This window comes from Dipteris shenzhenensis, chromosome 2 (assembly GCF_047967505.1).
Source record: "Dipteris shenzhenensis isolate YYH24624 ecotype China chromosome 2, Dip_SZ_1.0, whole genome shotgun sequence".
Lineage (NCBI taxonomy): Eukaryota > Viridiplantae > Streptophyta > Polypodiopsida > Gleicheniales > Dipteridaceae > Dipteris > Dipteris shenzhenensis.
In genome coordinates this window covers 2,129,101-2,201,189 of record NC_141597.1, presented here as the reverse complement: position 1 = coordinate 2,201,189, position 72,089 = coordinate 2,129,101, and the positions used below count along the sequence as shown (strand labels likewise).

The 72,089-nt window shown below is 41.1% G+C and overlaps 2 protein-coding genes and 2 pseudogenes across 2 annotated transcripts; 1 reads left to right on the top strand and 3 right to left on the bottom strand.

Moving 5' to 3' along the window:
* Positions 1-7,481: 7,481 nt before the first annotated feature.
* LOC147904218 (aldehyde oxidase GLOX pseudogene) lies at positions 7,482-10,116 on the top strand (annotated as a pseudogene).
* A 17,786-nt stretch (positions 10,117-27,902) lies between these two features.
* LOC147904217 (uncharacterized) lies at positions 27,903-29,431 on the bottom strand. The gene is made up of 2 exons (XM_087384922.1): positions 28,150-29,431; positions 27,903-27,929 (listed from the first exon to the last, which is right to left on the bottom strand). The coding sequence occupies exons 1-2, from the start codon at positions 29,426-29,428 to the stop codon at positions 27,925-27,927; spliced, it is 1,284 nt and encodes a 427-aa protein (XP_087241048.1). The 5' UTR covers positions 29,429-29,431; the 3' UTR covers positions 27,903-27,924.
* Positions 29,432-35,240: 5,809 nt separating this feature from the next.
* Positions 35,241-36,740, bottom strand: LOC147904216 (uncharacterized). The gene has a single exon (XM_087385052.1). The coding sequence runs from the start codon at positions 36,738-36,740 to the stop codon at positions 35,241-35,243; it is 1,500 nt and encodes a 499-aa protein (XP_087241178.1).
* Positions 36,741-37,075: 335 nt separating this feature from the next.
* On the bottom strand, positions 37,076-37,686 carry LOC147904215 (uncharacterized; annotated as a pseudogene).
* Between the last annotated feature and the right edge of the window lie 34,403 nt (positions 37,687-72,089).

Here is a 72,089-nt window from a genome sequence, read left to right as displayed (position 1 = left end):
CTTTTCTTTGTGGAAAGAACAAATAAGGGATATGCTTATTCAAAAGAAGTAGATTAAACCCTTGGTAGGGATTGAAGCTAAGCCTGCAAATATGTCTGAGGATGATTGGAATGAGTTGGATGCATTAGCAAAATCTACTATTAGACTTCATCTTGCAGAGTCAGTTTATTTCACAGTAGTAAATGAGCAGACTGTGGAAGATTTGTGGAAGAAACTGTGTGCCACTATTCAACAGCATATTTCTGAATTGTATAGGATTTCTCAATGTGTTTCTAGGTCCTCTGTCATTGAAAAGATTTTGATAGCTCATTTGCAATCCGACAGTAATCTGATGTTAATCCAACTAGTTCTAACAGTCCGACTGTGGTGGATACTAAACACAAATCAAGTGTCCATATTTCCTTGCACTCCATGTCCAAAAGCATGTCCTAACCTTCCCTCCTATTCCCCTCTCCTCCAACCTTGCAACTCCTCCTCTCCCTCTTCTCCTCCCATCCCCTTTCTCTCCTCCACCTTGCAACTCCTCCTCCCCTCCTCCTCTTTTTCTCTCTCTCCCCCACCCCTATGCCCTTTTTTCTCTCCCACTCCTATGCTTCCCCTAAACCCTTACCCTCTTAGAGTAATTCCTCAACCCTTGACCTCCAAGACTTATGAGGGAGACGAGTTTTCCACCATGTACTCTACTCTAAACCCTGGATCCCCCTTCTAACCTTGAATCATCTTCTCTCCATCTTCTTAACCCTAAAACTTTCTTCTAACCTGGAAACCCTTGCTGAACCCTAAAACCTCCTTCCAACCTTGAAACTTCTTCTGAACCCTGAAACTTCTTCTTAACCTTAAAACCCCCAATGGAGGCGAAAGCCTTCATTACCCCAACCATATTGATGAACGTTCCTTTCACACAAGCATGCAATACATTTGCTTCCCACACTTGAAATACAACCCGAGGTCCTAAGCTACACTTATACTACAAATGACGACACCGATATATTTGTAGGTGACTAAAATTCTCCTGCTCTGATACCATGTTGGCATCCTACATGGACGCCATGTGTCCAAAGGTGACGTCGGGTGCGGGGGTCCCACTGCTTGTCCCATAGCCGTGTCTAGCCTATCTCTCTCTCCCGAAAAGGTCTCAGGAGGGATGAGAGAGAGGGGTTCAAACAAGCCTCTTATATTCAAGGCCCTCAAGTATTTATGTATGCTTATGGAATTTCTTTATGTAGATTGCCACGTGTCGACACGCAAGGCTACACCTTGAAACAAACCACTAACTCAAACGAGGGGTGAAGGCTACCACTTCCAACAAAAAGGTTCCCCCACTGTGTAGAAACCCAAAAGGTCCTCCCAAAAAGTGAAGGGAGTCTTGTCGAAAAGGCCTCCCCAAAAAGTGAAGGGAATCTTGTCCAAAATGTTTCCTACAAAAGAGGCCCCACCCTAGAGGTACCAATGGATTGTGTAGAGACCAACATGTACAGATATCTCTCAATGGAATGAATCTCCCACTCTTTGGGGTTCAATGTTCAAGCTCACTACTGTGTTCATGTGATTGACGTCCATTGCATCAATGCTCTCTTACACTAACGTGTTCTAGCATGCCCTTACCCTTGCACTCCCTACTCTTGTACTCCCTCCTCCTCCTCTCTCCTCCTCTCTTCTCCTCCTCCTTCCTCTCTCCCCCTCCTCCCTCCTACCTCCTCCTTCTTCTCCTCCTCTTCCTCCTCCCTCCTCCTCCCTCCTCCATCCTAGGACCCTCCTTCTCCTCCCTTGTCTGTCCTCAACAACCCTTAACCCTTGAAGTTGCCAAGGAGACTAGCTCTACACTCCTCAAGCTTGAACTCCTAAATCCTACAATCCTCTCTAAACCATGGAAATGATAGATAGCTCTCTAAATCATGTCCCCTTCTGAACCCTGCAACCCCCTTCGAAATGCTTAAAGTCCCATAGAGTCAAGAGCCTCCATCCATCATTGTGATCAAACCCTCTTTCTCACCCTCATGCACATGAGATCTGCTTTCCATTATTTAGCCTATACCACTCATTGGAATACGACCTGAGGTCGTATGCTACATGAACAATGACATGATTGTAGGTGACCAACACACCCTCGGAACCTAGACTGGGGAGAGACAGTAAGTCGGGTGGGGGAGGGCATGGAGGGTTATGTGTGTGTGTGTGTGTTCATCGAAAAGAAAAGTGTGTGTGCGCCGATGGGATTCCTTATTGGGTCGTGACTTAGAGATTTGAGTGCTATGGGTTTTTGAGATTTTTGGCCTATAAGGCATAGACCATGGGAAGTCTACCCATTATACTTGACCAAATTTTTGTTGCTTTTCTCTTTCTTAATATAATAAAAGGCGGCATGTTAAGTGTAAAGAAAGAAAATGTAAAAGGCGGCATGTTAAGTGTTAAGTGTAAAGAAAGAAAATGAAAAAAGGAAAAAACATATAAGAGCATCATGCACTAGTACTATGTTTGTAATTGTTCGTTTCTTAAATTCAAATCTCATTCATAATATATCATGAGAGAAAATTGCTTACCATGAGTTTTAGAAGAAGCATATTGCTATAATTTGTCTTGGATAATTGATTTTGACATTGGTATGTTTGGTCTTTTGTTATTCATGAGTCAAGCTTTGAGAAAAAGATTGACATTTTGGATTCCCTAGAAGGCAACGTTGGCTTTGTTATGCATAATCTTTGAGGTTTTGGAAAGAGGGATGACCTAAGTGTTAGAGACTCACTGTGCCCACCTGTGAGCCCTCGATTTGAAGAGGTAGGAGGGCTGGGAAAGAGAGAGACCCAGGCAACCAGCACATAGGCTGGTTGCTGCCTGCAACAACAGAGAAATAGGGGGGGCCTTGTGCCTCCCTTGGAGGCGTCTATAGCCCCATGGACTGGCTGCACAAGGCACCCTTTTATAGGGGCCTGTGGCAGGCCCAGTCGGCCCAACCAGGGGCACCAACCAGGGCCAACCTTGGTCAGATTTCCAGGGCATTCTGGTCGGCCACCATGGGTCCGCCAACCTAAAGGGCCTGGTCAGTGCCTATAAAAGGCCCACTCCTTCAGACATTCCAGCATCCAGTGCAGGACAGAAAGCCTCCTTCCTAGGCTGTGCTTTGCACTCAGAGCTGGTTCAGTTTGATAGAGAGAGTTCCATCAGTTTTCCTCGGCACTTCCCTAAGTTTTGTATTGCTCTCTTGGAGCCAGTTTTCTACCCACCTTCTAGTGGGGATGAATATACTCTTTCTCTCTCTCTGTTTAAGTTATCTCTGAGTGAATGTTTATTGCATCTGTGATCAATTATCTGAGTTGAGTGTAGAGAAGAGCGGGAGAGATCTTGGGTGGAAGTTTGAGTGATTGCCCTTGTTGCCCAATTCCAGTGGCCTATTTTTCAAATGGATGTGAGGTCCGCATTCCTTAATGGAACCCTAGAGGAGGAGGTATACATGGAGCAGCCACCGGGCTTTCAAGATCCAGGGTCCCCTAAAGGTCTGCAGGTTGAAGAAGGCATTATACGGGCTGAAACAGGCCCCCAGAGCTTGGTACCAAAGGATTGATGTATTCTTTCAAAAGATAGGGCTAAGTCAGAGTCCTTCTGAGGCAAACCTTTACTTGTTCATTGAGAAGGGATTGCGACTGGTACTCATCCTCTATGTTGATGATCTTATCTTGAGAGGTGATCATGTCAAGAAGATTTCACAGGTCAAGGAGCTACTCATGTCTAAGTTTGAGATGATTGACCTTGGGTTATTACATTACTTCCTTGGGATTGAAGTAAAGTAGGCCAAAGACAGGATCTTCATTTCACAGGAGAAATATTGCAGAGAACTTTTGAAGAGATTTCAGATGGAGGATTGTAGGACAGCATTAACTCCCATGGAGGTCGGGCTCAAGCTAAGTGTTCATGACACAACTCACCTGGTCGATACTCCATTGTACCAATGATTGGTAGGAAGTTTGCTAAATTTACCTTACCAATACTCGACCTGATATTTGTTATGCAGTTGGGCTATTATGCTAGTTCTCTGCTTCTCCCAGGAAGAGTCATTGGGATGCAGGTTTACAAGTGCTGAGGTATCTAAAGGGTACTTGCACCTATGGGATCACCTACACCAAAGGCATCAAACTAGGCGGGTTCTATGATAGTGATTGGGTGGGTGATGCTGACACTAGAAGATCGACAACAGGCTATTGTTTCTTACTTGCATCTGGTGCCATCTCTTGGCTGAGTAAGAGGCAACCCACAGTGGCCCTTTCATCTACAGAGGCAGAGTACAGAGCCGCGTGTACAGCACAGCTTGTAAGACACTGTGGTTGAGGTGGATTCTGGAGGACATGGACGTGTGTCAGGAGGACGCAACAGTGCTGATGTGCGACAATCAGAGTTGCATAGCCATTGCCAAGAATCTAGTGTACCATGCGCAGACCAAGCACATCGAAGTTCATTACCACTTTGTTCGAGAGCTCATCATCGACAACGTGATCGAGCTTATCTACTGCCCGACGGTCGATAATTTGTCCGACCTCTTCACGAAGGCACTCCCTCGAGAACAGATGGAGCACCTCATCAAACGCATGGGGATTGGCCCACAATCGTGACATTGAGGGGGGGTGTTAGAGACTCACTGTGCCCACCTATGAGCCCCCGATTTGAGGGGACAAGGGGCAGTGAGAGGTAGGAGGGCTGGGAAAGAGAGAGACCCAAGCAACAGCACATAGGCTGGTTGCTGCCTGCAACAGCAGAGAAATAGGGGGGGCCTTGTGCTTACCTTGGAGGCATCTACAACCCCATGGACTGGCTGCACAAGGCACCCTTTTATAGGGGCCTGTGGCAGGCCTAGTCGGCCCAACCAGGGCCACTGACCAGGGCCAACCTTGGTCAGATTTCCAGGGCATTCTGGTCGGCCACCAGACAGGGTACCGACCTTGCTGGTCGGCCAACCTAAAGGGCCTGCGCAGTGCCTATAAAAGGCCCACTCCTTCAAACATTCCAGCATCCTGTGCAGGACAGAAAGCCTCCTTCCTAGGCTATGATGTGCACTCAGAGCTGGTTCAGTTTGACAGAGAGAGTTCCATCAGTTTTCCTCAGCACTTCCCTGAGTTTTGTATTGCTCCCTTGGAACCAGTTTTCTGCCCACCTTCCAGTGGATGAATATACTCTTTCTCTCTCTCCGTTTAAGTTACTCTGAGTGAATGTTTATTGCCTCTGTGATTAGTTATCTGAGTTGAGTGTAGAGAAGAGCGGGAGAGATCTTGGGTGGAGGTTTGAGTGATTCATTCCCTCCTATTTTCCAACACTAAGAATATATCTATGTATAAGGCTATGGATTTTGTGACGAGATAATGTGTTGTAGCTTTAATTTCAAAAAAGCAATAATATTTTTTCATTGTAAAGTTGCATCTTTTAGAATTCTTTAATGCAAACATAAAAAGATAGCTCCATGTACACATAAGAGGACCACTTAAAGCCATCTTATTAAAGGTCATTCACATAATATTAGATATCACTGATGGTATGGTTAAGATTTGCTTTGTCAATATATAGGGTACAGTTGATGGTAACACTTTATTTCTAGATACTAGATTAATGCACCTCATCTGGTCTTCCTTACAAATGTAAAGAAGATCAAGGTCGTGCTTCCTTTAAATTGCAATGTTCTCGACATAGCTTGCTTGTATTGTAGTAAGGGTGTTATGCCATCATAATATCATGTGGTTATTTTCATAAGTTGCTGAGGATAAAGACTGGTCTTCTTGGAACCTCCTTTATGTATATTGGATTCCTCCTTTTGGCTGCACCGTTTGTCATTCTCCTTATGTTCTTATTTCGAATGTTATATGTATTTGATTCTTGCCTTTGAAAAAGGTGAAAGTAAAAGGTAGTGAGCCTCTTTATATGTCCACTTTGTTGAAATATGTACACACACATGTGTATGTTCCATTTAAATTTTGCATGGCCTAAAATATGGAGATGGGTTTGTGAACCAAGGCCTTATGGTCCTTTTAGATGTTTCAACTTTATCAACTCCTTCCTCGACAACTCAACCGGCAATTAAGTATTGGTTGGTGTGCTAGTGTTGGGAAGCGTGATATAAAACTACGTATGTTTGATGCCCTTAAGTAGAGCTAGGATAAGTCTTCTTAGTGAGTTGATCTAAGGGTTGACGCATTAGACACAGTCTTCTAGTTTCATATGCATTTAAGAGTTTAAGGTAATCTTGTACTATGTTTGTCATGTCCGAACATAGTGGGTGGTGTTGTAAGAAGTTTGTCGGATTGATGCTAATGGTAAAGCTATGAAAGTGAGTTAGAGGACATTGGGGGGCCTATTTGAAGAGAGGATGGAAGAAGGTAGTTTTCCCCTTTAGTATTGACATTACACACACACATACCTTCCCCAAACACACACCCCTAGCCCCCCTCCCCACCTTAGAGGAGCTCTCCATGTTACTCCTAGGGTTGGTAGGGTTGCTGAGTTGGGTAGTTCAGCATTGGGTTGATACATCCCGATGCCTAGCTCCTCAATATGCAAGTTTGAAGTTTTTGATATACATGAAAACGTTATCAGACTCTTGCTAGTTCATTTTACTTGTAAGGCCTACTTATCTGGTTTCATTTGCCACGCCAAGGATTCACATAATGGAGCGCTCAAATGCAGACTCACATGTAATGTGACATGGGAGACGTAGGCTAGAATCCAAGATTTCATTGACTTTGGGCTAGCATTTAGTCCGGCCGAGGCAGCTCTCATACTCTATAGCGTGGGGCTGGGTGTGGTGCGAGGGGGTGCTCCAATGGAGTGGAGACAAGATTAGCAAAGTAAAATCCATTTTTGGGAGGCAATGGCGCGCGGTTGGCACAGAGAATCTTGTGGTTCCAAGGGCAGTGGGCATACGTGGATGGGCAAAAGTCAGGTGTGTGGGCCCATTGTTGCGTGGCGCGGGGTGCGAATAGGGCCCACGCTCCTGTACGCATCGGAGCGGAAGTCTGCGCAACGGCTGTCTGGGTGCAAGGTCCGAGGCCAACCGCTCTATTCGTTAAAAAGAAAAACCCTCATAAAAAATCAAATGCCATGAGTAAAGAAGACACGGGGATAGCTGGCAGCCTCAAAGGCCTCCTTTCCACCTTACTTAAACGACCCACAATCACTCTCTTAATAATAACATTTCTTGGAATACGTGAAGTGAGTCATTGGCCTCGCCCTGGTGCGTGGGGTGAGCCTGCTTCGTTTAAATCATAAACAATTTTCCTTTTTACTTTTGCGAGGTACTCCGTGGTTTCCAGAGAGGAGGGACTTTTATTTTGTGCTTTTCTTTTCTGCCTTTGCCTCCGCGCCAGCTCTACATTACGTTTTTTCAACACAAAACATGCTACGCAGTCACGCAGTCTACGTTCTCGAGAGCAGCATGCCCTTGAGCCTCGGTTTTGCTTGCAAATTGCATACCATGATCTTCATATATCAAAGCCCATGAGCCCTTGTATTCCATCATCGCCTTCCGTTTTCTCGATCGTGTTCGTATTTGTGCTTGTTGGATTGCGTTTATTGGATTTGTCTGCGCGCACAGATCAACGTTTTTCTCGGCCATCTTCGATCTTTGTTCCTTGCCTCCTCCTCTCCACATTTTGACAGCACATTCGGTCTCTCTCTCACTCGCTCGCCCCTTCCTCCAATCGCTCGTCTCGTCCTGTCTAGAATGTGTTCGTGGCTTCTCTGCTCGAATATGACGAGCTACTTGAGCTAGCGGTCGATGATCACCTCCTACTCTTCCTCTTTCGTGCTTGCTGTATGCACTTGAGTTGGGTCTGGTAATGTGAGGAACGCATTAGACATCGCTGCTTCCAGTGAAAAAAGGTCTAGTCACTTTCCATCTTTCTGCTGCAGCTCCTCAGACCGACCTCCTGCACCTCAAGTTTCAACTCAAATAGCTTGTTACCCCCGGCACGTTTTCCTGAGTCTGATTCCGGATTTACCTTTCTTGTGCCTGGCCCTTGTAGCCTCGAACTCCACTAACACACTCCTGCAAATCGTCTCTCAACTCTCCCATCCTAGGGGGTGCCACGGCACTCCAGAAATCCAGCCTGTGTTCCAGTGCAGTCTCCTCTTGTCTCCAATCTCCTGGCTCTTTTTGAAATGAGAGGCTCTTCTGTTGTAGCATGCTTCCCTGTGTTGCTGTTGCTGCTGCTTTCCCAGGGTGCGGTTCCCGTGGATGGGCAAGGCTGGTGGGAGTTGCTGGTTGAAAATGCCGGGATTGCTTCCATGCACACTGCCGTTACCCATTATGGCACAGTGGTCATGCTTGACCGAACGAACATTGGACCGTCCGAGATCAACCTCACCAACGGAGTCTGTCGAAACAATCCCAATGATCTGACCCTCACTCACGACTGCACAGCTCACTCGGTGCTGCTCACGCCCGGTCCTAACTCCATCCGTCCTCTGTTCATCTACTCCGACACTTGGTGTAGCTCGGGACAGTTCTTCGCAGATGGAACGCTGGTGCAAACCGGAGGCGACAACGACGGATTCGCTAAAGTGAGGATGTTCACGCCTTGTCCGAGCGACGGAACTTGCGATTGGGTCGAGTCAACGGACGAGTTTTTGCAGAATGGTCGATGGTATGCAACTAATCAACTTTTGCCGGACGCTCGACAGATTGTGATTGGCGGCCGTAGCATCTTCACGTATGAGTTCATTCCAGCTTATGGATCAAACACGACAGTGCTTCCCTTCTTGCAGCAAACAGACGACGCGCAAAACGACAACTACTATCCTTTTGTCCACCTCCTACCCGATGGAAACCTCTACATCTTTGCAAACAGGGATTCCATCATCTACAATTACCAAACGCAGACTGTGGTGCAGACTTTCCCTACGATCCCTGGGGAGCCTCGCAATTATCCATCGGCGGGATCATCCGTCATGCTTCCTCTCATCGGGGACGAAGACTATTGGAACGTGGAGGTACTTGTTTGCGGAGGTGCACAGCTATACTGCTTTTTATATCCTGCTCCTTTCCCGAACGCATCTCAAACCTGCGGCCGCATCACCATCACATCTGCAAATCCGGCATGGGAGATGGACACTATGCCCATACGGAGGGCGATGGGAGACATGGTGTTTCTTCCTACCGGCGAAGTATTGATCATCAATGGAGCTCAGAACGGCTGTCAAGGCTGGGGAAATGCCATCAATCCAGCGTTAGAACCGGTGCTCTATCAGCCTGACGCTCCTTACGGGGATCGGTTCGTGGTTCAATCTGGCACAACTATCCCACGAGTTTATCACTCGACTGCAAACCTTCTTCCCGATGGTAGAGTCTTGGTGGCAGGGAGCAACACTCATCAATTCTACACTTTCACAGGTGACTTTCCTACGGAACTAAGAGTTGAGGCATTTTCTCCTGACTATCTCGACTCCACTAACGACGCAAACCGTCCGAGCATTGTTAGTGCTCCGTCCACGATCGTCTACAGTCAGCAATTCACTGTTACGATTTTCGTAAACGCTACGCCTGCGGCCAATTTTGGGCTCAACCTCGTTAGTTCTCCATTCACAACACACTCCTTTTCTCAAGGCTTGCGTTTCCTTCGATTAGCCATAAATTGGCAGGCGAACATTGGAAGCAGTATGTATCTTGTAAATGCAACGGCTCCTCCTTCGCCCACGGTAGCTCCGCCTTCTTATTACATGCTCTTCGTGGATAACGAGGGGATTCCCAGCACTGCCAGTTGGATACAAATGATCTATCCATGAGCGCGATTGAACTTCGGAAATCACACAAGTCTTACACGCGGAGATTGCCGGATCTGTGAGGTCTTTAATGGGCTGAAGAGTACCTGCATGTTCTTTCATTCATTCCAAACCATCCAATAACTCCGGGGGCAGGCGCTATGCAGCCGAAGCTGGTTCATCCACAGGTGGACAACACGGATGATGTATTAAACGAAATCTTGTGTTCTGGAATATTTCGCTTGTAGCACCTGGTCAAGCAACATTCAATGTTATGGCCTCGCCACGCTTCACTCCCACATGTGAAATTTTCACGTGTCAAATTGATTCCCATTTTCAAAGATATATATATGTGCTTTAGCGTCATAATAGATAATTTTGTGAGGGAGGTGACACATCGTCTTTTATGCTCAGAAATGTAGAAAACCTTCATTTTCAGTGTCTTTCCTCCTTAAAAATAAAGAGATTTTTTACTTTACTCGGAAAAGGCTATATAGGTAGCCAGCTTGGCTAGCCGTATGTACAATATAAGCTCCTTGAATAACACATATAGAGATATATTTATTACTTTCTCTACTCTCTTTCATAGACTTTATTTCAAAAGCATAGCTTTTTCAAGGTTTAAATCTAAATGCCAAGAGACTTCAATGGACTTTGAAGGGGGACCATTGGTTGCTTGGTAAAGATGGGAACTTCACAAACCTTCATTCTCAGTGTCTTTCCTCCTTAAAAATGGAGAGAATTTTAACTTTAGTCGGAAAAGGTTGTATAGGTAGCTAGCTTGGCTAGCCGTATGTACAATATAAGCTCCTTGGATAACACATATAGAGATATATTTATTACTTTCTTTATTCTCTTTCATAGACTTTATTTCAAATGCATAGCTTTTTCAAGGTTTAAATCTAAATGCCAAGAGACTTGAGTGTACTTTAAAGGGGGACCATTGGTTGCTTGGTAGAGATGGGAACTTCACATTGAAGGTGTGCAAGAGATAGATCTCATCCAGCTGCTACTGTTGTTCCTTTAGGGGTAGAGAAGGAAGCCTGGAATGAGTTGCTTCTGGAAGTAGGTCAAATTAATTGATTACGCAAAGATTGACCCAAGTGGCTAAGTGGGTTTCCTTGGAACAATCGTAAGAAGGGGTTGGAGTTCAAGGCAATGAGGTTGGATCGCTTGTATGCCTCTTAGGAGGGTTGGTGGATGAAAGGGTCATTTGCAAGGGAATACCTGGATCAAATAGGGCTCACGGATCACTTCCCTTTGATTTGGAATTCTCACACCATGGGGAGCAGTCATCCTTGTGATGTTCCTTTAAATTAAATGAGTAGGATGACCAGTCTATGACTGAGGTCTACTATAGGTCAGAGACTCGCTCCGCCGGGTCTCAAGTTCGGGATTGTATGCTCCCTTTCATTTCAAGGACCACAATTTAAGATTTTAGTTATAAATCTCTATATCTAAATACTTCCTACGGATTTTTAAAGTTGAATCTATGTTAAGCCTTGTCATTGCTTTCATTGTAAAAATAAAATTTTTCATCTCACACCTCTCTCTCTCTCTTTATATACATATATATGTATATGTATATGTATGTATGTGTACTTATGTATATGTGCATGTGTGTGTGTGAAAGGTATTTCCTATATTTACTATTTAGAAGAAAAGGGGCTTAACATGGTAAATTTGAGTAGGAATCTACATCAATGACAAATGATGCTTGAAGAAGGGGACTAAGAATTGGAAGGGCCTTCACCCACTTTTTACAGCTTATCATAATCTCACTTTAGCAATCTTTGAATATAGTTTGTAAAGTCTTTAAAGCATTTTCTAATGTCAACCACTACATGATCAAAGCTCGTAATCACATGATGAAAAAGCTACCCTTATTGAGGTGCGTACTGTCCTTAGGCCACTATGATTATTGAAGGAGTGGATAACCTCTTATTCTCTTTCTAAAGTTTATATTTACAGACTAATAAGTCTAGATCTATATTTATAGATGTATACATGTGTATGTGTGTACACATGCATGCACACACACTCACACACACTCACACACATACATGAATATGTACATATACACATGTGTGTGTGTGTGTGTTTTCTATATTTATAGATGTATACATGTGTATGTGTGTACACACGCATGCACACACACTCACACACATACATGAATATGTACATATACACATGCGTGCATGCGTGCGTGTGTGTGTGTGTGTGTGTTTTCTATGCACCTCCCTTTTCCCATTCTCTTCCCAATCTTGGCATTCTCTTCCAAGCTTGTGCTTCCCTCTCTCCTAGATCCTCTCCCAAAAACTTAAACTACAAAACACCTCTCCTTCCCCATTAGGAAAATGAGAGCTCATTTTGGGGCCCTTTTGCTATAAAGCAAACTGACCAAGTACGTGTTCTAGGAAGATGTGCATTCAATGAGGATACCTGATGTGTAGTCTCGACGGTGACTCATGTGTCATGGGGATCTTGAAGGAATGCCGATGGAGCCTCCACTCCAAGCTACTTCTTGTGAGAGCAATGCAAGGCACGAGCCGCCCGCATGTGTTACTCAAGCGGCTCCCAGATTATTACAGTAGTGTGTTTCCACAAGAGAAAGAGGGAAGGGGGAGAATGGAGAAGAGAGGAGAGAAGGGAGGGAGAAGGAGAAGGGAAGAGGAGAGTGAAGGGGGATGGAGTGGCAAACACTCATGCACTACAAACGAAACAAGAGAACACCCAAAGACACTCTTGAAGAGAAGAGGGAGCTTGTATTACAAACTTGTGCATACGACAATGAAGACCAAAGTTAACCATTTGACCTTTTATACAAGTCACCTTTTGAAGGTAGAGCCAATCCTAATATCTTTATACCACTCTCTCTTCTCATTCTTTTACCATCCTCTTGGGACCATCTAGCTCCAAAACACAATCCTGGCTCTATGGCCTTGCCACTTGTTGAGAGTTCACGCTCAACATCATGTGATCATGTGTGCATAGCACCATCACGTGATCATATGTGCATAGCACTAACCTTATAGAGTGCTATAAAGGAAAGGGTTAGATCCCCTAACCCTAACCCTAAATGGGTTTGTATATATTCTATTTTTTCAACTAAATCTAGTGTACAATTAGTCATTTGTGGTGTGCTCTCTAGCTGTGCCCTCTCTCCTCATCTCCACTCTTCTCCTCTCCTCTCTTCATATTTTGTCATGGTATTAGAGCTTCCTTGCCTTCCGTTGAGGCATTGCAATCCTTGAGAGTGTGAGAGAGTGATTGAGAGTTCTCGAGTGTTCTCTTCCATTGAGAGAACTTCTTCTTTGATAGAGAAATTCCGTCCATTTGAGAGGAATTTCCGTCCATTCATTTTATGAGAGTTTCATTGAGAGATTCATTCGACTCTCTATTCCGTTCATTCTTCCGTGAGAGTGAGTGGTTCTTCATAGTGTGAGAGATCTCCTTCAGAGTTCACTCCAAGAGATTTGAGAGAGAAAGAGATTTTCTTGTTGATTGAGAGGCTATCTATAGCTTATCTGCAAGCTCACCAAACAACTGGCCATCATCATTTTCTTATTCCTGGGATCGTTGGAGAACTTTAGTGTGAGTCCGCAGGCTTGCGAATATGATACGACGTAGCTACCTTGCATGCACAACTACCTAATCCTCACGGCCAGTAGCCCCTATAAGCCACCTCCAAGGTCCAACGGCTCCATTTAATCACTAAGCCGAAGGCTACAACGAACTACTCTCGGATGCCATAAACGAGCATTCCATCCGCCGCTCCAGCCGCCTCCAAGCTTGCTCTTAAACTTTGCCTTGACATCCTCGGCATTGCAGGTAACAACAACAGCATCACTCGAAGCCTTGCTCGCGATCCAAGCGCTCCTCCAGCGAGCCAGTGCTACTTCTCCAAGACGGCCAAACAACAGCTCCTTCTACAGCCAGCCGGGACGGACATCTCCAAGCTTCCAAAGCCTCTCCATCACCAAGCTCCAGCACCAAACGGCTCTCCATAGCCTCCATCGTCAGCGATAGCGAAGCTCCAAGCTCCTACAACAGCCCAATGCAATGAACTGCAGCTCCCCAGGCTCCAACGTCATTGACCCTTCAATAGTCGCCCTCTACAACGACACCTCCAAGCCTCAAGAAACGAAGAAACCAGCAATGCCCAACTGCTGTCATGCTCGGCCAATGAGGAAATATCCGGCTATCTTGGGAGCGTTCCTTTGAGCTTGCAGCTCATCCACAACTTTGGAGATGGATCAAAAAGTGACAACGAACAAAGAGTCTCCAGCCCGTGCCAACACAAACACTGTTTCTTAGGCCAAACGGCTCCTTGCAAACTGCCTCGAAAATAGCTGCAGCGACTCCTACAGACAGCCATCTACCACAACGGGAGAGACGACGACAAAGGATGGAATCCTGAGATTTTGTCAGCATCTTGGGGAGATGCCAGTCCTCCGTGTAATGCCACGTGGCATCCCACACTCAACCCAACCTTATCCTTAGGGTCACCACTCACCCCAAGAGTGGACTGCAAGTTGACACGTGGCAGACCTTATCTTCCACGTCACCCTCGGGTGCCACATCATCAAGGCAATCAGCTTGCCACATCATAGACTGCCACATCATAGACTACCACATCATCATCGATAGCCACGTCAATAGGCCATGTCATCCTGCCACATCATCGATTGCCACATCATCACCAATAGCCACATCACTTGTGCCATGTCAACAATCCACGTCATCAGTGATATGTCATCAGGCCATGTCATCAAGCCATGTCATTAAGCCATGTCATCTGGCCACATCATGATTGCCACATCACCTCTACCACCTCAACAGTGCCACCTCAACAGTCCAGTCAGCACTGACCTCTGCAGGCACACACAGTGCTTCACAATCACTTCATGTGACCACTCCTGCCACCTCAGCACAGGACTTCACAGGCACACCACTTGTTAGGCACAGTGCCACATCATCACTGCATGTGACTCACAGTGGCACATCATCATTGAGCACATTTGCAGTCCTTTTGCCCCTCCACCTAGATCAAGTCGTATCTCTTGGTCCAGGAAGAATTTGAGGGTGCTCCCAAAAGGAAAGTCGCTCGTTTTTTCGTGCTCTACGTGCTCATCACATCACATGCACATTTTGGCACAAGTTACACTCACATTTGAGCCTCACCGACAAAACCACTTCCTTCACGCACATTTGCCTCTACATCAATGCATCTGACCCAGCACTTTAAAAGAACAAAAGAAAATAAATTATTTGTTGTTCTTTCATCCATCAACGGTTGGTTTAGATCTAGATCAGAGTATACTAGATCGCCATAGAGGGGACGCTTTGAATTTTCCCAAGTTGCCAATCTAAGCCATGCCCGAAATTCCCGACTAGTACCTACTCGGAGTCAGTCCATATGCTCACATACGGTTTCACATCATTACATTACCTAAAACCTTACGTTCATCAGTTCAATGAGCAGACTCCAGAGTTCAGAGGCATTGCATATTGATTCAGTGGGCAGATAGCATTCGATTTCACACACACATGCCACCATTGTAAAGCCTATTTTGCTATCTCATAGCATCGTGCACATCATTTCAGCCTTGTAAAGCCTCTTGGCTATTCCCGGCATCATTGCCACAAGCCTTGTAATATAGATCAGATTTTATATACTATAGTTCTCTCTTCACCAACGGTTCAGATATTTCACTTGGCATATTCAGTGTATTTGCAGTTGATTCATACAGAGATTTTCACGACACTTTTGAGTACATTTCTTGCACCATGTCGACTAGCAACCTCAATTTGGAGGCATCTGCTAAGTTAGACAACTCCAATTACGGTACATGGAAATACCAAATGGAGACCATTCTTGTGCTTCAGGACAAATGGGAGTATGTCGATGGGTCTACACCTAGACCATTGGCCGATCCAGCCACCAGTAGCTCTACTCCATCTGTTGTCACAGCACCAGCAATGGAATCTACATCTACACAAACAGTTTCTGCACGAGTAGCAAATCCTGCCATTGCTCGAGCTCAAGCACAATGGGATAAGAAAGACAAGTATGCCTATCACCTGATCAAGCAGAATGTGCAAGATGTCATGCTAGGACAACTCAACACAGTCAAAACATCAAAAGAAGCATGGGATACGTTCACAGCTCTCTACAAGTCCAAGAACACATCCAAGATTCTCACCCTAAGAAATCAGATCAACCAGAGTTTCTGCAACAGCAATGAAACTGGTCATGCTTATGTACTTCGAATTAAAAACTACAACAATCAACTTGCAGCAGTAGGAAAGAGTGTGAACCCTGTAGAAATGGTTCAAGTAATCTTGAATGGACTAAAAGAGGGATACAAGAATCTAGTCCAAAGTATTGCCATCCAACGGCAAATTCCAACACTAGAAGAACTTCAGTCAGTCCTACTTGGTGAAGAACTCAGGACTCAGGTCATTCAAGCATGTAAAGGTCATTCTAATGGCATTCACAGCTTCAGACAGGCGCAGAGGCAGAGGCAGAGGCAGAGGAAGAGGTAGATCATACCAGAAAAGTGGTCATCATCAACAAAATCAAAGTCAAGATCAACATCAGCATTAGCATCATCCTCAGCAACATTAGAGTCAGCAAAGAGGAAATCATTCCAATCGAGGAAGATTTCAAAGATGAGGGAATGCATCCACCAATGTGTCAAACAATCAGTGCAACTACTATCACAAGTTTGGACACTATGAAAGAGATTGCCGCAAGAAGCAGTACGACCAAGGCGATCAATCCAGCAGTAATCGAGGGAATTCCCGAGGCAGAGGAAATCATCGTGGTGGACATTCTTGAGAGTGCTCACAATGGAAGCAAGAACGGAAGAGGGAGAGAGAGAGACAAAGAGCCACACAAGTTTTGGTGGGTGCAGAACACCCTTATATTCTTTTTCATTCATTTATATATGTGTTTCAGTATTGTACATAACTGGGGTAAAGGCACAGTGAACTTTAACCCCCACAACCTCTCACTTAAAGGACAATGTGCCTTTAAGGGAGAACAACTAGTGAGCATACTATCCAATGCCCATCAATACATGACAATACTCAAACCGCTAACTAGGTAGACTCTTCGTCAGCATATCTGCAGGGTTATCATCTGTATGGACCTTGACAAGCTCTATGCGCTTGTCCTCAAGTACCTTCTTGATGAAATGGTACCTGACCTCAATGTGTTTGGTCTTTGCATGAAAGACCGGATTCCGTGCTAGCTGAATAGCAGTCATGGAATCACTATGCAATGTCGGTACACCTGTATGAATCCCCAAATCTCCCACTAGCCGATCAAGCCATATAGCCTCCTTGCAACCCTCTGTGGCTGCAACATACTCAGCCTCTGTGGTAGACAAAGCAACACACTTCTGTGCGCGAGACATCCATGACACTGCACCACCTGCAAAGGTGAACACATAACCAGAAGTGGATCTCCTACTATACACATGCCCTACATAGTCTGAATCTATGTACCCAAGTACACGCATGTCTCTTCTACCAAAGTAGATGCACATCTCCTTGGTACCATTCATGTACCTCATGATGCACTTAACTACCTCCCAATGCCTCTTTCCTAGATTAGCCATATACCGGCTAACAACTCCCACTACAAATGCAATGTCTAGTCTAGTAGCTATCATAGCATACATAAGACTCCCAATTGCTGATGCATAAGGAACCTTGGCCATCGTGGCCCTTTCCTCATCTGATTTGGGACTATCTGTATGACTCAGTTTCACATATGGAGGCAATGGAGTACTCACTGCCTTCCCCCCCTCCATGTTGAAATGCTGCAATACTTTTGTAACATACTCTTTTTGTGAAAGCCAAAGGAGTTTCCTACTCCGATCACGCGTGATGCGCATACCAAGAATATGACCTGCAAGTCCCAAATCCTTCATATCAAAAGCCTCATGCAACTTGGCCTTTAATGCATCTAGCTCATAAGTATTCTTGCTAGCCAATAGCATATCATCCACATATAGTGCCAAGATTATCAGGCTATTATCCTTAGCCCTTTTAGTGTAGAGGCAATGATCAATTTCACTCCTTCTAAAACCCTGGGACCGAATGAAAGCATTAAACTTCTGATACCATTCTCTAGGCGCTTGCTTAAGACCATAGAGACTCTTCTTCAGCTTGAAAACTAAATACTCTTTGCCCTTTTCTTCAAAGCCTTCCGGCTGCACCATGTAAATTTCCTCGTGCAAATCCCCATGCAAGAAAGCTATCTTGACATCCATCTGCATAAGCTCCATATCCTCTGATGCCACTAGTCCAAGCATGCATCTAAGTGTGGTCATCTTCACAACTGGAGAGAATATCTCATCAAAGTCCACACCCTTTTCTTGCTTGAACCCTTTAGCGACCAAACAGGCCTTGTACCTAGGCACATCATCACCTGTGACCTTCATTTTGTAGACCCATTTACATGGCAATGCTTTCTTTCCATGTGGCAAAGAAACCAAGTCCCAAGTCTTATTCTTCATAAGTGAACTCATCTCTGATTGCATAGCATACTCCCACTTGCATTGATCCTCGCGTATCATAGCCTCTCTATAGCAAGCTCCCCGCAATCAGTAAGCATCACATAGTCTACCCCTAGAACAAACCTATCAGGCGGTCTAGACACTCTAGATGATCTTCTCAAGGGCATTTCAGCTTGCTGTCCCACTTGCATATCAGCCACATTTGGCTCATCATTTCCTCCAATAGATGATCCATCATCTACCCTTGATTGTATACTTGTGGGAGTACTTGGTGGTACCATTTCTGGTGCATTTGGTGCATGGACAGCTTGCTGTCTATCAACATATGCAGGTGGATTCACATCCTGGAAAGTGATTCTTCTCATTTCCACATCCCTCATGGGTGCTTTATGCATCTTCTTCTCATTGAAGACTACATCATCGTTGCATATGATCTTCTTTGCTTCTGGATCCCAGAGACGATAGCCCATCTCTCCACTTTCACCATAACCCAGAAAGATGCATTTCCTAGACTTAGGATCTAGCTTCTTTTGAAGCTCTTTTGGCACATGTGCATATGCCTCACACCCAAATATATGCAAATGAGAGTAAGAGGGCTTCTTGCCACTCCATGCCTCTTCAGGAATACCACCATCCAGACTCTTACTAGGTGATCTATTGATCACATGCACTATAGTCTTCATTGCCTCAACCCAAAAACCACCGGAAAGACTTGCATTGGAAAGCATGCATTGCAACCTTTCTTGAATGGTACAGTTCATCTTTTCTGCAACTGGATTTTGCTCTAGAGTACGAGGGGATGTGAGCTCCCTCTTAATCCCATGTGTATCACAGAAATGCTGAAAGTCATGAGAGAGATACTCTCCACCATTGTCAGTCCACAGGCATTTAAGCATTCTACCTGACTGATTCTCAACCAAGGCCAGCCATTTTTGAAATACCTGGAACACATCACTCTTCCGAGCTATAGCATAAGCCCACACTTTCCTAGTTGCATCATCAATGAATGTCACATATAGTATTCAGCCCCGGCTAATGACCGTGTAGGCATGGGACCACATACATCTGAATGCACCAAATCAAGCTTTTCAAACTCTTTCTTTCCCCTTATTTTATGGGCTGATTTAGTTTACTTCCCATAGAGACAGTGCTCACAAAATTCAAAATCAGAGAAACTCAAATGCGGTACATAACCCAAACAGCATAAGAGTTTCATTCCATTCTAGCTCATGTGCCCCAACCTGAAATGCCACAAAGAAGTGCTTGGCTGCTTGGTTATTGCAACAACATGGTCAAATACCCCTGATACATGTAAGGGATACAAAGTCCCACACTTGGCACCCCTGGCCAAAAGCATAGAGCCCTTCTGAATTTTCCAACTCTGAAAGCTAAAAGTGGTGTGAAAACCAGCATCATCTAGCTGATCCACTGAAATAAGACTCTTGGTCAACTTAGGCACATGTCTCACATGTTTTAAAATAAATGTAGACCCATTTGCAAAAGAAAACTTTATGTCACCTACTCCCACTATGTCACATGCATAGTCATTTCCAAGATGCAGACAACCTGTCTTTCCACTATCATAAGTGGAGAACCATTCCCTATGGGGAGTAACATGGAATGAAGCACCAGAATCCAAAATCCAATCCTAGGAATATGCATCATCTGAAGTGGTAAGCAACTCTACAAATAAACTAGACATGAAGAGAACGTCATTGTCACTATCATGTGTGACTGCATTGATCTCCTCAATCTTCACTTTTCCTTTGTCCTCCCTTGGACTCTCTTCCTTTTGATTTGCACCCCAATTTGCATTCTTTTTCTTATCCTTTTGCTCTCTTTTCAGCTTGTAGCAATCCTTTTTCATATGGCCCTTCTTGCCATAGTGGTAACACTCAATGTTCCGTGCCCTGGATTTGCTACAAGACTTCCCTCTTTCTTGGGACTTCCCCTTGAACTGTGATTTGCCCCTTTGCACATTTAAAGCCGCATCCTACTTGTTGCCATCCATAGACTTCCGTCTAATCTCCTCGGCCAACAAGCTACCCACAACATCGTCAAATTTCAGTACTCCACCAGGTGCAGAGTTACTGACAACTATATGGAAGGTATCCCATGAGGATGGCAATGAACATAAGAGAAATATTGCCTTAGTCTCCGCATCAAAATTCATCTTTTGAGCCTGAAGCTAGCTGAAAATAATATTGAATTCATTCAAGTGAGAAGCAATGGAGACCCCTTCCTTCATCTGCAGCTCAAACAACCTCTTCATGAGGTAAACTTTATTAGAGGCAGTGGATTTTGAAAAATGCATAAGTAATAGAAGAATAGATAGTCAGCAGACTATCATCGGGCACTATCATCGGGCTACAGTTGAATTGTCGGATTGTTTGTCCACCTTATGCCAACTGTTTGATCACCACATGCTGAATTAAAAATCACAACAAACACCTTCAAACTTTTAGAAATTCCTTTTACTAAGATCATATTGAAAATCCATCTTTTGGATAGTTTTGAACCTTCGAAATGCATTCGGCCTCCATCATCAGACATCCTGAAACATGCTAGGAATCTTTCTGTCGAACATATTGTCGGACTATTTGCTAAATTTTTGTTTTATTTTTATCATGCTTGCAAGCTTTCATTTGTCAACCTTGATCATATGCCAAGTGTCCGATCATTTGTGGTATAAAGTAGAGGTGATTAGGGGACTTGTTTGGGCTGTTTTGGCTCCATTTTTGGCTCGTCTGAAACTCCTCCTTTTCCCTTCATCTTTCCTCCTTATCATTTCATGAACATAAGCATAAACATCAGCATCATCTTTGTTTGCATTTGTTTCAGGAAATTCAAGTTCTACATACGATTCCTACATGCAGTTTGTACACGCAACTCCTACTGTCCTAATATTCAAAATTTTTAGATTTGTCTAAAGTCCAATTCTAGAACTGGACTAAATAGAAGTCCAAAATTTTTGAATATCATACTCCCATGGTTTTCCATATATTTCAAAACAAATATTGTAATGTCTTCTTGTATATAGTAATTTTGATCTTAGACACATGACAAGAACTCTCTTTGAGATTTCAAGGTATTGATATTGACCATTAAAATATTAACACAAAACAATTAAGCCAAAACTTTATGCAACCACTTGCATAGATTAATTTTGATCCTTAGACACATGAGAATTAAGATATTCAACTAAAATAATTAACATAAAATATTTCCCATTGAAATATTACAATAAAATAATCAATTTTTTCTTTTTTCTTTTTTTCAAAAAAATATTTACCTAAAATATCTAAGCTAAAATATTCACCATTGAAATATTAAAATAAAATTACATTGCCACCATTTGGTCACTACGAGAATAAATTATTCAAAAATATATTGAAAAACACCCAAAAGAAAATTTAAACATGGACATCATATTGGTCTCGGTGTTCATTATTAAAGTGTTAAACAAATTATTAAAAATATTCATAAACATCATTAAAACAAATTGTTAAATAAATATTCATACACATAGTTGAGAAAGCAAAAAGACTTCTTTATTTCAAAATAGGATTTACATATAGGAAAGACACTCTAATTCACATTATTTCCTTCTTTACACTTCTCAAGCTCCTCTTTCCTTAGACGTTCAAATTCCTCTTTTGATTATGTGGCATTATAGCCTACATCCAATAAGGCATCATATATTTTGTCAAATTTCACTTCTTGAGATTGTGTAGTAGTGACTTGGGTAGCCATCTCGAGAGGTCCATTACCAAGATCTTGACTAACAGGCTACTCTAGACCAGTTTGGGTGCTTTCAAGTATAGGTTCTAGTTGCTCTAGACCATTCTGGGAGCTTTCAAGTATGCGATCATCACTTCTTGGTAGTACATCATAGCATGGATAAAGCTGCGATCTGTCAACTGCAATCTCCTCACTACTTGGTAGTACATCTATTTTTCTTGCTACTAGTACATCCTTAAGTAGTCCACTTCCCTCTCCCTTCAAGATAATCTCTTTTTGAGGTTTCATGCTCTACATTTGGACCTCTATTGCTTTCCCTTTCCCTTCCACTACAATTTGTTTTTCTTTCTTCTTGTTGCTGCCTTCTTTTATGACCAATGGAACCTCAATGCTCCTTTGCAATCTCTCATCCATTCGCTTCTTTGTGCGTAATTCTAGGTTTGACTTCTTTGATGTAGAGCTATTAGTTTCAGATTCCCTAGATGTCGAGCTACCATTCTCAGTAGTAGAGTCTACATTTTCTACCCCTTTCTCACTTGAGTCATGCTGCACTTTTTTGCTCGATTCCACATCTGGTCTCCCTTCCTCTTTATCATAGAATGTAGGCACGCAACTAAAGTAAGTATCAAAGTACTAAATCCGATGGAGGGCATCAATGACAACCACATCAATTCCTTTTTGTAATACAGTCTCTGCAACTAACCCCATTCCATACAATGCCACATTCCAACCTTTCAGCCCGATATGCATCTACCATCTCTTCTATCAGAGAAGGATGCTTTGGATGTCGATAATCAAGAGAAGGGGAGACTATTTTTAATGTTTCTCTCTCTCTTGGAACAAGAACTGAAGAGTCTTTTGGGGAACTTCAAATGATGGACCATCACCCCTATGCATAAATGCAACCATCATGGGTTGCAAGATTTGGATGCCAGTGTCACCATGATAACTATGCTCATGCCGCAAAACCATACCATGCAACACCTTTCCAATGACACCCCTGAATGCAGATTTCAAACTAGCAAGCAATGCATCCTGCTTTGCAACTGTGATAAACATGACGAATGTTGATCTTGGTTGTCTTGCCATAGGGCCTTGTATCATAGTTCATAGAAGCTGAACAATCCCCGACATTGACAGTTCATCAAAGAAAAATGCATATGGGTTATCCCAAGGTTCATTGCCCATTGCGGCCATAAATCTTTCCATATTGACTCCCTTGACAATAACATAACTTGAATTACCCTTTGACAAACCAATGTCATAGGAGAACATGAAAGACTCATTAAGGACTTGAAGCTGCATCTTGTTTTTCATGGCATTTGACTTTATATGTGCATACATCAGCTCCATGCAAATAGGCATCTTAGCTCAAAGCTCCTTTGTTGGTGCTGCATCTTTATCCCATTATTTTATCCATTGCGAGGCCCAGTTCTTATCAACTATTTTTCCTAGTGCACGTGCTTTTTTCTTGTCCACCTGATACTTTTGATCCACCAACTCTTCATCTGAATGAAGCAAAAACTTTAATGCTCCATATGCAGCTTTATCCTTTACTTCCTAGTTAACTATTTCTTTAAGGCTTCCTTGCTTGCTCTTCTTAACAAAAAAGCATTCTCCACTTAGTAACTTTTGGCAAACCACCTTTACTATTTTGTCAGTACTATATCTCAATGGCCTCCACCAAATAATTAACCTAACCTGTATTACTTTCTGCTTCTTGTTTACCTCGTGCTCAGGTGACTCAAAGGATATCGTACCAGATTCGAATGCAATGCATACATCCACAATACATTGAAAGATTGTTTCAGGATGAAATACAATGCATGCATAGTCCCTGTATTTATTGATGGCTCTTGTAACTTCTAGAAGACTTGGCTGAACATCATTTACAACAGCTATCAAGCACATATAAAATCACACCTGCTTTCCTAAGTACTCCACAGTGGGTCTCTCACCCTTTGAGAGTAGTGGCTTCCTGCACCCAATCCATAACTCTCTTGCTTTAAGAAGAACCTCTGAAAGAGTTGACTTCTTCTTCTTTTGAAAAGGTTCATTATTGAGCCTAAGGGATTCTAATATATACTTTGAGTCATCTTTGAACAAACAAATATAAGCGATGACTCTTGCAAACTTTTGCATATACTCCTCGGATGGTAAGTTTCCTCTTCTGGTCTCCTCAAATGCAATTCTACATGCCTCACTGAAGTGTTGCCCATCAATGGGCTCAAACCTGCACCTTTCAAGGAATTTGTTTGTAGATAGCATATGCTTCTTTTCATCATCATCCTTGTATCTGGTCTCATAAAGTGTCGCTTCACGAACAATGTCAATCTGTTTGAATTCTTGAAATGTTGTAAAGAAGTCTGCATGCGTATGGAAAGACACATCATACAACACTGAATCGTCACTTGCAAGCTTCTTGAATGATATTGGGCATAGCGTGATCTTACTGGGAACTGGTATTTTGGCCTGCCTTGCATCCTCATATAACTTTCTTGGAAACTTTTCATCTAGCTTTCTTTGATTGGTAAACAAAGTAGCTCAATTGATGTATGTTTTCTGCACTGAATACTGTGAGAATCCCCATATATACCCTTCATCACTATCAGAGCGTAGATCAGCATTTATAAAAGTATCTACAAGTACTGATTCCGTAAGCTTGGCTTCTTCAGCTTCTTCATCCACGCTGTCACTATCATCATCATCCAACTTCTCACCATGTTTTAATTGGGTTACTTTTGGGTCAACTCTTTCAGGTCGAGGCCTTTTTTCTCCTCTTCGAGGGAAAGCCATAGCTTCCATACAAGCATCAAACTTTGATGTCTTTTTCTTTTTCTTTCTCATTGTAGTCTACACCTGCGGTGGTTGGATAGTTGGGACCGAAGGTAAAGGTTGTACAAAATCCTGAGAAGATCCAAGTGTACTACCATCTTGACCTCTTCAATATCTGGTAATGCATCCCATATAGCCTTAAGAGAACTCAAGGCATCACCTATATATGGATACTTTGCAGAGTTTGGCACTTCTCATAGTACTCCTTAGAGTTTGTCCTCAACTTTAGTACACGCTGGCCCTTCATGTTGTCATCACATATGGCTATCATGAAGTCCCCATGTGGAAATACATCCAATTTCAAAACAACTTCGACACTTCCAATTTCTTGGCTAGAAAATTTGGGACTTTTCACTTTCGCTGAAGTGATAACAAGGTGGTAGCTCTTTGGCTTCTCCATCATAAGCCAAGCATGATCTATGAATTTCTCATGAACAGGCATGGCCATTGCAAATTCTTGAAATTGTAAAACATATTACATAAGACACCCTCCTTAACCAAAGAATGAAAACAATAAAATCCCATTACTGAAAACTTGAATTTAAATTTATAAATTAAGATAAAATTACTAAGACATTTCCTAGTGGAATCTCTTTTACTCCTATAGGGGTCTTCTAAAATATTTGTAACACCAAGCACGCTAAGCATGGTAAGAATCGGGACGAGGTTCTTTCATGGATGGTGTCTATCAACAAGAAAAAAGATTGAATGATAATTTTCTTAAAACATTTGAGCCACCACGTGCATTGCCTAGTGCAATGACCCCTACCCCATGGTGGTGGGATCCCAAAAGTACCGGGAAAGTCTTTATCCCAAGGGTTGGGATTCCTTGTTGTGATAAAATAATATCAACAAGGCACTCTCTATCCCAAGAATTGGGATGAGTTTCATGCAGCATGGTAAGAATCCCGGGGGATTCACTCTTCATTAAAGGGGGACGTCACCTGCGTGCATGAACTTCAAGAAAACCCCCTATTTAAGATCCATGTAGGATTATAAAACACCCCTATTTAAGCTTATAAGGTACAAGAAAAAGTCTAGTGTGCTCCCCCCCTTTCCTTAAACCTACGTCAAGACGGCTATCCTATTTTGTCAAACAACAAGACTATAAGACGGCTATCATATTTTGTCAAACATCCATCTGTCATCCGCACACCCTCCGCACACTTGTTACCATACATGGTTAGCATGGTAATTCTTGATTCAAGCCTAATAATGATGATAACAGCATTTGTTAAAGTTACATCTATCAAAATAGATGTTCTTGATTCATGCCTAATAGTGATGATAAGAGCACTCATTTGTTGGCATTACATCCATTACATGCTAATCACCTACATCGACATGCTAACCAAGGCAACATTATACCATTTTGCATACGTATTGACTGTACATCTACAAAGAGTATACATATCCACCAATGTATTTCCATACGTAAAGCTCTTGAAATACTATCAAGATGTCTTTTCAAGTAAGCCTAGCCTCCTTCCTTGCCCAATACATATTCTCCAAGTATGTTGGAGGAACAGATATGAGGTATGATGATCCTTTTAATGGACAAGGCTATAAGTGGCATAGCCTGGGCATCCCTCAATCCCATCTCCTTTAATCCTCAATGGGAGCAACAGGTGTAGCTGGCCTTATCGAAGCTAGCTGCATATCATATGCATTACCTCCTTACAAAGGTGTAGCAGAAGCAATAACTAGATCTACAAGACAAGCCTCATCACCTCTAACATAGCCCCATATACTCTTACCAACTAACACATTATTCACTATAAAACTCCACATGGAATACTTGGTTCCATCCAATTTATCCTCCCAGGCCAAAACTTCAAACGTCTCCTGAATTTAGATTCAGATTTTGATTCTGAACCATCTTAGATGTATGCATAAACTGCCCACTGATTCACATGCTGTGAATGGTATTGCACCAACAAAATCACATTAACCCACTAGCCAATGCTTGGCTAAACAATGCACAAGCCTCACTGAACTTCCAATGCAGACCTGTACTTGCAAAACATGAACTAATTTGAATGTTGTATTGCCAAATACAGAGGTAAACAGCTCCAAATCCTTTCCCATAATTGGCAACAGACTCAAAACCTGCTCAGAATAGTGTAGACAGCAACTACATTCACTATTATTGGGGCGGACAAGCTAGAAAGCTGTAGTAGACCCAATATATAGCGTATAAGAATGATTACACACTAACATAAACAAGTTTCTTCTCCCTTAAAAAACAAACACTAGAATGAGAAAGCTGAAAAGCATCTTGGAAGTTTAATAGGCCAAAACTTCAAACACGTCTCTCGAATTTAGATTCAGATTTTGATTCTGAACCATCTTAAAGCTGAAAAGCATCTTGGATGTTTAATAGGCCAAAACTTCAAACACGTCTCCCGAATTTAGATTCAGATTTTGATTCTGAACCATCTTAGATGTATGCATAAACTACCCACTGATTCACATGCTATGAATGGTATTGCACCAAAAAAATCACATTAACCCACTAGCCAACGCTTGGCTAAACAATGCACAAACCTCACTGAACTTCCAATGTAGACCTGTACTTGCAAAACATGAACTAATTTGAATGTTGTATTGCCAAATACAGAGGTAAATAGCTCCAAATCCTTTCCCATAATTGGCAACAGTCTCAAAACCTGCTCAGAATAGTGTAGACAGCAACTACATTCACTGTTATTGGGGCGGACAAGCTAGAAAGCTGTAGTAGACCCAATATATAGCGTATAAGAATGATTACACACTAACATAAACAAGTTTCTTCTCCCTTAAAAAACAAACACTAGAATGAGAAAGCTGAAAAGCATCTTGGATGTTTAATAGCAGCAAATATGAAGTTACACAAGAGTAACACCTGAACAATCCATGAATCTAAACCAAAATTTGATAGAGTAGAAAACATAAAATGCATCTTGAATCTTTACTAGAAAAACTAAAAATCAAACAAGAGTAACACCCGAACAATCCATGTCTATAATCCATAAGTTTAGCATTGACACATCTATGGGCATCTTCTCATAAATGCGGCATCATGCCACATAGCTTGCCAACAAATTTATCCTGCAAAACAAACATAAGCTCCCTGTCAAGTTACATGCTGCAAACCTAGGATCCCTATGTGATAAGAAGGATTGAAAGCACATTAACAAAAACATATGTTACCTTCATCTACATCAGAGATTGGAGCAGTAGGGCTGCAAATGGACTAGGAAGGAGGGAAGGGAAGGGACGACTTCAAAATGGATAAACTTTACAAAAATTTAAAAAATAGAAAATGTACCTTTTCTGCCCTGAACATATTCATTGAAAAGTTTGTAGTCATTCTCATCAAGATGGTATTTCTTTGTTTGTCGATCATAGTTGAGATTGGCCAAGGCTATTATAGATTCCAAATCCACACATTGGTTGTCAACAAGGTCATATGTGTAGGTCCTAGTTCCCTTTGCTTGTTGATACCATGACAAATGAATTTGAACATTCAAAGGCCTATCCAATAAATCAAAGGGGCCTCTTGTCTCTTTTAGACAATTTCCAACCTTTCTCCTCATGCTTACCACCCTTCCAAGGTACCACATGCCGTTTACAGCACCCTTACTAGTATTCCCAGCTTTTCCTTTTCCTCTTGTCTTTTTGTTTGCATTTATTGATGTGCTTTCAAACAATACTGCACAATCAGATCCTATACCAAGACATGTTCCTATATGAATCATTGCCTTCTTCTCCAAAGAAAAATACACTCCACTTTTCACCCTTGTTAATCTATCTTTAGATAGTGTGGGATTTCCATTCAATTGGCTGACAAGTGTGCTTTTAGAAATGGCTTTCCCATCCACTTCAACAAATGGCGATATTTCACTAGCCACCTTCTCCTCCTCATCAATTAGACAATCAATCACATGACGAAGCTCACTTTCACTAGTAATTTCCTCATCCAGATCACCTCGAACACCACTATCAAAGTGATTATCTTCATCTATAATTAGAAGATCATCCAATGATTCATCTTCATCCACATATTCAAGATTAGGGTTGAAGAGTTCTAAGAGATCTCCCTCCTCCCATGAGTCATTCCAAAAAGTTTCATCGTGCATACCAAGTGTCTCACTTATGGCCTTTGCTTCTAATAATCCCTCTTTCAATGCAGATACCATATGGTTGTCACTACTCACACAAGCATAGTCTCCCAGGTTGGCCAAAGGAGTGTCATTCTCCTTTTCCAAAGTAGCCCATATATTTTCTTGTTTAGAATGAGCTGCTGGAAATTTAAGAATTGAACCTGCTTGAAACTCTGCTATTCTATTAAGTGCTCCTGTACTACTCAGCAAATCAAAGCCATCATAGCATCTTTCATTCCGAACCATTCCACCCACCTTGCTGAAAAAATTCTCACACGCATCCGATCCCGTGCAAGAAAGGGGTACGTGCAAGTGAGGATGCTTTTCCCTAAAGGTCTTTATCAAGAGAACCACAAAGTGACATGACAATTGAATGTCAATGAATGTTTCTCTACTGATAAAGTTTTGCTTTAGGGAGTATGCATCATGTTTAGTGATCCACATGCGCCAAATCCTACATATAGAAAGAACCATGAGTATTAGCCACATAAACCTTGGAAATATGTTCAAAATCCTTTATTCATATATCACTAATAGCAATGGTAGCAACTTCTGTTGAGATATCGAGCTCCACTCGCGATATGCCAGGGTGACTGTTGTGCATTTATGTCACCGACTTGTTAGCTGGAGATGCGGTTGGTACACCGCTCATGAATAATAGCTGGATGACAGCTATCCTTATCTACACTAGTTCGTGGCTCAGTTAGTATGCCACCTTAGTTAGTTGAGTTTGGTTTGAGACCCACATATAGGGTTCTTCTATTTCTTTGTACTAGAGTTCTTTTGGCTTTCACAACTAAGAAGAGGAAAACTGTTTTCAGCCTCTACCTTTGTGTGTATTCCCCCATTGTGATTGTGAGAAAGCCTCAAGTGAGACTCCTTCCCTCTCTCCCACAATCTTTACATGGTATCAGAGCCTTGTTCATGGTAAGGAGCTCGAGAAAGCAAGCCAAGTTCGTGGTGTCCTGGTAAGAGGACCAGTGTTGCTTTCCTATTTCGAGTTTGGGAGCAAATCTCTGCAGGTAGCACAGCTAGAAGTGCAGGAGTGCACTGTTTCAGATTGAGACGCCCTTCGCGGTGTGGCGAGAGCGCAGTATATGCTGCGGGAATGGGCGACGCCCTCAGTGACTTTATTTTTCTGATTTGAGGCCGTTTCGGGGCCCGTTTTGAAGTTCTTCGCAGGCACTCAGAAAAAGGCCCTGTTTTTTGCTGTGCGACCACTACGCGGCTAGTCGGTGGAAAGGTGCCACAGAAATTGCATCGTATGCCTGTGTGCAGAGATATTAGGAGTTGCAGATTCATGCCTGTTGCCTGTTGATGCAAAATCGTCACTAGAAAGTGACTGTGTGGTGAAATACCACTTTCGTCAGTTTTGCAGATCTGCCCGTGCGAGGCAAAAGCTGTGTTTTTTGCAGTGACAGAATATTTTGCAGTGTTCTGTAATGGCATCTGATTCTCTTTCACAGATTGTCACTCAAAAGCTTGACAAGAATAACTTTCAGGCATGGAAGTTTAGAATGACGAATTTCTTGATGGGAAAAGGCTATTGGGAATTCATTACAGGAAATGAAGAAGAACCTGTTCTTCCTAATGTTCCCAGTCAACAGGAAATGCAGGCATTCAAAGGATGGCATGAGAGAGCCAGGAAAGTTATGTACTGGCTGTCTATCAGTATTTCGGACTCCATGATTGTGCATATTCAGGATGTAAATACGCCAAAGGAGGCATGGGATACTTTGGCAAAAATGTATAGCACAAATACGCAAGCCAGGAAAATGCAACTCAAACAGGAGTTGGATAATGTGCAGAGAGAAAACATGAACATCAATGACTACCACATGAAGGTGAAGAAAATTGCGGATGCACTTGCTTCCATTGGGTCGCCAATGGATGATGACAATTTGGTTTCTGTGACCTTGAATGGTCTAGGAAAGGATTATGCACAGTTCCGGACATCCATTGCCGTCTGTGAAAAATTTCCTGATTTTGAGGAGCTGATTGCTCTTCTAATTTCTGAAGAGCAGAGAAATGGTGGTGCATCTTCTTCAGCAGGAACTTCAAAAGAAACTGTCTTCTACTCAAATGCTGGCAGAGGTAGAGGCAGAGGTAGAGGAGGCCGATCTGCAGGCCGTGGTAGAAATCAGAATATGCAGCAAACGCAAGAAAACCAGTCCTATGCAGGAGGACGTGGTAACTCTAGAGGCAGGGGGAGCCAAAGAGGCCATGGTGGATGGCAGAGAGGCCAAAATGCAAACAGCAATATTGAATGCTACTATTGTGGCAAAATGGGTCATATGGCTAAGGACTGCTATAAAAAGCAGAATGACATTATGAATGGAAAATTGCAGTAAGGCAATTATGCATCCTCTAGTAGACAGGGTGATGACAGAAATGAGCATTTGTTTATGGTGCAACATATGACAAATTCTGTAACAAGTGCAGAAGAAAGCAATGATGTGTGGTATGTTGACTCGGGTGCATCAAACCACATGACAGGTCACGCTGAATGGATGCAGGATGCAAGAAAAATGGAAAAACCAGGATTTGTGGAGACTGGTGATGATACTGCACATCCTATTGTGCAGATTGGCAAAATTCCTTTGTCTATGCAGGATGGGAAAAAGAAATACTTGTCTGATGTATTTCATGTCCCGAACATCACCAAGAATCTAGTTTCTGTTGGTCAAATGGTTGAGCAGGGCTTGCAGGTTAGATTTAATCCTCATGGATGCTTTGTTGAGGATATGAAAAATAACGGTCGCTTGATAGCAAAAGGAAAGAAGAAGGGCAGGATGTTTACGTTGGATGCAGACATGCCTGAATTGAGTGCAACAATGTTTGCACATGGGACCGGTGTAGTTGCAGATATTGATATCTGGCACAAACGCATTGGTCATGTTAATATACAGCGACTTAAATCAATGCAAGACCAAAATATTGTTGTAGGATTGCCTAAATTCAAGGTTGCAGAAATGCACAAGGTTTGTGAAGCCTGTCAATTTGGGAAACAGGCAAGGAAACCTTTTCCTAGGCATGTTCAAGAGAGTAAAAAGCCATTGGAATTAATCCACTCTGATGTGTGGACTACAAAAGCTGCATCTATTGGAGGCTGTCACTATTTTGTCACATTTATTGATGACTTCAGCAGAAAACTTTGGGTGTATTTTATGAAAAAGAAAAGTGAAGTGTTTGGGCACTTCAAAGCTTTCAAAGCTATGGTTGAAAAAGAAACAGGCCTGCAAATAAAATGCCTAAGGTCAGATGGAGGGGGAGAGTACCTCTCAAATGAGTTTGCAAGGTTCTTGCAGGAGCATGGTATAAAGCACCAATATTCATGCAGTCATACCCCACAGCAAAATGGAATTGCAGAAAGGAAAAACAGGCATATTGGAGAGGTATCTCGGGCTATGCTAAATGAAAAAGATCTACCAGATTATTATTGGGCTGAAGCAGTTGCTACAGCAGTCTATATAATGAACAGGACTCCCACTGCAGCAATACATGGCATGACGCCAGAGGAGATGTATACTGGTAGGAAACCAGATATTTCTCATTTGAAGATTTTTGGTTGCATTGCCTATGTCCATGTGCCAGATGAGTTGAGGTCCAAGTTGGATCCAAAAGCTGAGAAGTGCGTCTTTATTGGTTATTCTCTGCAGCAGAAAGGGTATAGATGCTATAACCCTTCTACACGCAAGTTCACAGTGAGCAGAGATGTTGTTTTTGATGAGATGAGCAGCTGGTATAAACCAGTAAATGTGATGATTGATGTAGATGCACAAAATGGTAATGCTGCACAGAATGCACAGCAGCAATCACAAAATATCAGTGGACCTGGAGTGTCCTCTACTAGTGGTTCACATACTTTGCCATGGACAGGCAGATTGAGATCAGGAGAATCCCCTCAAAGCAATGCAGAGAGTGGTACGCAGGTATCACGAAAAGGAAAAGAGAAGGTAGATCAGCCCATGTTTGATGTGAATGCAGGTCACTCTTGTGTGGATGGTGAATCCAGTGGCTCAGAACAGAGCATTGATGATGAGTTGGGTATTCCTTCTGTTGTTACACCTGAAGTAAGGAAGACCAGGGATGTTTTGAGAGCACCTGCAAGTGAGCCTATTTTGCGCAGGTCTACCAGGGTAAGGTATCCTGTGGATAGGCTGAAATATGATGGATTTACAGCCATTCACTATGCCTACATGGTCAAAGTGATACAGGAACCAAAACCCACTTCTTTTGAGCAAGCCATGGGAAATGAAAAATGGGAGAAAGCCATGGATGAAGAAATGGATGCCTTGGATGCTAATGCTACATGGGAATTGGTGCCTTTGCCTAAAGGCAAGAATGCAATTGGCTGTAAGTGGGTTTATAAGATCAAGCACAATGCAGATGGTTCTGTGAATAGATACAAGGCAAGATTAGTTGTCAAGGGGTATGCACAGACATATGGCATTGATTATGAAGAAACTTTCAGCCCAGTTGCAAGGATGGCAACTGTAAGAGTAGCCATTGCTATGGCTGCATCAAAGGGATGGTCTTTACATCAGATGGATGTAAAGAATGCCTTCTTGCATGGTGATTTGCAAGAAGAGGTCTTTATGGAGCAGCAAGCAGGTTATGTTCATGCTACTCATCCTGAGTTTGTTTGCAGGTTGAAGAAAGCCTTGTATGGCTTGAAGCAAACACCTAGAGCATGGTCTGACAAGATAGGACAGTATCTTGTCACTATTGGCTTTCAGATTTCCAAGGCAGATTTCTCACTCTATGTGAGAAAAACAGAGAAAGGGATTATGCTGCTGGTCATTTATGTTGATGATTTGATCATCACAGGTGATAGTGATGAAGATATCCTTCATGTGAAAATGCTATTAAGGCAGAAGTTTGAGATGAAGGATTTGGGAGAGCTGCGTTATTTCTTGGGCATTGAGGTGATTAGATCACCAAGTGGGATACAGCTCTTGCAGAGGCAGTATGGATTGGACATGCTGTCCAAATATGGGATGACAGGCTGTAAGCCTATTTCAGTTCCTTTGGAGCAGAATGTGAAGCTGAGCGCAGATGCAGGTGAGCTTCTAGAAGACCCTACTATGTACAGACGCATAGTAGGAAGTTTGATTTACATGACTATTACCAGGCCAGATTTGAGCTATGCTGTTGGGTTGGTAAGTCAGTTTATGCAGGCTCCAAGGAAACCGCATTTGGATGCGGCTAGACGCATACTCAGGTATGTGAAGTCCACATTGCAGTATGGACTATTTTATGAGGCTGGGGTTCAGATACAGTTGCATGGATACACTGATGCTGATTGGGCTGGTAGCATTTCAGATAGACGATCTACCAGTGGATATGTGTTCTCTTTTGGGAGTGCTGCAGTCACTTGGAGCTGCAAGAAACAGCCTACAGTTGCCTTGTCGAGCACAGAGGCTGAGTGCAGGGGTGCAGCAATGGCTGCATGTGAGGTAGCTTGGTTGCATAAGCTACTCTATGATATGCATCAGTCTACAGATGGGCCAGTTGTCATTTATTGTGACAACATGAGTAGTATACAATTGGCAAAGAACCCAGTCTTTCATGCCAGAACAAAGCACATTGAGGTGCATTATCACTATGTGCGGGAGAAGGTTTTACTAGGTCTTATTGATCTAGTTTATGTCAGCACAGAGGATCAGGTAGCTGACATCTTCACGAAAGCATTGGGCACAGAGAAGCTGCGCAAGTTCAGAGACCTGCTTGGTGTGCAGGAATTGGGATTGAGCTCGAGGGGGAGTGTTGAGATATCGAGCTCCACTCGCGATATGCCAGGGTGACTGTTGTGCATTTATGTCACCGACTTGTTAGCTGGAGATGCGGTTGGTACACCGCTCATGAATAATAGCTGGATGACAGCTATCCTTATCTACACTAGTTCGCGGCTCAATTAGTATGCCACCTTAGTTAGTTGAGTTTGGTTTGAGACCCACATATAGGGTTCTTCTATTTCTTTGTACTAGAGTTCTTTTGGCTTTCACAACTAAGAAGAGGAAAACTGTTTTCAGCCTCCACCTTTGTGTGTATTCCCCCATTGTGATTGTGAGAAAGCCTCAAGGGAGACTCCTTCCCTCTCTCCCACAATCTTTACAACTTCTACATACCTGAAAAAGAAAGACACCTTTCCTGCAGCTTTCACACGACCATACAAGTCTAAGGTAGGTGATAAGAAAACATCAATGTAAGATGCTACTATTGATAAGTACATACGTGTGCCCAATGTCCGCTCTTAGTGAGCACCATAGCCTTCTTGTAATAACTTCAAACACTTTTGTACTTTCTTTGCAGCAATCCTTTGTGCAACTCTCCAATTTTGTCTATCCTTCCTCTCAATATCCCCTTCTTGCAAGCCATGTTCATCAACCTTGAATAATTGATATACAATTGCTACATGATTCAAAGTCACAAGCTCTCTACCAAGTACCAATCTCCTAGATGCACTATCCAAAGGATTGATAAGTTTCTTTCCATTATGAATATAGTCTTGATCATGCAAACCACTGATACTCCCATCAAATGTGATGTGTGCTGTAAAGGGCCAACCCTTCCAAGGAATGCACAACCTGGGACCTTGACAAGAAGAGTAATCTTGCAACATCAACTTTCTGCGCCTACTATCCCCATCTAAAGCATGTCCTATCAATGGACCTACCACATCCCTTAGAAAAATGTTCCAAGAAAGCTGAATGCTCTCCCACTGTTCTCTGACAAACATGGAATCAAACCTATTACATGTCAATTGCACCAATAGAACTAGCTTTTGCAAGGATTCAAGAAGAGGATTCACTATCAATACCCTTGCATAATGAGCAATCACATTATGTTGAAAAGCATCCACAACTCTAAGATATCCATCTTGACCATCACCAACTTGCACGACAAAGTCTGGAATGCAAGTGTGTTCCATCTTTTTACCACAAAAGCCAACCAAATTATCATCACGTGCCACCCATCTCACCATTCTTTTCATAACTGTTTCATCCTCAGCTAGAAGAGCTGGCACACTACCCAAGGGTATACCTTTCTTCATCATGTGACAAGTGTAAACTTCTCTTGCATGTTGAAATATATCCTCTTGTAAACCAGTTCGAAAGAAAAGTGCTTTTCTTGTGGACCTCATTGTGGTGGACATGTGTGGACCTCCAAGGTTAAGTGATAAGAAATTATGCAACCTTGTCCCTCCCCATATCTTGACAGTCTCAAATAATTCCTTTGTTGTATTGGAATATCTCTTCCCTTGACCTACTCTTGAAATGTTTTGTGAAATGTCAACAAAGAAGTTCCACAATGCCTTCTTTCCCTCAAACAGACCTAGCTCATGAGCATTGATTATATCTTGACAAAATTTTCTAACATCTTTCCTCACCATGGCTTCCATAGTGCTCTCCCGAAGACTTCTAACCTTCACGCTCAATGCAACAACTTCAGTTCTTGTGAATGCTATCTCCTTCTTCAATACCCGAACCATTGTGGACTTTGTTTTTGCTACTCTCAATAACTCTAAATGAGTCAAATAATCTAACCGTCTACCACCTCCTGTGTCTCTTGATCCACGAGTGTCTAAAGATCGAATTTGTCGATACACTCGCATGCAAAAGTCTCGTTCTTTAGGAATAGTAGCACATGCACCACATTGCAAATTATCAAAGTATGTTCCCTCCAAACGTATTCGCTTGCAATCCTTATGATGGAAAGTGCCATTAATTTCAATGAACTCTGTTGTCCCCATCATAATTGTTGCCTTAGTTGCTGGCTCATTGTGCCATTTTCCACCTCCCTTACTATCATCCAAAAAGGGCTTCAAATCAACCACATTCCCATCATAGTTATATGACCCTTGCCAAAAACTCCAACACAAGGTTGCAAGCAAGCTACTCTCTGTGAGCAAAGGAGGAATCTGTTAAGTTCCCAATAGACTTGATGGAGAGAGAGCCAAAAGCCATATGACTAGCTACACCTAACATCTCTATAAAAAAACAGAAATAGTGATTGAAAATAGAAGCTTGAAAATTTGCCTAATGGAGAGAGAGCCAAAAGCCATATGACTAGCTACACCTAACATCTCTATAAAAAATCAGAAATAATGATTGAAAATAGAAGCATATGAGAAATACCTGATGGCTTTCATGATGGATTGGCAGTTTGCAAGGTGTCATTATCTATAAGAAAACATTACAATAGAGCATAAGAAAAAACGTTCACTTGGAAAATACAAAGCTGATGGAAAACACAGCTAGAACATGTGAGTTTTACCTTTAGCAGAACATTTCTTAAAAAAACCACTTAGATCTCTTTGCTTCTTATCTATAATTGTCACCTTGGATTGGTGACCACCAGCCCTCTTCACTTGATTACTAGAATCAATGCCACTAGCCTTTGTGATATGTAGCTTGGATTTCATATGCTCAATCATGCATTGTCGTAGAGATCCTGTCTTTGGAAATAGTGGTATCCACTTGTTATCTAGCATGCAGCTTATATAGACTTTTGATAGAGTGCTATAATCTCCAATAGTCTCTGTTACTAGTTGAAACACCACATTACTCTGACTTGCAAAGTTTGAAACCTCCAACATTTTCATTTACTTTTTCTTTTCCTAATTCCATAATGTCATCCAATGAACCAAGGCTGTCTTTTCTATGGCTCTCTTGCTCACATAACCCAATAATCCTCATATGGGATGCTGAGTTGATGTGTGAGTGTGTGTAGTTATACAAAGTGTCAGGACCCCCTTGACCATAAGAGCAATCACACTCCTCACACCAAATCTGAAACAATGCTTTACCATCCTTGTCCTTTGACATGAGCTCAAATCTATCATGTCGGCCTTTTGCTCTTAACTTTTCTTTGGCTATCTTAATCTCCCTCTGCCATTTTTTGACCTCAGATGGTGTTGCAAGGTGACTCTTCAATCGATTCTTAGAAACACTACCACACGTAGTCGAATCATCCACCATATTGTACCTCTCACACCCTTGAGCAAGATCATGCATACATAAATCTGGAGACACTGTACACTTTGGCTGCATTTTATTGCTATCTCCAACTGAGTCCACTTTTTGGCGTTTGCCTTGTGTATCATATTCCATTTTCAATTGGATGGTTACTTCTGCAACATCAACTATCCATCTCTCCTCTTGCTTGGCCCCTATTGGAATTTTCCTAGATCCTCCCAAAAATATAAACTCATCTATGATGAGATTATCAAGGATGATCTCTTCTCTCAAGTCCTTGTAGGTACCACCGGTTTTAAGATGAACATATCCCAACACATGATTTTCAGCCACACCCTCATCTAACACAATCACAATATCATGCCTCTCCATGCTCCTATAAAAGGGCTAGATAACAAAAAAGGTGCCCAGCAAGATAATCTCAAATGGACAGAAGAACCTATTGTAAAGTAAAGAAAATGAGGAGAAAATTACAGCAAAACCATCATTAACATGTTCAAAATGAAGGATGAAATGGACATAAAACCTGGAGCAAAGTATGGAAGAATCAGAGCTGCTTCAAGCCAACAATCTCCTTTTGAAGCTTACAGCTACTCTAGCAACTAGTAACAAATTACAGCACCTGTAAACAAATTCCAACCAAAAACATGAGTTGAAGTAGAAACATAGGCCTTCTCAATGCATTATTTGCAGTAGCAACAAAACCTATTGTAAAGTAAAGGAAATGAGGAACAAATTACAGCAAAATCATCATTAACATGTTCAAAATGAAGCATGAAATGGACATAAAACTGTTGACATGTATGGTGATATATAGCTACAAATGTGATTATGGAAGCATGCAGACAAGGAGTACGATTCGGAAGGCCAAGTCTCCAAGTCTCCAAAACTTCGGATGAGGAGAGCTAGCATGATCCTGACAGAGTACAAGTGCAGGATGGTGTGCCAAATCAAGGCCCAGGATCTTTCAATCCTGAATCAAATTCTAGCTTTAGAGGGTTTCATGACAGCTCACAATCCTGTATGATTGGCCAGATGTGGGTCAGCAGGAAAAGCAGACCCGATCAGCCAATTTGAAGGGGCATATGGGCCTTGTTATGAGGCAGCAAACACACAATCTTTATCTCTAAAGATAAATCTGAGAGGTCTGCTTGTTTTCATTTGCATGGAGTGTTCATACATGTGAGAGGCATTCTGTAAACCACACTATTATTGTTTTTCCCCTCAGGTGGTTTTCATTTGCATGGAGTGTTCATACATGTGAGAGGCATTCTGTAAACCACATCATTGTTGTCTCAGCTTTTCCTGCAAATGCTTTTGACCCTCTCTGCTCATCTCGAAAAAGGAACTCAAGGTGCCATGCACTCTTGAGCAAAAACAATTGCCATGTCCTTCCAATGATGGTACATGGAGCATCTTGAGCTAGCAGATTGAGGGGATCCGCTCAATGTCGCTCGAGTGGCACATGCTAGGCTCTAGCAAGTGTTTATGACGCTTGCTTAGCAGCAATAGCAATAGCAAATTTAATGCTTTCCGTGCATGAGAAAGCCATGACAGAAAGAGCTGTTGAGCATTCTACAAGAGTAAGAGTTCTTGCTGGTCCCTAGAAGTAGATGAAATAGGAGTGGTAGTTTACATGATGGTATTCAAAGGCCCAACTAACAAAGGTCCCAAAAGCAGCCCATCAAGATGAATTGACTAACAAAGGTCCCAAAGCAGCCCATCAAGGTTAGTTGGGAGGCATCAAACTGTCCTAAAGGCTGAGTAGATGCACATGTGGAAGCTGTACAATGAGCGTCTCATTTCTTTGCATGCCAAAAACCCAGAAAAGAAATACCGATGTCACTAAATAAAAGCCCAAGAATGCAAAATGTATAGACCCTTTTCCTTACAATACATCAACAAATATTGAGTAAAATATCGGCTAAGCATCCCAATATTGCTGCTGCTCATCTACAGAGGCTTTCAAGATCAACCTCAATGGTTGGTACAAAAAGGGGAGAAACAGAGTTGCTTTGGTCCATAAAAACACTATTTCAAGGGTGAGGCTTAACCACAAGAGCTCTGACAACTAAAAAATAATAGCAGCCAAAACAAAGTGTTAAAAATCAGCTACACCTTTCCTCAAACCTTAAGGGAAGCTTAGTTGCTTACAACAAATTGAAATTTTGATAAAGCAAGCATAACATAGGAAAGAAGGGAGTTTGTAAATGACTTCAGAAAAATTATGAGTAGATGAGAAAAGTAAAAAAGTAAAAATAACTTAATAAGCAAAGATACTCTATACTCTTATGTTCTCATCAGTACCCAAGCATAAGTTGCCATCTGGGTTTCGAAAGATTTCGGAATCTCTTTGGGTAAAGTCAATGCTTACTACACCTTGAAATCCCAACCCAAACAGCAAAAGCTCGAATAGCAAAAAGGAATAAACAAAGCAGAAATAAGAGTATGAAATTCAACACAGCATACTCAGGTCATTGGCATTTATCAGAGTTATCAACCTCTAAACCTAAAGAAGATTAAGTAATGCTAAGATCCAAGAAACTTCTATAACTTCTACTAGCTGTACGATTGAGTTCACAAAATGCTCAAGGATAGATTCCTCCACTGAATCTTTGTATATAAAATCTGTAAAGTGAGCAGAGGGGCAGTCACACGGGGAGTCAATCCCGTACTGACACCCGTGGGAAGTAGCGGAGGAGCGCTCCTGAAGACACATTACTGTCAGCGCGAGAGATGGGTGAGCTGTAGTGAAAGATACATGAACAACAAGAGAAATGTGACTTACTCCAAGCACCCGCCCATGGTGCTGTTACTTTGACAGCTGCAGGAGCAGGTGGGGCAAGGAACGATGGTGTCATTGTAGAAGGACGACAGTGAAACACAGCAACTAGGTCCTTTCTGAGCCAGGAATTGTGAGTACGTGCACGTTATATTCCAGGTCACTGCACGGACATCCAAATGTAAAATCGCCGAATGTCTGCAACAAATAAGTTGTCTATGAAGCTCCTAGCTTGACTAAGTTTGTGAAGAACGATTGGACAAGTCTTACAAGAAACCAATCCTTGCATAAACTCAAATTCATAGGTAAAAAGATAGAGCCTCGTGCTTGATGCAAGAATGCACCTCTCGTTGTCGTTCGTAGGTACAACTGAAAAATCGCTTTCAAACTCATTTAGCCACGAAATCAGCACTAAATGCTTGGTCTTACTGCCATACCGAATAAAATTGGCCTTCCCATGAAAAGGAGATTTGACAGGCTGCTGGACTATCCCCTCGTTCTTCCTTCTCATCCCGAGCGATGTGCTCTCTAAGCTCCCTAGCTTCTTGAGCCTCAAGCTCCCGACCTCAACGTTCCCTAGCTTCGTGGGCCTCGAGCAGTCGGAACTCCTTGGCTTCCTGGCCTCACAGTCCCTGGAAGCCTACTCTCGATCTTGGAGTTCCTTTGCTTCCAGAGGCTCACGATCGTGCTCTTCTTTTGCCTTTCAAGCTGCTCTCTGGCATCTTGCTTACGTTCAAGCAGAGGCGGAAGAAAAAGATGGAAAGGCAGCGGCGGAATGTTCAAGCAGAGGCGGAAGAAAAAGATAGGGCAATAAGATAGGGCAAAAGTGGAAACCCATTTTCCCTCGCTTCCCCATTTCCCCCCTCCATTTTTGGGGATAAAATTTGCTCCATTTCACCATGGTTAAGAAAACAATTCAATAGACTGCATTGGGCACATACCCTCCCTCTGACAAGCTCATATAAACTCATAACCTCCCAGATCATGATCTCTGAGAGCTACAACTCTTATAACCTCTTGCTTAGGTGGGAACATGGGACCGTATCAAATGCCTTACAAAAGTCTACAAAGCAAGTGTAGACTTTATGGTGCCTCGACTATTGTCTCTTAATGATGGCTTTGTAATTTTGTAATTACTGATCAACTACCTTTGTAATTTTGTAATTACTGATCAACTACCTTTGTAATTTTGTGACCACTGATCAACTACCTTTGTAATTTTCCCAAAAAAATTACTTCATAGTTACAGGTAAGCTATAAGGGACAAGCACACTATAAGCTTGGACCCTATCTATTACGGATATTTGGGGCTCATTTTGGGGCCCTGAAATAATTTCACTTGAGTATTCTCTCAAAAAGGTAGGCATGGATAATATTTTGCAAATTAGCTCAAAACTTGTCAAGCTTGGCATACTTAGACGCTACTCTTTGAGATGTTTCCGATGGTGGCCATCGTGTGTACACATACTTGGGAGCGTAATTAATTTCTACTTTTGTTGGCAAGCCAACTAACCTAATTACTTTATAACATCTTTTCCAAGCCCAAATCTATCATGGTTTCCTTAGTTATTAGGTTCACCGCCATTGATCCATAGAGAGAATGATTTAATGATATATTTGTTTTATATTATGAAAGACTATTTATATCATGACTTACAAGGTTGGATATCAAGTTCCTTGATTTGAACCACCCTTAAAACCCATTTCTTGGATCTACAACATTGGGACTCCATGCCCACTCCATGTAGCCTTCCATTACTCCATTTTTTATTTAATCCTCTGATAGATAGTCTCTTTGCCTTTGGGTGATTGGGCAATTTTGCAAAGTGTGCAAAGCAAAGTGTACTAGAAAGATAGAGTGAATATTTACAAATGCCAAAAGAGAATAAGGACAACTTAGGAGAACCAGCTTGTGGTCAAAATCAAAGAGTGAAAGAGTGAGAGGGTATAGGTGTGGGTGTGGTGGTGTTCATGTGGCCATGTTATGCTTAATTTGCTTGTAGGAATGCATTACTATGGAACATTTCTTACACCTTTTTCCATAGCCTTTTCTCTTATTTTCTCTAAACATTAGCCCCTTTAATTAGCCACGATTAGTTCTTTGATTACCATAATTAACAATAAGAATCACCATCAATGAAGGAGACCTAGTGTTAGTTTTGGGCTTAGTTCATGAACACCGAGTGACTGACTTATCAAATGAGTATTTGTGTGTCATTTCTACATTGGGTCTACATCTAGGGTAAAGATTAGTCCCCCCCCCCCCCCCCCCTCTTCCCACCCCCCTAACTTAAATTTAAGATTAGCCAAAACATAAAAGGGCCCCCACCCCTAATGTATAAGCTTATGCATCATTTGCAAAAAACCCCCCTAGTGTACACTCACGTGGTATCGTAAGGTTCCCCTTCTGAATCCCCCGAGGTAAGAATCTGGATGAGTTTCAGTGATGCATGGTGCCCATCAACAAGACTAGAAGATTGGATTGTAGTTTGTCTAAAACATTTGAACCACCACGGGCATTGCCTAATCCAATGGCCCCTACCCCATGGTGGTGGGAATGCGGGAGTACCAGGAAAGTCTTTATCCCAAGGGTTAGGATTCCTTGTTGATAAAAGAATATCAATAAGGCACTCTCTATCCCAAGAATTGGAATGAGTTTCATGCAGCATGGTAAGAATCTGGATGAGTTTTGGTGATGGATGGTGTCCATCAACAAGGCTAGAAGATTGGATTGTAGTTTTTCTAAAACATTTGAACCACCACAGGCATTGCCTAGTGCAATGACCCCTATCCCATGGTGGTGGGAACCCGAAAGTGCCGGGAAAGTCTTTATCCCAAGGGTTGGGATTCCTTGTTGATAAAACAATATCAACAAGGCACTCTCTATCCCAAGAATTGGAATGAGTTTCTGTGATGGATTGTGTCCATGAATAAGGCTAGAAGATTAGATTATAATTTGCCTAAAACATTTGAACCTATGATTGTGAGTCTATAGATCCGGCGATGCAGAGTAGACAGAAGCAAAAGCGAGGAGGAGAATGATCGAAGAAGAAGGAAGAACATGGTGAATCAAGGGGAAGAAGAAGAAGAAGAAGATGGCAAAGACGACGAAGAAGAAGAAAAAGGGTGAAGATTTTTGAGACCATGGAAATTGTAACCAGACGGAGGGTAAAAAAGCCCTTGCAAGATTTTTTACTAATGAACATAATTAACTTGGTTTTTACTAATGAACCTAATTAACTTGATTTTTTACTAATGAACATAATTCTATATTAATTTAATTTAATTATTCTACCTTATTCTAATTAATCTTCATTCTGCTAATTAATTAACCTACCTAATTAAGATAACTAGTTAATTTAATTAAGCTATAGTATTCTAATAAATTAATCTTCATTGTTCTAATTAATCTACATTATTCTAGTTTAATTAATCTACATAATGCTAAATAATTAATCCACCTAATTAAACTAATTAGTTAATTTTTTAAATCAACATTATTCTAATTAATTAGTCTACATAGTTCTAATTAATATAAGTTATTCTATTAATCTATACAATGCTAAATAATTAATCCACCTAATTATACTAATTAGTTAAGTTTTTTAATCAACATTATTCTAATTAATTAATCTACATAGTTCTAATTAATATAAGTTATTCTACATAGTTCTAATTATTTAATTTACATTATTCTAATTACTTAATCTACATTATTATAATTAATTAATCTAGCTAATTAAATATCCTATAATTAATCTAATCATTCACTAGTTAACCTAATAAATTAATTTATAACTTAATTTAATTAATTAATTCATTAATCTACTTAATTAAATTAGTAGTTACTTAATCTAATTAATTATTTAATTAAAGTAAACAAACCTAATGGACTAATTATCCTAATTAACCAAAGTAACCTAAATTATTAAGTTATTAATTAATCTAACTTAATTATTTATTAATCAATATTATTCTAATTAATTAATATACATTATTCTAATTAATCTACATTATTTTAATTAATGTATATTATTTTAATTTAATTAATTTAGCTTATTCTAATTAATCTCCATTATGCTAAATAATTAATCTACATAATGAACCTTGATTAATTAATTTAATTAATTAGAATAATAACTTATGTAACCTAATTATCTACTAATTAATTTATTATCAATATTATTCTAATTGATTAATCTACATTGTCCTAATTAATATACATTATTTTAATTAATGTATATTATTTTAATTTAATTAATGTAGCTTATTCTAATTAATCTACATTATTCTAATGAATTAATGTACATAGTTACATTATTTTAGCTTAATTAATCTACTCCTAGCCCTTAGGCACACACCCATACATCAATTTGACTCTATAGGAGGTATCCCATCTCGCAAAGCGACGCCAATCTTGTCCATTTCGTGCACCTCCATGATTTTCATCTCGATTCCTTCCTCGCAAATGCTTGCCCTGTTGAACCTGTAGTGCATGCCCGGGGGATTCACTCTCCATTAAAGGGGGACGTCACCTGCGTGCATGAACTTCAAGAAAACCCCCTATTTAAGATCCACATAGGATGATAAAACACCCCTATTTAAACTTATAAGATACCACCAAAATTTGATTATATCTTCCCCTTTCCTTAAATCTACATTCTTTCTCAAGCATTTAGGTTACACAATAAGCAAATTTAGGTTACTTTCCCTATGACTATTTAAAACCATACACAAAATCAAACTTGTTTGGACTAGTTACCCAAGGTAACCTATATTATGTCCCCCCTTCTTAAATATGACATGTTCCCCCTAGCTTAAATTCAATATTGGGGAAAAAAAAAGGGCCCCCACCCCTAATGTATAAGCTTATGCCTCATTTCAAAAAAACCCCCTATTGTACACTCACGTGATATCATAAGTTTCCCCCTGTGAATCCCCCGAGAGTGCATGCACCTAATGAAATCCCGGAAGCTGTTAAGATTGAAGCGCCTAAGCCTGTCGGCGTTGAGGCGGGGAGGAGATAGAGATAAGGCTTTCCCAACATGTGGTATGCGCCACATGTTGGCCCGCTAGTTAGAACCCTAGGTTAGGTTAGGATCCTAGCTTAGGTTAGGTTAAGTTAGGTTAGACCCTTAGGTTAGATTAGGCCCCTAGGTTAGGTTAGGTTAGATTAGGCCCTAGGTTAGGTTAGGTTCGGTTAGACCCCTAGGTTAGGTTAGGTTAGACCCTTAGGTTAGATTAGGCCCTAGGTTAGGTTAGGCCCCTAGGTTAGGCTAGGCTAGAGCCCTAGGTTAGGCCCTAGCTTAGGTTAGTTTACATTAATTAATTTGGTAATTAGATTAAACTAACTAATAAATTAATTAATTACGTTAACCAGTAAATAGATAGGTTAATTAGGTAGATTAATTAGTTAGAATAGGAGTGTGTGAGAGTAGGTGTGCTAGAGTTAGGTGAGCTAGGTGTGTGAGGTGGAGGTTTAGTAACCTCACCTGTGATGTCAGAAGAGAAGGCTGTCTAGCCTATAAATGAGGCACCTTGTACTTGGTAATGAATCAATTAACATATGCCATTGTTGGCTCATCTCGTTTACAACATGTGATTGCCTCTCGTCTCTCTCCCTGTCACCCCGATTCCGGTATCAGAGCCATGCTCTCCCTTCGTGATTCATGGTCCTTTCATTGGATACTATCTAATCAAGACCGCGTCTCTCAATGTGCTTGCCCAACCAAGCTTCATTCTGTCTCATGCAGCTCTTGTGTGAATCAATCATGCTTTATTCAGTTTCACGCAACTCTTGCTTGCTAGTATGGCAACCTTGCTTTGCTCATCTGCTAGCCTCCAAGGCTTGCTTGATCTACATCGACATACTTTCAGAAGAGAAGATTAAGTTGACCTCTTCATACGTATATTGGAGCCATTAGCACGGCGTAGCATGGGAGTGGTTGCCATTTCATGTTGGAGCTTGCAAATGCACACAATCTTTTGACGGAGGATTGTGGATTTGGTTCTTATGCACCAGTTGTCTCCTACCAAAAGACTGTTCGATTCAGTGAATGAAGGCATCCATGTGAATCAAGAACGGCTGATAGGATTCGTGTGTTTTGTTCTTGCTGAAAGAGCTGATAGTCTTTGGAACTCCTTTGTTGAAGGCAGATTTGGAGACGCAATAACTTCTACCAAAAGTTCGTTGTTGAATTCTATTTGTAACAAAGTTCAATGGCAGTGCATAATTATGTGTCGACCCTATAGCATATGGGAATTCCAATGTATCACCTACCTTGAACGTTTTTTGAGATGCCCAAGTTGCATCATTCTGAAAAACATTGTTTTTCTCAAAGAAAGCCATTCTGATGCTACGATGAAGCTTTGCCTCCTTCAATCTGTAGTGTCTCGATCAATCCGAGCTTTGTTGGGCAGCAGTGGATCTTGTTTCCTAAGCATTTACCGCAAGTTTTTAAACTAAGATCGTCTACAAGAATGGCATGATTGTATGATAGCAGCGATATAAATTGTGTAGATGCCTATATTTCTATCTAAGCAATAGATTGTCTACAAGATCTAGCTCTAGACAACTGATTTTACTTCCTTGCTCAAGATTGAAGCCTCCAGGCATGTAACAGGCTTTCTTGAAATCTATGAAAATTCCTCTTTGAATTGCACATTCATTTGGGGTTTTTGCTACATCAAGCAAGACTGACCCAAATTAAGGTCTTCTACTCCGATATTGGTGCCTCTCCACTCCACGTTTTGAGAGTCATGGGCTGATTGCCCTATGCAGCTGCCCCCATGGATTTCATGACATATCCCTCGAGGGCAGTCTTGCCAAGGACTTCATCAACACCTTCATCAACATGCAGGAATGTGCACACTTGTGTGCGACAGTTGTGCGGGGAACATCTTCTAGTTTGGGAGATTTATTTATTTTCCTACGTAAGCTTGATGTGCTTGGGTACTTTGCCCTTGCTATATGCATAAAATGAATGAAATGATGTGTTTTGTGTGTGTGAATAATGGTTCTCTGCCATGGATAGTCCTCCTAAAATGATTGTATTGGGTTTTGAGTGTTCCTAAGATGTCTAGGTCGGAGGCCTATACCCTTAGTCAATTTACCAAGAGAACCCCAAGATACATAAGAAACCAAGAGTCGTAGGAGTGAGTACTGGCTGCGGCCATGACTTGGAGCATCCCAAATACTACCGCCGATAGAGGAGTGAGATATTGGTAGGGGCCATCATGGAGCATCCCATGTACTATTGCCGAGGGATGAGGTCATCGATTTGTGGGGGGGTATGAAGAGTCAAATTGATGTATGGGTGTGTGCCTAAGGGCTAGGAGTCCTATGCTAGGACTGTGTGAGAGTAGGTGTGCTAGAGTTAGGTGAGCTAGGTGTGTGGGGTGGAGGTCTAGTGACCTCACCTGACATCAATCTGCCACTATTGCCTCATCTCGTTTACAACATGTGATTGCCTCCCATCTCTCTCCCTGTCACCCCAATTCCAATACCTCCAAGTCCTATGGTGTGAATGAAGAGCGGTCGACAATGAGCAGGATGATCTAGGTGATGGAGAAGAGGGAGTAGAGTTGCCAACAGTGGGAGGCGATCAGAGGGGTGATCTGATGGGAGAGGCGGAAGAGCAGAGCGGGCAACACCAGGGGGGCACTTTTGATGGATGTTGGAGCTTAAGTTCGGAGGGCAATGAGCATCATTCTTTCTCAAAGACTGTTCGTCCAGAGAGCAATGGAGGGGGGGGAGAGGATCAAAATGGTGGGCGAGGAAGGGGAAAACAGAGGAGGTCACGAAAGGTGAAGGCGGAGGAAGATCAAAGGCGGAGGCAAAGAGAGGAGGGATAGCTATGGTGGGGGAGAGCTATTGCGGTGGCTATGGCGGGCGAGAGCTCAGAGAAGACGCTAGCTTTGAATGAAAGAAAGGCAAAGGCGTGATGAAGATCAAAGAAAGTGCAAATGAGAGAAGGGAGGTAAAGAGGAAGGCTATGGAGGCTGAGAGCTTCTGAGCTATGGCTATGGCGAACCCTGAGCTTTTTCGAAGTTTGGCTATGGTGAAAACAAAGCTCTGTATTTTGTAAAAGTCCTATCGATGAACATGACGACGATAAAATATCTCTTCCTGCTAAAAATTATAAAGTAGCCCTTAAATGTGGCCCTTATACTTTTTAAGGGGCGCCCGCCAAACCTAGGCAGGTCCTGCCAACTTTAGCCCCTGCCACTTGCCAAACCCTTCGATGAACAAAGAAAAACCCCCCACCTAAGTGCCTAATCCTGTCCTTCAACACATGTGGCATGCAGGGCAGCAAATGTAGAGAACTATAAAATAAAAAATTTTACAATTTGAAATTTTAGTGTAAAAGAGAGGGAAAATTTGGGCGGCAAGAGTTTTTTTGAAAGGGGTACGAATATATAAAGAGAGAGGGTCAGTCATTTCACAAGTACCAACTAGTGGGAAGTATTCCAACTTCTAGCGAGATTCTCAAAAAAAGTCCAAAATTAAAATGAAGGTAATGTGAAACATATGGCGTATGCCACATCTCTTTCTTTTGAACATGTAGCTCAAATAGGGAAAGAATACAAAATTGAGCAAAAAGATTAATTCACATATGGCATACGCCATATCTCTGCCACATCTCTTTGATTTGAACATGTAGCTCAATTAGGGAAAGAATACAAAATTGAGCAAAATTTATTAATTCACATATGGCGTACGCCATATCTCCTATTTTTTTGAACATGTACATCATTTAGCAAAATGATTAATTAAATTATTTTTTTTGAACATGTATATCATTTAGCAAAATGATTAATTATTTTGATTAATTAAATTAATTAGATTATTTATTTTGATTATTTAATCACTAATTAGATTAGTTAATCGGTTTAATTAGACAAATTATTTTGATTAATCTTACTAAATAAATGTATTTAATTAAATCATAATTATGTAAATTGAATTGAATTACGTTGGATTCATTAGTTAATTGAATTAATTAGTTTATTGGATTAATTATACTATGCTTAGGTTAATCTTTTATTGACATTAATTAAACTAATCAAATAAATTAATTATTTATTTTAATTTCCTTAGTTTAGTTCATTGAATTATTTTAATTAAGTTCTTTAGTTTAATTTATTGAATTAACTTATTTAATTAAAATGTGATTATTTAGGCAGATTAGTTTGGTTTAGCTTGATTTGTTTAATTTGGTTAGGTTAACTAATTAATTAAGATTAATTAATAAATTTATTAATTAGATTAGTTTGATTTAGTCAATTTTATTTGTTTAATTAACTAGACGAATAAGAGTAAATGTTTAATTAATGAGATATCTAAGTAAATGATTAATTAGATTAGTTAAGTAGATAATATAATTAATTAGATTTATTACTCTTATTTGATTAATTAAGGATGCTTCCTTTGAAGGTGTGGCTCAAGCCACATCTTCATTTAAATAGTTCTAATTCTAAGAAAATAAATCAAAATCTTTACATTTTAAATTGAAAATAATATAGCGTATGGCATATGCCATATGTTGTTTTAGAGAAGGCTTCCTTTGAAGGTGTGGCTTAAGCCATACCTTCATCTTAATATTTCTAAATTTGAGAAAAAAATTCATTTTGATAGCAAAAAATGAGGGTTTTTAAGAAAACGTTTCTACTTTGATTTTCTAATAAATTTATTTTCAAAAAACATAAATTCACTTTTGAAGGATATTTTTAATTTTCTATATCAAAATGGGGGTTTTCTATATATTTTTATTTTTTTCCCAATTTAGTAGCAAAAATGAGATTTTTTCAAAAAACTTTTACAATCTTTTGAACTTTTTTGCCTTTTTTCCCAAAAAAATATAATTTCAGATTTGGATTTTTTTAAAGATTTGATAGCTCAAAATGGGGATTTTCTATAAGAATTCTTCACAGTTTGATTTTTTTTTTCAATTTAATTTAGAAAACATATGGTTTTAAAAAAATTACTTGTACATTTTGCTTTTTTTCTTTATTTTATATAATCAAATTAGGGTTTAGGGTTTCAATAAGAAAAAAAGGAAACATGTGTGTTCAACCATGCAAGTGGTATCCCAAGGGTATGATACTTTGAAGGGACTTACATTAAGGCCTATGCAAAGTATCATGCCGATCCAAAACACAAGAAGCATGTTTTATGCTTTTAATACTCGTACATGATGCATGATTTCAAGTAAGTGAACAAGGAAAGATGCATGTCCAATTGTGTAAATGATATTCCATGTGTGTGATCCTTTGCACAGCTGTTTGGTACTTTGCATAGGCCTTAATCTTATTAAAGTTAGGCTTGTGCAAAGCATCATGTCCATCAAAGATACATACATAGGTTAGAAATACACCCTTGCATGATTCATGGGAAGAAAGATGTGTACCAGGACCTGTCTACGATGAGTTAGAGACGCGCTTCAATGGATCTCTCTCTCTCTCTCTCTCTCTCTCTCTCTCTCATAGTGTGTCAAGCCACATTTACTAACTCCCCTCACACACACACACACACACACACACACACACACACACACATGTACATAGATGTGTTGTACGCATACACACAAAAACACACACACATATATATATATAATTTTTAAATATGTATATTATATATATATAATATGTATATATGCATTATATATATATATATATATATGTATGTATGTATGAAATACATATATATATCTACATAATATATGCAATAGGACATAATAGGTTATATAATCCTCTGTGTGTGTGTGTTGTGTGTTTGTGTGTTGAGATTGTGGGTCAACATGTACAGTTGCAGAGTGTCAGAGTTCCAAATGGATGTTTTAAATGTTGATATATGCCAATATATTGAGATCTTAACATATTTAAAGATAAATATTCCTATTTAATACTAAATAAATATATTTAAATATTAAGTTTTTTAAATTTTATAATATATATTTTGGATCTTAATATATCATAATATATTAATATATTAATATATTTTAATTAACTATAATAAATATTATATTCAAATCCTATTTTAAATTATCTTTGTTTCCAATGCAAGATTTTCCTCTTGAAGAGGGTTTAGATGTGGTATTGTATAGAAAAAATGAAGTGGTTGCCTTTGGGCAAATACAAAGTCTTGATCCCATGAGCTTGTGTCACTTTCAACGTTGTGGTGAGAAAAGGTGTGTGATGATAATTACTACAGTGATTCACCCCAAAGTGGATTTGAAGTATCCGCAAGGACATTTTGAAACACTCGGTGATTTACTAGAATGTCAAATTATTGACATACAAGCACAACGAATGCTTTGGGATTGGAATGAGATCATCCCAAAGTCTCTTCTTCATAATCATGATATTACATTTCAAACCTTTCTTGAGGAAGAAAAGGTTGATATATTGTCTTGGTCAAGAGAAGTACTAGGAGTTGGCACATTTATGGGCTATGCTCACAATATACTTTGCATGATCAAGATTATTAAGTTGACAAGTGAAGGAATTATTCAAAGTACAATGGATTATGGCAAATCATAGTTACAGGTGTAGAATACTATCACTTGGGGGGAAGCATTCGTGAAATCCCATGTGTTTAAAAAGGTATCTTTTAATGTGATGGATGACACAAGTCTAATATACTACCAAAATAACAGAAGACGACATTTAAAGGGCACCCAATCTAAAAGTAATGCGCTAATAGAAAGCAATGATGTTGGTCATGAAGTGATTACTGAAATAGAGGATATTGATGATGCTTGTGGGACAAGCGATGCAATAACAGGAGTCAATGATAAAGTTAGTGATACTGGTCATGAAGTGCTTACTGGAATAGACGATATTGATGGTGTTTGTGGGGCAATGATGCAGTAACAAGAGTTAATGATAAATTTAGTGATACTGGTCATGAAGCACTTACAGGAGTAGAGGATATCGATGCCATTTGTGGGATAAGCGATGCAATAACTAGGATCGATGATAATAATGATATTGGCCATGAAGTTCTCACTGGGCTGGAAGACATAGATGCAATTTGTGGGACAGGGATTGATTCAGACATTGGTCATGATGTTTGCACTAAAATGGAGCCGATTTAATGACATACTTTGGATTCAAACTATTGGCTTCAATGAACTCAATGTCTAAAAGATTGCCATTTCCAAGGTATTACAGATCGACAAATAGTTCTCAAGGCCATTCAACATTTGACTCCATGAATGAAGATGCAAGAGAAATGCAGTCTGAAATAGACAATGATGTCATGTCAATGAATAGGAAAAGAAAGCTGCTAGGCTCAAAAAGAAAGTATGTAAGTGTTAAGAGGCGATGAATCATGCCACCAATTCCAAAACCCAAGAGGCATTTAATGCTATCCGAACAAAATATACAAGAAACTATAATGAAAGTCAGCTACAAGAAACTTTGCCTTAGAAGAGTTACAAAGGAAGATTGTGAGGCTATACGTGTAGGTATTTGGAGCAAGACAGGGCCAAATAGACATAATCATCTTTTTCAAGAGTTTTCTTGCTTCCTTCGACAACCTGATGACATCTTAAAGACAACGCTATGCAAACCTCGGTTGATGCTGATGGTTAATGGACTAGTCATATGTAACCGAGGATACCAATTGTTAAGTGGATTATCACATCAACACAAGTGTGTTTAAAGTCTGTGTTTACCCTCCAATGGAGGTGGGGTGCATCTAAATGTAGGCAAAGTTGTTGTATTCTGATCCATTCCATCAATGGTGATGCATATAGACTTCTTGATATCTGAAATAGCTTCCTCCCTCCAAGAAGCATACACCATTCTAGCATCTTGCACGACACAAATGGATTTCTCTCCATCTTATATATTTTCCTTGATGTTTCTCGCAGTTACTATGCTCAATGGCATTTTTCAATTCATCACATGTTCTGCATTTTGACATTCTTTGCTTTGATGGAGTCTTCACATTGCAAAATTGCCCACGCTTAATTTTATAAAAAGTAGATCTAGAAATTTCTCTCTCTTCTGTGTCTTGTACTGTTCTGTTAACAGACTCTAGCACAACCTTCTTTGTCATTCCTAGAGGAAGATGATGTTGGCACATGATACTTCCATCTGGCATTGTTTGTGGAAGATGAGGTTGTGGCAATGCATTGTCTTCAAGGATTTTCTTTAAAGTTGCAGCTGCATTCAAGGTGCTTCTTTGTCTTTTTAACTCGCACACATTTCCATGAACTCTATGAATCACCTTATCTTTGACCTCTGTCCATATGCCTCAGTAGGTACCATACTAGTACATGGATTTTGACTCTTTTGTGATCTATGGATTGATTGCTTGCATGAACATGATAGTAACCAAGTAGCAGCATCCATCATGAAAGCAAAACAAAAGGTCAAGAATGCACGTGGACGTTTACCTTGCATCTTGCGTATACAGGCTAATAATTGCTAGAGAGAAAACAAGAATAGATACATTTTTGCTTTGTGCTCTATGCTAGTTGGTTTGAAAATATTTGAACAAGTGGAAGTTGGTTTTCTTCTTGTCGGCCATACACATGAAGACATAGATCAAATATTAAGCGTTATCTCTAGAGAGTTGAAGTCCAGGGATGTTTTGATAATGGATGACATTAAACGTCGAATTGGGAAAAAAATTGGAGGTTCTCGAAAGAAAGAGTCAAAAGTGGCTATCTTGGAGAGGATGGTATAGTGGAGAGCATTCATAGAGCCTCATTTAAAATGAGGAGATGATGCACTATGTGGACACACAAATCCACACTACTTCCAGTTTAGCATGCATGACAACACTTCAGTGATGTAGTGGAAGTACTACTCAATGGACACAGATCATTTATGGAGTGCACCATACGCGTTACTAGAACGAATAATCCCCTTGGAGGAGACTACATTAGTTCTCACAAAAAACAAAGCACTTGACATGGATGAAATTAAAGGCTTGCAGGCATTCATTTCTCACATTAGGAGTATGATGCAAAAATACCCAGAGCAGTTTGAGAAAAATATGGAGATAATCACGGCAAATGAATCTCTTCTCAAATATCTAAAAGAGCAAGAAAATTTATCGAGAATAGAATACTCAGATCTATTTTGGCTGCAACAAATTGAGTTGAGAGAAGATTCTGCATTTGCTAGAGAGTCTGAGCAATGCCTTTTGCCTCGTAAATTTTGTGGTAGGAAGGCATTGCCAGAGTTTGTACCATCCGATGAAATCCAAGAGGAACTTTTTGTTGCTGTTTGTGTAGCAGATCCATATCCAGAATTAGAGTTGGATGACCAAGGGGGACTAATTTGGGTTGCAAAGTTTGCTCGGATAGCAGAGGATGAAATGGGAATCCCTAGCACATTCACAGCATTATGGTATGAACCCAAATCATTAAAAAATCTCCCAAAGAGGTATACCATGAAATAGCTTTATGAGGATTGTTTGGAAAAGAAACGGGAATGAGTTCCAAATAAAGAGGGCTTAGCTAAAGTGGAGGTGAGTAGCATCATCCATTGTTGGAAATCAAGGACTCGAAATCTTAAAAGAAGCATGGGTATGATGTGGAAAAAAGTATCATGATCCTTGACAGCAGCCTTGCACATATCAAACATTGTTTGGGTAGACTTGATCTGACTAAAGATGTAGCAGAGTCTGATGACTCAAAAAGAGATTCTAAAGCATAAGAGTAGATATGTTTCTATGTGGCGGTCCCCTCTCGGTGATCTTATACATCATTTACCAAAATGGTGTATCTTTACACCACCTCTATGTTGATATGAACAACTCTTGAATTCTATCTATTAATAATTAAGTTTCAATTAAGAAATTAATTATTAATTAATCAAAAAACTAGTTAGTAATAAAAGTAATTAATAATTAAAGAATTAACAAAAAGTAATAAAAATGAATAAGTTTAAAATTAATAAAAAATTATTTAGTAATAGAAAAGGATTAGTAATAAAAATTAATTAATAATTAATAAAATAATAAAAATGAATAGAAATTACTAATTAAAGAATTAATTATGAATTTAAAAAATAACTAAAAACTAGCTAGTAATAGAAGGCTCAAGCATTAGGTGGACATGTAAGGATCAAGCCCTATGTGGCTACATATTAAGGGGTGTGTCACATGTGGCCCCCTCACATTCACTTTCCTACTCACTATACCTGCACCTTTGCTTCCACATATCATAATTTGTAGAGATAGATATATATATAGTGTTGTAAAAACACCATTTTTTGAGTCTAGTAGGTCAATATCAAGTGGAGGTGATTGGTTTGAGAAAAAAGTCCAAAACAAGCCAAAAATTCTGAATGCAATTTGTACATGCAACTCCTACATGCAGTTTGTAAATGAAACTCCTACATGCATGTTCTCCATGCAACTCCTACATGCAACTTCTACATGCAACTCCTATGTGTGACTTCTACGTTTAACTCCTATATGCGCATCCTAGATGCAAGTTGTACATGTAGAGAGAGAATGTCTTACAATTCCTACATGCAGGGAGAGAATCTCTCCAACTTGTATAAATACCCCATAATGTAATGAAGCCCACACTCTTTGGGGAATTGTGTTCAGTTCTACTTTGGTATTCCAACCAATTGTCTCCAAGTGTCCATGCTTCCTTGCACTCCATGTCCAAAAGCATGTCCTAACCTTGCAACTCCTCCCCTCTCCTCCAACCTTGCAACCCCTCCTCTCTCTCTCCTCCTCCCAACTCCTCCTCTCCCTCTCCTCCTCCCTTCTCCCTTTCCTCCTCCCTCCTCCTCCCTTCTCCCTCTCCTCCTCCCTCCTCCTCCCTCTCCCCCTCCCTTCTCCTCTCTCTCCTCCTCCCCTTTGCTCTTCCACCTTCTTACTCTCCCACTTCTATGCTCCTCCTAAATCCTTAGTCCCTCAACCCTTGACCTCCATGATCTACAAGGGAGACGAGCTCTCCACCATGTACTCTACCCTGAACCTTGGATCCTCCTTCTAACCCTTAAACTCTGCCTGAATCCTGAAACTCCTTCTGAACCCTGGAACCTCTTCTAAACCCTGACCCTTTTCTAAACCCTGGAACCTCCTTCTAAACCTTGGAACCTCCTTCTTCACCCTGAAACTCTTCCGAAACCTTTCATCCCCCAATGAAGACGAAAGCCTTCATTTCCCCCATCATGATGATGCACATTTCTTTTATACAAACATGCATGATGTTTGCTTACCATACTTAATCCTATGTCTCTCAATGGAATACGACCTGAGGTCCTAAGCTACACTTATACTACAAACAAAAACACTGATATATCTGTAGGTGACAAAAAGCCTCGAGACCTTGCATTACTAAGAACGCCCTGCTCTTCCTACGGAAGCCATGGGAAAGAGCCAAGAAAGGGTAAGGGCATGCTAGAACATGATAGTGTAAGAGAGCATGGATGCAATGGAGATTAATGACATGAACACAATAGTGAGCTTGAACACTGAACCCCAAAGAGTGGGAGCTTCATTCCATTGAGAGATATTTATACATGTTGGTCTCTACACATTCCATAGGTACCTCCAAGGTGGCACCTCTTTTGTAGGAGACCTTTTGGACAAGAGTCCCTCTATGCTTTGGGGGTACCTTTTGGACAAAAGTCCCTCCACTTTTTGGGGGGACCTTTTGGGTCTCTACACAAAGTGGGGGACCTTTTGAGAAAGTGCGGATCGTGCTCTCCTAGTGCAACATGGAATTAGCAAAAGATCAAGGGGGATCAAACCATAGAAGAAACTCCATGAGAGATATATGGTAGGCAATCCTTAATCTATTCAAATGTGTGTATTCAACAATACATGGTAGGCCTCTTATATAGAGAGTGCCCTTTGAATAGTCAAACCATGTGGGATCCTCTCATCCACATCTCTCCTTGTGGATATCCTCAATCCACATCTCTACATCTTGTAGTCCACATCCTAGGGTGGCTACTTTAATTCTTTCCTATACCATACCTTAGCCCTTTAATCTATGTGCTCATGGCACCATATCTCAACATCTCCCCTTGGTGCCATAATCCTTTGGCTACTGCAAGGTGGTCAGATGTGAGTTACATTCCATCACCTCCCCTTAGTGCTTGCATTGCTATGTGGCTTTTACAAGATCAAATCCTCCCCTGGGTGCCTACATAGCTACTCTCAGGTGGTCAGGCTTAATTTACAAAATATAGGCAAGGTTGGCAAGGTATTTGTTTCTCAATACATTTCATTGATGTCACCTTTTGGCTTATGGCTTTATGACAATGCTGTGTAGTTGAACTGCTAGTTCTTCAATCTGCAATCTTATTCCTTGTGTAGCTTCATGCATGATGCTTTGTTCTTCCATGTGCCTTGATGCTTTATGTGTGGATGCCATGCTTCGTGCTATGGTCATCTCATGCACTTGTGCTTTTGGCATGCTTATGATAATGATGTGTGCATTCATGCTTTGATTTGTCATTTGTTACAAAGGTCTTACCAATTGATTTCTTTCAATATTGGCAGTGTCTAATTGCTAACAATGATTCTTATCTAACAGGCGCGTAGAGCTCAAAAAGATTATCACTTTCTCTTTTTGGAGCGTGTCCAAATTCCTCCTGTATTGCAAGTTATGGCTTGTTGAAGTTTCTGTGAAGAAGAGGGGGCCTTGATGATGTGGCACAGGAGTTCATATGCTACTTACAAACTATGCTTGGCAGGGGCTATGTGCTTAGGTGGCACTTAACTAATCCTACCCCTAACCATAAGTGTTAACCATGGTTTAACTTAGCCATATTCACACCCAACCTTATCTACCATGTGTCATTTTTTTGGTGACCTTGGAGAACCTTAGCAACTCTGGCGGTGACGATGATGGCGGCGATGCAGTATGGTGTCACGGGAGGTCGATTCTAGAGCTGCACAGAGATGGTGTCGCAGGCTGGCTTGCTAGTCCCGGGAGGCCACAAAGGCTATTAGACAAGCTGAGTCGTTGGTGCTATTGTCTTGAGGAGCGTGTTGCTGGCAGAGATGTAGGGTCCGTTGTTGGAGAAGCTTGAGTCACTAGAGCTTGATGTTGGTTCACGTAGCAATAGATCTTAGGGAGTTTACATGCTTTGAGTTCGAGGTGCTGAGTGATCAGTTCTAGAGTATGGTTGCCATCGAGTCAGCTGCAGAGCACACCTCCATCAAGCTCACGAGAGCGGATAGGTCGGGGCTTATGTCAGAGTTTTTTTTGTTACTAGAGGTTTGTTGAGCCTGTGCACTGTAATGTTCCGTCGTCACTGGTTCCTTGTCTGGAGGAAGGCCGGTCGGGAGTCCTTGGTCATAGAGGTCATTGAGCTATGGCCCTTTCCTGTGTAGACTACCCGCTATTGGGGCACCGTATGCTGAAGAGCTCCACTTGGAGAGGTTGCTGCTGCCAGAAAGGATGTAGAGGAAAGCCGCAAACAGCATCTAGAACATCAGCTAAAAAGTCTACTTCATGTTCCCAAAGGCTGCAGCTCCTCATCCAAGGGTCGAATTGTCAAGCCAAGATGCAAAAAACAAAAGAAGTCAAGCAAGCAAGGGTGCAAGTTGTTTGCGCTTTATCTCCTTGCTTTCTTGCTGTGAGCCTCTTTTGCTCTTTGCACTAGGAGTTAGATCTATCCCTAACTCTATCTCACAGATCTTTTAGTCTCTCTCTCTCTTTCATAAGTAGAAATCTTTTACATGATGAAGAAGACTCTATAAACGGAATACTCTAGTTTCTCTCATCAAAAAATTTCTGAAAGAATGCTCTTAAATCTAAATGAACACTCAACTCATGAATCTCTCATGAAAATTTCTCTCTCAAGGATGGAAATTTGCTCTCAATCTAAAACTAAAACTAACCTAGGAGACTAGACCTATGCTCTGATACCATGAGAAAGTGTGGATCATGCTCTCCTAGTGCAACATGGAATTAGCAAAAGATAAAGGGGGATCAAACCATAGAAGAAACTCCATGAGAGATATATGGTAGGCAATCCTTAATCTATTCAAATGTGTGTATTCAACAATACATGGTAGGCCTCTTATATAGAGAGTGCCCTTTGAATAGTTGAGTCCAGTTGTACTTTTTCCCTACCAAGGAGTGTATGAGTTTTTACTAAATTGTAATGTTTTCTCACTCCTATGTGATTGAAAATATCAGCCAAAAACTTGGACCTTTTTGCATATGGGGTCTAGAATCATACCATGGCATATTTCCTCACTTTGTGGCTTTGTGTTAGGTGGGAACAAATCCTACATCTCAGAGAATCTCGCATCCAAGTGTTTCATTGGTGGATACTCTTCTTGTGCCTTTGGGAATGAGAAAGCTTCATGTGGATATAATGAGGTAGATCTATAAAGGCCTTTAATTATACATTTATGCTTTTATATGATATCATGAATTGACAAATGTATTATGTCATAGCAAGTGTTGGTAATAAGGATTGTAGTTTCTCAAAAACATTTCCTAGTTTCTTTGATTGCAAGAAGTTGTATGCATTGGCTGACATGGCAAACATTGAGACTCATGGCCATACAAGTTATATTATTCCATCTGTTGTTAGCTCTTTGTTGTCTTGGGCATCAAGCTATTTTGCACATCATCCTGCATAGTCAATGGCTCTGCCTCAAGTTCTCTCGACACTTCTCTTATGATTGTTATAATTTCATGTGACATAAGACATCTTTTGAGAATCTACCCATCTTGTACAACTGACCTACAATTAGTTGTGATAGGGGACATCTTTTACAATTAATTTCCTTGCATCTGTTGGTCTCAGTTTAGGGGGTGGTCATCCTGTCATCCTTAAATACCCAATGATGTCTGGACACCATTCGGTCAATAGCATCAATTTGAAAAAAAAGTAGCATCTGGCAGGTCATCTTCTATATTCCTTTGGGATATTCTCCTATCATCAATTGTGGCATATGATCTGCAATGTAGTAATGACCTCCATTTTGTGCCACTATCATGAAGTTGAATTCTTGAGTAATAGAAGCCATCTAGTGATCTGATCGATGGTACATGGTCGATTCACAAGATACAATACGGTTTGATGATTCACGTAAAATACAAAGTCAATGGCCAACAAATAATGTCAAAATTTCTTCACGCTGTAGACCATTGCTAGGGATTATCTTTAGTGGTGGTAGTGTAATTGACCTCTGCATCATTTAACTGGCTGCTTGCACAGCAGATTGGGTAACCTTTGTTGTACTTGCTAGGTTGACATAGCACACTCCCTACTGAATATTTGGAACCATCTGTATGCACATGAAATTCTATGTCGCAACTTGGTGCCATTAGGACACGAGCTGTGATCAAAATCCACTTGAGGGTTTTGAATTCTTTTGTCTAGATGAAGTTGACTAGAAGCTTATATAGGGGCCATGAAATCATGGCATACATAAGTATGAACCTTCTATGGTATCCAGCATGGCCCAAGAAAACTTTTACACCCTTTGCACTTAGTGGGGGGGGGGGGGGAGTTCCATGATGATGTTTATTTTTTCCATGTGAGTTGCAATCCAATGTCGAGAGACTATGTGTCCCAAGACTACTCCATGTGTGACCAAGAATTGGCATTTGAGATGATTCAAAGAGATTCCACAGTCCTTGCATTTTTTCATACTTCTTTAAGGCATTTCAAGTGATCCTTCTTTCCCGAATGTATGCATAAGTCATCAAGGAAGACTTGTAAGAATTTGTTTAGGAATGATTTGAAGACGGTGTACATGACCCAATGGGGGGATGTGCACAATTTTCGAGCAAAAACCTATGAGCAAAAAAGTCCGAGCAATAATTTTTGATACCAACCATGCTTGTACATTTCTCAAAGGCATATACAATTCTTTCTTAATTTCTCATTTATGGAACCATATACTTACTTATTTTTCATTATAACCCTCATTTTAGAGAACATCATCTATATATGAACAAATAGTGAACACTTTAGAAACTCCTATAAATACCTTCCTACCATACTTTTGGTAATTCAATCAATTTAAAAGACTTTCCCTAATCTTTAGCAATCCCATATTTGAAGCTCTCATATAACAATGTATACCATATTCCTTGGATGAGTAGGAAAAAGATATTGGAAACCTCATACTTGAAGCCATTATAATTAATCATAAATTAATCTCTAATACATTATCAAATATGGGAAGCCAAGGGAGGGATTTTTAAAATATTCCCAATTCTCCAAACCTAAGTACTTTTAAGGACATGTGGTCTCTATTGAACTCCTTCTTACCATAATATGAATTAGGGAGAAGTTGTAACTCTCATATACATCTTGAAATTTTTAATTTTTCTCTTTTATAACTATAAAAAGTGTAATTTTAAGCCTACCATTGCATAGATCATGAGATTCTGAACATTTTTCCCTTTTACAATTCCTCAATCTGAGCTAAGGAGCAAACGTTATGACCCCTTCTGCATAGGCTCTCCAAGGGTATTCCACCGGCAGAATAGGGTTGGGGCAAGCTCTTCAAACCATATTCCTCTGGCAAAATACACTTAGAGGGTCTATTAAAAAGGTATTATATATTTTTCTTGAGGAACTGTAAAGATGATACTTGCTCAAAATTTCATGATCCAGAAAGGAAAAGAAAGGATTTTTGAAAGTCGTAAATAAGTAAGCACTTAGACATTTTATATGTATATTATATAAATTATATCTATATCTATTTATCAATATTTCATATTTACTTACATATTCCTTGAAATAATTTGAATTTTTTTGCTCCCCAAAAATGACTTGAGCCTATATATTTAGACCCTCCCACCTTTTGTCCACTCGTCGCTCGGGGGTTTTTGCTCGGAAAATGGAAACCCCCCCCAATGGGGCATTGCATAATCCAAATGGTATGAGTCTATATGCAAATATTCCCCATTCAGTGGCAAATGATGTCTTTGCTTGATTTTTAGGAGCAATTTGGACTTGGTTGTACCCGCTGAACCCATCTAAGAAACTATACGATTCAGAACCAACTACCCTTTCTAAAATTCTTTCGGTCAATGGTAGGGGGTAGTGCTCTTTGATCGTTGTTGCTGCATTGACATTCTTGAGATTCACACATATTCTGAGCTTCTTTTTTTTCATAGGAACAATCACAATTGATGACAGCTAATCGGTATGCTCGATCTCATAAATGAAACTAGCATCCAGTAACTTTTCTAGTTCTTCATAGACATGGGTGCCATACTTGGGATTTGTCTAATAGGGTCCACATACCTTAGGTTTGGATCCTTCCCTAATTGGTATGCTATGTACTGCAACTTTAGGGAAATACCTTTCATTTCCTTGTAGGACCAAGCCATCCAATATCTATATTCCATCAGCAATTCTTTTGATTCTTTTTCTTCTTCTAGAGTGAGTTGTTCACTGATGTATACATGCTTTTCTTCTTCTCCATCCAAGACAAGATTCAATTTTCTTGTCTTGACTAGTCCTTCATACACCGGGATATCCTTAATATTCTTTGTTTCTGTGAGCTCTGATTCCCTAAGAGTCCTAGGCATTGCTATTGTTGCTTCTTCCTGGTGTAGCTTTTGAAGTAATTGGGAGCTTCCCTTAGGCCATCATGGCACTTTGAGGTGCTTGCTTGGTTGTTGCTAGCTCTACTAGATGTTGTGGAAGATGTTTGGCCCAATTCATCTATGTTCACTTGCTCTTCTTTTTTGTGAGTATTCACCATTTCACTCTTCACTCTCACATAGGGTTTGAACTTGCAAAGTTTTTTGCTTTGTGAGACTAGTGATGGATTTTCAATAGGAGTCTCACTCCCGAAGAGCAGTTCTTTGGCCATACATGCACCTTCCAGTCCTTTAGTTTCCCATTCAAAATTTGGGGGCTCAGGTGCTTTTGTGAGCTTAGTCAAATATAATTCCACCACTCTTATCTGTAGTTTTTCAAATTCATTAAAGTGTTATACCGTGGTCTTTTGGCATTGCACACCCTCCTTCCTTTTTCTTGACTGCTTGCTATTGGCTAGTGCTGGAGGGTCTATCTTGGGGTATTCTACAGCCATGAGTGCCACAAGATTGCTAAGTCATTGTCAAATACTTGAGCTTCCAATGTGCCATTATCGACTTCTGTTTCTAGGTCCCAATCAAAAATTTCACCTGTAACCTTCAATTATGGCCTCTTTAGAATCACTGTCCCATTTAACAATTGCTATGAAGAATGGCACGTCCACATCTTTATCCCAAATTGGTGCTTCTAATTGGATCGTTTGTGCATCCACATCCGGCAACATTGGATGTGTTGTTCTAGATCCAATTATTGATGTCACTTTGTGCATCCCCTTCTATGGGTCTTAGTACATTTGCAAGTAAAGGGGATGAATGATTGGTGGCTATAATGGAAGAAGTGTCATCAATATTTATGGGAATAGTGGGTTTGATTTCCCATGTTTTTAAATTGATCTTGATAGATGTTTCTCTATGAAATTGTGATTCGAGCAATACCCAAATCATGGAGTACCGAAGCAACCCAAAGCCATGGTCTTCCCAACAATATTTGGTATGCTGTGGGTTCCTTAGGGAGATCCGAGATAGTAAACTGGAGAGTGAACCTGATTCTAGCAAGTTTTATTGGCACATTGTCAACAATGCCCAATGGCTTCATTTTACAATGGTAGGCTAGGCAGATGTTGAATGTAGCCTTTTGCATTGGAGGTAGGCCCCATTCTTCATAAATATCTCTTGCTAAAATGTTACACCAGCTCTGCCATCCACCATTGCACAGTATTGGCCAAATGTCATTCCTTGCACCAAATTTTACTAAAATAACCTTATCTTCTTCTTCAGGTGGGGGGAAGCATTGTGAAGGTTCTATCCATCCCTTGAAACTCTCCACATTATAGCGAAATTTATTAGTAAGGTTACAATTGGCATCATGATGGGGTAGTTTATTAGGATGGCTAGTGCAAAACCATCCAATTGGGGATGTGTTGCATGTTGCTCCATTACCCTTTGGAAGGTGTTGGAATAAATCACTGTCAACGAAGGAAGAGTAGGGAGATTAGGGTATGCAAGGTTCCCAGGCTTTTTGTTACCTACAATATATTGGTGTCGTTGTTTGTAGTATAAGTGTAGCTTAGATCCTCGGGTCGTATTCCAATGAGAGACGTAGGCTTAAATGTGGGAAGCAAACATTTCACATGCTTTGTGTGAAAGGAATGTTCATCAACATGGTCGAGACAATGAAGGCTTTCATCTCCATAGGGGGTTGAAAGGTTTAGAAAGAGTTTAGAGGTTAGAAGGAGGTTCAGGGTTCAAAAGGGGTTCCAGGTTTCAAAAGGGGCTCCAAGGTCCAAAAAAGGTTCTAGGGTTCAAAAGGGGTTTTAGGATTAGAAGTAGGATCCAAGATTCAGAATAGAGTACATGGTGGAGAAATGGTCTCCCTCATAGAGTCTATCCACCCCTTGAAACTCTCCCACAATGTAGGGAAATTTATTAGTAAGGTTCCAATTGGCATCGTGATGGGGCAGCTTATTAGGCTGGCTAATGCAGAACCATCCAATTGGGGATGTGTTGCCTGTTGCTCCATTACCCTTTGGAAGGTGTTGGAATCAATCACTGTGTCAAAGTTGGGTAAGGAGGGTTCTCTAACCTCTGCTATCTTTTCTACCTCAAATTTCTCTTGCTCTTGTTGTACCCATTGCTTCAAGGCTTCATAACGAGCTTTCTCAATTTTAGCATTGGGGTAGGATTCCTTTGATTCTTAGGTGACAGTGTCTGTAGATGTGCTGGGCATGAGTTGTGGGATTGGCAAGGCTTGTTTTGCTAGAGGGCTCTTTGATTTTTGAGTGGAAAGGAGTTTTGCTACCTTGTTATGACCAAGATTGGCTATGATACCACACTTTGTGTAGCCACACTATGATTTTCCACACCAATCATCCCCAAGGGTACATCAAGTTTTACTTAATTGGTTGGTTGAGGCTTTTCTCTGAGTCAGCAATCCATGCATGCATGCCCAACTTCACAATCTCTACACACAAGTTGTCCCCTATAACCTCTTCCTCTCCCCCAAGACCACATATTCCTCAGATCTCAATTGATTTTCCAATGGAAGGCACCATTAATGACTCCATCAATGAGCTTCACGATTGGATAATTCAAATCATACAACCACATGAGAGTTGCATAAGGATATAGATAGGATTCCCATGCTTGGTAATCCCATTGGTGATTTTGGAAGCAATACCCAAACATGTAGTCATTAGGAGGATGGGATCTCTCCAAGATTTCAATGTACATTTGCCAAGCGCAAATCACTCCAGACATAAGCAACAAATTGGAGACAACCTGCTTGGCATAGACAAACATTTTCTCAAAGAAAAGTACCTTCTTATTTACAAGTTCCATACTCCTTTCGAACACATCCCACATTTGATGCAGTACCCCATCACTACCGGTGGGATGCCAATCATCATGATCTAGATAAGGAAGATGGTCCTCACAATCGGCTGCTAATCAATAGAAACTCCAAGGACAAATGGACAAGCCAATAAATACTCATTAGAGCTTTGGAGAAACATGCATCACATATGCAAGGTAGTTATGACACAACACTCAAGGAGAGCACCAAATACAGTGAAGCTTTATTAGTAATCCCGAAGGTGACCCTCACCATTGATGACCATTTTCCCAAGCTTAGTTTCAACCCCAATCAACTGATAAATGCTCAAACAACTAGTCACCTCTTTCAACATATCTCTTCAAGGTTTGTATGTGTGCTTGTTTGAAGAAATGGTTGACATTGGCTTCAAGCAAACAATATATGGTGTTCTTGGGTTACAAGGAAAACATCAACAACAAGCTCAATCCATCTATCACCGATGCCATCTTTACCATACTCATTGGGTAAAATCTATTGCAGCACACCATTGTTTGCAAACTTGACCATAACCTGAGAATGGGTAATCAAATCGGTTTGAGAGAATCTTCACTTTGCTGCTACAAGGGATAGAAGTATAGCTTAGAGCAATGAAGATGAGATCATTGTGTGTGCAGAGTAGCGGCAAGTCTCCACTTATAATATCGTAAGCTTGAAAAATGTGCAACCCCTCCTCTACCTATCCTCCTCCCTCCTCCTCCCTTCTACTCCCTCTCTTCCTTCCCCCTCCTCACTCTCCTCCTCCCTCCTCCTCATTCTCCTCCTCCCTCCTCCTCTGTCTCTTACTCCCTTATGCTCTTACACCTTCTTCCTCTTCCACTGTTATGCTCTCCCTAAACCCTTAGTCCCTCAACCCTTGACCTCCATGATCTAGGAGGGAGATGAGTTCTCTGCCATGTACTCTACCCTAAATCTTGGATCCTCCTTCTGAACCATGAATCTCTTCTAAATCCTAGACCCTCTTCTAAACCCTGGACCCTCTTTTAAACCTTGAACCTCCCTCTAACCCTTAAACTCCTCCTAAACCTTTCAACTCCCAATGAAGGCAATAGCCTTCATTACCCCAATCATGATGATGCATGTTCCTTTTACACATGCATGCACTATGTTTGCTTACCACACTTCAGCCTACGTATCTCACCAGAATACGACATCAGGTCCTAAGCTACACATATAAACATATGCAAGTATGTGTAAAAAATAAACTACCATGAACTTTCATAAACATAGCACTCAAGGGCAAGGAGAGTAAATTTTGTAATGGTTGTAATCCAAGGTTGATGCTTGGGGTTGATATTTTTGGCTAGAGTTGGAAAAAAAATATTACACATGAAGAACAAATCAGGCTATCTAATGGACACCAATGTGTAGAGCTCGCAATTTTGAACATTTCACCTTTTGACAGAAGAGGGATCCGAGCTAACCATGAAAAGTTATGGCTTGGGAAGAGTTTAGGATTTAACACTAACCCTAAACCCATTCTTATAAAAATCCACTCCACCCCTCATTCTTCTTCTTCTACATCTAGCCTCCATCCTCTTCCCCATTTCGATCCCTATGCAAGACCCTCCTTTCTCTCCATCGACCACCACCCTACTCCGATCCTCATCAGTGAGTTATTTCGAGCGCTTCTCGCAGCAATAACCTAGCCATCCACCCACTGCCCATTCACCTCAACAATCATGTTACATCAAGAAAGACTTGGGAGAGTGTTGTAGGTGATCATCTCCTCCTCCCTTTGAATTTTTGTCAAAGTTTTCCATCCTTCATGTTTCCACCACCACCTCCCTCCACTTCCCCCCCTCCCCCCCCCCCCCTCCACCACCCCCTTTCCTCCCCCCCCTCTTCCCCTCCTGCCCCCCCTCCCCCTCCACCACCACCTCCCTCCCCCCCCTCCACCACCACCACCTTTCCCCCCTCCCTCCACCAACCCCTTTCCTTCCCCCCTCCCCCCCCCCCCCCCCTCCCCTCCTCCCCCCTTCCCCTCCTTCCCCTCCTCCCCTTCCCCTTCCCCCTCCACCCCCCCCTCCTCCCCCCCTCCCCCTCCCCCTCCCCCTCCCCTCCACCCCCCCCCCTCCACAACCCCCTTCCCCTTGGCCCCCCTCCCCCTCCCCCCCCCCTTCCGCTACCACCCCCTCCCCCCCCCCCCCTCTTCCACAAACCTCTTCCCCCCCCTCCCCCCACCCCCCCTTAAAAAAAAAAAATCCCTAAACTAACCCTAGGTAGGTTAGTGTTAGTGTTATTAACCTAGGTTAGGTTAACTCTACTATAGTTTAGTTAGACTCAACTTAGGTTAGGTTAGGTTTAACTAACTTGAGTAAGTTATGTTAGGTTACACTAACTAGAGTTAGTTGGGTCTAGCTGGCATTAGGTTAGTTTAACTAAAATTAGTTTAGTGTAACTATCATTAGGCTAGGTTAACCAAGTTAGGTTGATTAACTACTGTTAGGTTAGGGTAACTGCCAGTCAGTGTAATTGACCTAGTTACTCTAACTAATGGTTAGAGTAATTGGATAGTTAGGATAACTGGCCAGTTAGGCTAACCAACCCTAGTCCAATTCCCTCAAGTCCTAGGGCCATTCACACCACACTTTTGGCCAAAGAACCCCCCCCAAACAAAAAAAAGCCCCGTTTTACCCCTGCTTTAACCCTTCGTAACTCACCCGTTTGGTGGCCAAATTGAACCCAGTTTGAACCGATGTTTCACATACAAAAAAACACGCTACAGGGCATTTTCCAAGCCCATTGCATACCATTTCAGCATCCCTAGCACTCATTAATTTGCACCCCCATGTGGGCCCCTTTTTGCGCTAATTTGCTCATAAATTTCCATCGTGACCTCCGATTGATGGTCCATCTGCATTGACACATTTCCACTCATGTGGGACAATCTTAGGCACATTATTAACACGACGGTCCCTACTACACTAGTGCAACTCTAACCCACCTAACACACCTACATCAACAACTGCACTTGTGGAAGAGGCACCCGTTCCACCTCTCGACAAATATGGCGATGATGGCAACCTTGAACTTAATGGCAGGATCTGCTACTGGTGCGGAAATTATTTGTGTAGATGTAGATCCCGATGTAGATTCCGTTGCTGGTGTTGTGACAACAGATGGAATAGAGCTACTGGTAATTGGATCAGCCAATGGTCTAGGTGTAGACCCATCGACATACTCCGATTTGTCTTGAAGCACAAGAATGGTCTCCATTCAGTATTTCCATGTACCATAATTGGAGTTGTCTAACTTAGCAGATGCCTCCAGATTGAGGTTGCTAGTCGACATGGTGCAAGAAATGTACTCAAAAGTGTCGTGAAGATCTCTATGAATCAACTGCAAATACACTGAATATGCCAAGTGAAATCTCTGAACCGTCGGTGAAGATAGAACTATAGTATATAAAATCTGATCATTATTACAAGGCTTGTGGCAATGATGCCAGAAATAGCCAAGAGGCTTTACAAGGCTGAAATGATGTGCACGATGCCATGAGATAGCCGAATAGGCTTTACAATGGTGGCATGTGTGTGTGAAATCAAATGCTATCTGCCCACTGAGTCAATCTGCAATGCCTCTGAACTCTGAAGTCTGCTCACTGAACTGATGAACGTAAGGTTTCAGGTAATGTAATGATGTGAAACCGTATGTGAGTGTATGGACTGACTCCGAGTAGGTACTAGTCGAGAATTTCGGGTATGGCTTAGATTGGCAACTTGGGAAAATTCAAAGCGTCCCCTCTATGGCGATCTAGTCTACTCTAATCTAGATCTAAACCAACCATCGATCGATGAAAGAACAGCAAATAATTCCTTTTCCTTTTCTTTTGTTCTTTTTAAGTGCTGGGTCAGATGCATCGATGTAGAGGCAAATGTGCGTGAAGGAAGTGGTTTTGTCGGTGAGGCTCAAATGTGAGTGTAACTTGCACCAAAATGTGGGCATGATGTGACGAGTGTGTAGAGCATGAAAAACCGAGCGACTTTCCTTTTTGAAGCGCCCTCAAATTCTTCCTGGATCAAGAGATATGACTTGATCTAGGTGGAGGGGCAAAAGGAGTGCAAATGGTGCTCAATGATGATGTGTCACTGTGAGTCACATGCAGTGATGATGTGGCAACGAGTGGGCATCAACGAGTAACGAAGAAGACGAGAGAATCTCAAAGATTTCGTTAGAATCTTTCAAAGATTCCGGTGCCCAGTAGTCAAACACGTGGCAGATAGGATAGAACTAGGGTCGGGTGAAGATGACCTTGGGTTAACTGGTTGATCCACAGTTGGACATGTGGCACCTTATCTTCAAGTGCCACATCATCTTATCTGACATGTCAGTAGCCCGGTGAGGTTGCCACATCATCGATGGCCACATCATCATCGACAACCACGTCAGCAGGCCATGTCACCACTACCACATCATCACCGACAGCCATGTCAGCAGACACATCATCCTACCACGTCATCTGGCCACGTCATCTGGCCATGTCATCAAGCCACGTCATCACTGCCACGTCACTTCTACCACCTCAGTAGTGCCACATCAGCAGTGCCACCTCAACACTGACCCGTGCAGGCACAGTCCCTTACCAGGCACACTGTGCACACACTGCTCACTCTTACCGAAGAATGAACGGAAATCTCTTAAAGAAAATGAATGGAATTTTCTCTCAAATGGACAGAAATTTCTCTCAATGGAAGTGAAGGGAAGGATCTCACAATCACTCAAGAGAACTCTCAATCTCACAATCTCTCTCACATAGAAGGATGGTGCCTCAGCGGAAGGCAGAACCATGCTCTAATACCATGACAAAATATGAAGAGGGGAGAGGAGAAGAGCAGAGATGAGGAGAGAGGGCATAGCTAGAGAGCACACCACAAATGACTAACTGTACACTAGATTTAGTTGAAAAAATAGAATATATACAAACCCATTTTAGGGTTAGGGTTAGGGGATCTAACCCTTTCCTTTATAGCACTCTATAAGGTTAGTGCTATGCACATATGATCATGTGCTGGTGCTATGCACACATGATCACATGATGTTGAGCGTGAACTCTCAACACAAGGCACTTTCCTGAGTGCCTGCGAAAAACTTCCGCCACCAAAACGGGCCCCGAAATGGCCTCAAATCAAAAAAATAATTTCCCAATCTAAGACAGTGCACTCTTGCACTTTCTGGCTGTGCTACTTGCAGAGATTTGCTCCCAAACTCGAAAAAAAGAAAAGCAACACTGATCCTCTTACTAGGACACCACGAACTTGGTTTGCTTTCTTGAATTCCTTACCACAAACCGAGCTCTGATACCATGTGAAGAAAGTGGGAGAGAAGGAAGGAGTCTCACTTGCAGCTTTCTCAGATACACAATGGGGGAATATACACAAAGGTGGAGGCTGAAAATAGTTTTCCTCTTCTTAGTTGTGAAAGCCAAAAGAACTCTAAGTACAAAAGAATAGGTGAACCCTATATGTGGGTCTGAAACCAAACTCAGCTAACTAAGGTGGCATACTAACTGAGCCACTAACTAGAGTACATAAAGATAGCTATCATCCAGCTATTATTCATGGGCAACCGCATCTGCAGCTAACAAGTCCGTGACATAAATGCACAAAGGTCACCCTAGCATATCATGAGTGGAGCTCGATATCTCAACAACCAATGCCACCTCAGCTGTCCAGCCAACTCTGACCCCCTGCCAGGCACACTGACCTCCTGCCAGGCACACACACTCACTACATGTGCACCTAGCTGACACATCATCACCAAGTGCTTCCTAGGCATTATCTCTCCACAAGCACAATTATTCATTTCTGCATGTGATTCCACTTGCCACCACCATCACTGTACATTTTACTCTTTTTTTCCCCTCCACCTGAATCAAGCCATATCTCTTGATCCAAGAGGAATTTGAGGGTGTTATAAAAAGATGAAACAAACAATTTTTTATGCTCTACGCACT

Excerpts from the sequence above, each read along its gene's own strand:
- LOC147904217 (XM_087384922.1), bottom strand. The coding sequence starts at position 29,428 with ATGTGGATCACTAAACATGATGCATACTCCCTAAAGCAAAACTTTATC.
- LOC147904216 (XM_087385052.1), bottom strand. The coding sequence starts at position 36,740 with ATGGGGACAACAGAGTTCATTGAAATTAATGGCACTTTCCATCATAAG.